This window comes from Eleginops maclovinus, chromosome 6 (genome assembly GCF_036324505.1).
Source record: "Eleginops maclovinus isolate JMC-PN-2008 ecotype Puerto Natales chromosome 6, JC_Emac_rtc_rv5, whole genome shotgun sequence".
Taxonomy (NCBI): domain Eukaryota; kingdom Metazoa; phylum Chordata; class Actinopteri; order Perciformes; family Eleginopidae; genus Eleginops; species Eleginops maclovinus.
Window position 1 is genome coordinate 6,927,902 of NC_086354.1, and position 53,125 is coordinate 6,981,026.

At 40.2% G+C, this 53,125-nt stretch overlaps 3 protein-coding genes across 6 annotated transcripts; 2 read left to right on the forward strand and 1 right to left on the reverse strand.

The window, feature by feature from the left end:
- Positions 1-2,397: 2,397 nt before the first annotated feature.
- LOC134865900 (nuclear factor 7, brain-like) lies at positions 2,398-5,737 on the forward strand. Its single transcript, XM_063885718.1, has one exon. It carries the CDS (start codon positions 2,625-2,627, stop codon positions 4,017-4,019), a length of 1,395 nt encoding a protein of 464 aa, XP_063741788.1. The 5' UTR covers positions 2,398-2,624; the 3' UTR covers positions 4,020-5,737.
- A 601-nt stretch (positions 5,738-6,338) lies between these two features.
- Positions 6,339-26,700, reverse strand: LOC134865895 (WW domain-containing adapter protein with coiled-coil-like). 4 transcript variants are annotated; one of them, XM_063885709.1, is made up of 13 exons: positions 26,377-26,700; positions 25,896-25,929; positions 25,102-25,291; positions 23,221-23,312; positions 20,911-21,026; positions 18,070-18,167; positions 17,620-17,898; positions 13,840-13,956; positions 9,289-9,437; positions 9,047-9,138; positions 8,377-8,560; positions 7,156-7,283; positions 6,339-7,066 (listed from the first exon to the last, which is right to left on the reverse strand). In XM_063885709.1, exons 1-13 carry the CDS (start codon positions 26,415-26,417, stop codon positions 6,997-6,999), a joined length of 1,590 nt encoding a protein of 529 aa, XP_063741779.1. In that variant the 5' UTR covers positions 26,418-26,700; the 3' UTR covers positions 6,339-6,996. The 4 variants fall into 4 exon arrangements, with proteins under 4 accessions (XP_063741779.1, XP_063741776.1, XP_063741780.1 ...); XM_063885706.1 differs by having other exon boundaries at positions 8,377-8,563; XM_063885710.1 differs by having other exon boundaries at positions 18,070-18,163; positions 20,907-21,026.
- A 1,332-nt stretch (positions 26,701-28,032) lies between these two features.
- Positions 28,033-51,180, forward strand: LOC134865893 (MAGUK p55 subfamily member 7-like). Its single transcript, XM_063885702.1, has 19 exons — positions 28,033-28,131; positions 28,925-28,959; positions 29,247-29,365; positions 30,172-30,249; positions 32,469-32,549; positions 36,576-36,710; positions 39,007-39,088; positions 39,228-39,313; positions 39,914-39,988; positions 40,655-40,851; positions 41,652-41,710; positions 41,918-41,929; positions 42,378-42,422; positions 44,623-44,796; positions 46,598-46,678; positions 46,780-46,873; positions 47,009-47,117; positions 48,682-48,825; positions 50,316-51,180. The coding sequence occupies exons 2-19, from the start codon at positions 28,935-28,937 to the stop codon at positions 50,547-50,549; spliced, it is 1,830 nt and encodes a 609-aa protein (XP_063741772.1). The 5' UTR covers positions 28,033-28,131; positions 28,925-28,934; the 3' UTR covers positions 50,550-51,180.
- The last annotated feature ends 1,945 nt before the right edge of the window (positions 51,181-53,125 follow it).

A 53,125-nucleotide genomic window follows, 5' to 3' on the forward strand; every position in this document is an offset into this window, starting at 1 on the left:
TTCAGCCCAGAACAGACTCTAAATAATAAGTTAAATGTCAGTGTACTTTGCAATTTGTCTGTCGATAATACATCAGAATAAATCGTGATTTGTAAAAGGTTTTACAAATGTAAAAAAAGACAGGGACTAAGAGAGAGTAACATTAACTCGGCATGTCCTTGAAGTGCAGATTAAAGACAAAAACCTGACTTGACTAAACTCAAAATATCTGTCAGGGCTAAAGCGTAAAGGTCAATTCAAGTTCAAGAAATCAGACTAATTGGATTTTTTTTTGCCGATGCACTGAATAGGTAAGTAACAATTACTTTAAAAATGTAATAAATTATTTTTATAAAAACTGATTATATTTTGGTCACTATACATTCAAACAGTAACTGAGAACAGGACAAGGTGGAAGTGGAATTGTCTTTTTGTATCATTGTGTTTTCAGTCTAGGTTTGACTGACCCTGTGTAATCTAATAAATACTGCATATGCTTATCCGCTACAAGAAGCACCTCTGCAATGAGAATTTGCAGTTCTACTAGCAAATCCTGTTGTTCCTATTCCTTCCCTTTGGCAACTTGGAGGCAGGCCATTGCATCAATAATGCAAAAGCTGCATGTCCGGGTGGTTGTTTGACTGCATGATGATATGGTTCTTAATCAAATGAAGACTTAAGTGTTAATAAACAAAAAGTTATATAGTATTAAACAATGAATTCTCCAAATCTGAAAAGGGCACATTTCCCCGCTGGATCTCAACTGAGTTCTTCTATTCAGATAAAACTTAAATATTCTAAGTAACATGGACACCTTACCCATGTTCATTCTCGCAGCTCACTTAAATTGAAGAGATCAAACACATATCCAAACATAACATGCAAACTAAACATATCAAACATCAATCTAACCATCAAAGCTGGTCAACCTCACAACAAGAATTCTCAAGTTCAGCATTTAATTCATTTGATGTCTTTGAAGAGTGAGAACCAACTCTACTGAAGTGTATCAGCACATTTGCTTTTAAGCTGAAGGACATGATAGAGTTTATAGGTAATTGTAAGCGTAACATTGACACCAAAGCAAATGCCGCTCTGTGGGATACCTTTTTAAATTTTTATATGCTGTGAAAAGCTGTACAACATGGTTTTGTTCAAAGGGCCTATTCACTGAAATTATAAACATACTTTCTCAGTAACCTTTAGTTGTGTCAAACCATGCAATGGTCTTTCATAAGTCAGGGTTTCAAGATGTCTGTCTCTGGGATTTTTCAGGGTAAAGGACAGAAAAAGTTGTATTTTTGTTGTTGTTGCTCCCAACAATGATGAGTAATAGCAGAAGTCTCAGGCAGAAATCTAAATAAATGTGTTTTTAAAAAAAAGGTCAGGAGATGCAGGTTAGGCCCTGTGAGCGGGATGGCTCAAACAAAAGGTAAGAGACGGAAGCGTTCGGGGTTGGGCAAAAGCAACAGCGTTTATTGTTCGAGAAATGTGCCCACAACAGCCAGCTCCGCGGTACTTTCAGGGCGGGCAAGGCCAGGACGGGGTGTGTCGTCTTCCCAGGACCCAGCCTACTGCAAGACAGACCAGAACCAGGTTACCAACATGCTTTATATTAAATGCCTGATTACCTGATTCCGATCAGCTGTCTGGTCTCCGGCCGAGCCACTCCCCTCACCCCAGCAGCCGGCGCTCTAACCACACCCGGCTGCCACAGGCCCCCTACTGTACTTGCCAAACACACACAGATGTGTCCCCACTTTCAATTCCATAACCTTTGTGAAATTTGCTAACGAGTGGTGGGCCTGATCTCAGATAAGAATAACAAGGGTTAACTGAATGAAGTAAAAGATCTGACGTGCTGGTGTGACGGCAACAAACCTCTCCTTGCAAAGAAAAAGCCGGAAAGTCCCCAAGCCATAGTCATGATCTCAGTATTGACCAATATAATTTTGATTATTATTTGGGCCGTAATCTCGCAGCCCTAGATTGACAGTCTGATTTTATTCATCCCAACAAACACTTTGTTTCTGTGTCTTGGTCACAATTCTTAAGGTTCCAAGTGAATTCCCCCGAAAAATGTTAATATGATTATTTATAACAAAAAAATCTAAAAAATAATATATTATTTTGCACAATATGACTCATCTGAAAGTTTGCCAAGGGTGTGTAAATGTACCTGTTTTTAGAAGGCCTATGTGGAGCGGTGCCAGCAGGAAAAGATGATAATCTAACTAAAGAACAAAGTTCAATATCATTGCACACACACCCCTCTGGGCGTTAAACATGCTTTTGACCCGTCAATCAGCAGTCGCATTTATAAAACAACACACACAACACAAAGCTCCACCCTATACATTACGTGATATCAATATATATATCGTAAAAAAACAGGAAACAGGTTTATGACTTCTCAGGGAGAGCACACACCGACAGACAGGAGGTAAGATATAAATATTACCTGAGCAAAGAGACTTGAAGGAGAACGTCCTGGCGGACTTAAGGAAGAAAATACTTATATTTTATTTCCATAAAACCTGTTGGTGAATGAAAAACATTCAAAGACGCTAAGTGAAAGTAACTGAGTCAGCTTTCAACAACAGGGAGAGAGTCACAATGTGTGTTCAGCTTTACTCAGGCACGAAATGGCTTCTAGATCAGAGGAGGATTACTGCTGTCCGGTCTGTCATGACATCTTCAGAGATCCAGTTGTTTTGTCATGTTGCCAGAGCTTCTGTAAAAACTGTCTGAACACCTGGTGGAAGACGAAACCACTGCGTGAGTGTCCAGTTTGTAAGAGACGATCCTCAATGGTGAACCCACCTGTTAGTCTGGTGTTGAAGAACCTGTGTGAGGCCTTTGTACAGGAGCGAGACCGGAGAGCATTGGAAAACCTCTGTAGTGTGCACTCTGAGAAACTCAAACTCTTCTGCCTGGACCATAAGCAGCCAATTTGTCTCATCTGCAGGGACTCAGAGAAATATACAAACCATAAATTCAGCCCTGTTGACGAAGCTGGGCCAAAGCACAAGCAGAATCTGCGGGATACTCTGAAACCCTTAAAGAGGAATTTAAGTGTTCTCGAACAGGTTCAAGGGAAGTTAAGCAAAACAGCAGAACACATTAAGGTCCAAGCCCGACAAACTGAGAAGCAAATTAGGGATCAGTTTCAGAAGCTTCACAAGTTTCTAGAAAAAGAAGAGGAAGCCAGGATGGCTGCTTTGAAACATGAAGAGGAGCAGAAGATGCGGATGATAACAGTAGAGATGGGCTTAAAGATGGCCGCTCTTTCAGACACAATCATAACCACAGAGAAGGAGTTGGGAGCCGAAGACGTGTCCTTTCTGCAGAACTATAAGGCTGCAGTGGAAAGAGTCCAGCTGCAGAGCCCCCTGCTGAAGAAACCACAGCTGGGCCCAGGAGCTCTCATAGATAAGGCCAAACATCTGGGCAACCTGACCTTCAACATCTGGAACAAGATGAAGGAGATGGTCTCCTACACGCCAGTGATTCTGGACCCAAACACAACAAATCTAGAACTCATCGTGTCTGATGATATGACCAATGCGAGAGGAGGAGATCAGCAGGATCTTCCCGATAATCCAGAGAGGTTTCACGATTATTACATCGTCCAAGGTTCTGAGAGCTTTAGCTCGGGGACTCACACATGGGCCGTAGAAGTTGGTGACAATACATTCTGGTCAATAGGTGTGTTAGCAGAGTCTTTCCAGAAAAATGGACCCACACGGACTGGATTATGGGAAATGCGGTTCCATAAAGGGGAATACTCGGTGCGGGCACTACCAGCTGCCGCCACTGATCTGGAGTTGCAGAAGAAGCCGAAGAGAATCAGAATGAGTCTGGATTGGAGCAGAGGACAGCTGACATTCTCTGATCTTGATACTAACACACACTTACACACCCTCACACACGCTTTCACTGAGAGCCTGTTTCCATACATTAGCACAGTGGATAAAGTACCGCTGAAGATCTTACCAAATAAGGTCGGTGTGACCAAAAACAAGTGTGCAAGTTTTTAGTTTGAAGGCGATGATAATAGTAGCAAAAAGCTCTTTATTTCTTTTTTAATGAATGTGTCCAACTATTGATGTGAATATACACATTGAGCACATTTATTAAATGAACGTTAAATAAGTTCTAACTTTATTTATATATTATTTAATCTCATTTGACAGTTAGATTTTCTGGAACATCATAATATAAACAGAAAATTAAATCAGGACTCAAATACTGTATGTTTGTGACATGTGGACCTAATTGTCTTCTTCAAGTATAGTAAAAAAATAAGCAGTGGATGAGAACAGATTTATACTAGTATAATAAATAAGAATATAAGCAATATAAGTCGCCTAAGGAAATGTTCACTACATTATTGTTATGGCCAAAATAATTCATGATAGCAATATAGAAAAGGTTTGGGAGGAAGAAACACACATAATTATCATTATTTACACAATGTTATCATGTGTATTTTTGTTTACATTTTTCCAAGCTCAGTTTTTGTCAGTACAGGTATGTTTCAGCAATTCTTTAAATCGCAGTTTTCAGGGTTCATATGCATTTTCTTGTTATAATGCGTAAAGTGTTTATTATGGGGGGTGGGGGGAATGCTTTGCACAGGAGGTCGGTCAAGTTTAAATCTCCAGTGGTGTAAAATGACTAAGTACATTTACTGAAGTACTGTACTTAATTACAATTTTGAGGTTCTTTACTTCCATTTTATGCTATTTTGTACTTCTACCCAACTTCAATTCAGGGATTAATTGTGTACTTTTACCCCACTACATTTATTTCATTCCTTTAGTTACTTTACAGACTTGGTTTAATGATGAACTATATAATCAACACTTAAACCAGACTTTAGTTACACCTGGAGTAAATTCAGCAGCTACCCTGCAGTATACAAAGCCATTAACACTAGCTGCACCTTTACCAGCTTTGAGAACACTTTAATGATCAATAATTACTATCAAATGTCATATACTGTATATTATTCTGAAATAAGCCAATCTGCAGAATGAGTTATTTTACTTTTGGTACTTTAGTATATTTTGATTCTAAAACTTGTACTTTTACTTGAGTAACATTTTGACTGCAGGACTTTGACTTCACTCTGGTACTTCTACTTGTACTGAAGTACAAGATTTGAGTACTTCTTCCACTTCTGGTTAACAAACATCTGGCACTCAACATTAAGTGTTAATGTTTCATACCAACTTACTTTCATGGTTGTCTTAGAGTTGGCAAAGTATGGACACGTGTCCTCTCCATTCTGATATTATCCTACGTTCTGCTTTTGTTTAGCTCAATTTCAATGACGACATGTTCAGTTATAGCTCATTTAATCTGAAAATGCAGAAAAAAAAAGCTAAACCAAATGTAAAGATTGTTCGCCATCTTGTGGCCATAAATGAAACTGCATGGTAAACGTTCTGATCCCTTCTTACAATTTCCTAAAGCAGTCAACATTACCATTCTGCAATGGCATAATTCTACACTCTAATTTAGAACAATTTAAACAATGCATTATTCATAAAGATATCTATTCACCAAACACACAATTACTCTTATTAAAGTGTTTAACAGCTGAACTGTGAGTACAAAGTCAAACAGGAGCTGTGGTATAATATTTTATTCTCATATTTTATGGAATACAAAGCCCCGACCCCTTCCCCCCACCCCCCAAAAGAAAACAAAAAAAAGTGTGCACATCAGATCTGGTGGAAACTAGTCAAGGACGAGGAAAAGTAGAGGTGAAAGACAAAAAAAAGGGGAAGTTGCTTTATGGGGTGTGGAAGTATACGACTGAAAATTCATGTTCGTAAAAGAAGTAAACCCTCATGATGAATGAGCCCTTAAAACAAAAGAGAGAAAAAAAGTCTGGCTTGGGTGAGTTGATAAAAGGGCTCCAAACAATGATTACAACTAAAATAAAAATGTCTTTCCTTCAACCTTTGTATAAACCATTATGACTATAAGGGCGTAATCAATTGTGTGCAACAATAATTTAGCTTTACATTACTGCGAATTCAGTCGCTTTGCTATTCTTTTACACAATCTGTTGCTAAGCTGCAAAATAGGAATGAAATAATTATCCCAATTTGACTTGGGAGAGAAACGAAAATGCTAACAATTATACAAAAAAAAGACAATTAGCAGAAGAAACTAGCTAGCAGGGCTACAAACGACCCCAAATATGTTCTAGCAGCCAAACTAGGTCCAATAATGTGGGCTTTTCCTCAAAGGTGGCTTTGAAACATCTGGAGCGTGTTTGAAAAAGCTAGCCATAGAGTCCCAGCGAAATCTGGACCACTGAGACTGAGAAAAAGCAACTGAAGCACATTTAAAGTATTTATTCTCGAAAATCTGGCCAAAATTGGTCTTCGCTAATCTCATGACGTGTAAAAGCAACCAGCCTCGAAGACACACTGGGTATGGCAAGAAACCACGGACAAGTATAGTGAATTAAAATAACATTAGTAACATCACTGCCATTGAATCCATACATCTCAATGCAATTTAAGAAGATCAGGGGAACATGATCAACTCCCACTGTCACACTGATTATTATGAGATGGTTTGTTTTTTTAGTTCATTTTCCAAAGAATGTAATCTTTTCCTGACCACTACACATCAAAAACACACCAGAAAACAAGTTAACCCGATACAATACACACAATCCAAGGTTCACGGTCCCGAAAGGTGCTGTTTTTGAAAAAAACAATGAAAAAAAAGAGCCCCAGGTCCTCCCTGTCCACTTGGTTAAAGTGTCCGACGCGCCGAACCGGTACTTTCAGCGAACGCAATTCATGTGGACGTTGGAAAAGGATTTTTTTTAAAGAAAAGAAAAAGACGTGTTCAGGATGGAGGTTCTTTAACAGCTTCTCTGCTAGGGAGAATCAACAGGCTGCAGCAGCTTGCTGTCCGTGTCTATTCCTCTTTTCCGATCATTATTTCAATCCATCCATCCCGGTTCTTTCTCCTCAGGTCAGGTCCTCACACCATGTACGAGTTCTGGTTCTTCAGCTTGTCTAGCTCTTTGCTCTGCTGCCTCAGAAACAGGATTCTGTGGTTGAGGAGGAAATAAGTAAATAAATGCAATGCTATGAATGTTCATTTGAGCTAATTAGGATGCTAATGTAACATTGAGCTCACCTCTGTTCCCTCAGTGTGGCCTGAATTTCACACACTCTGACCAGGGAGCGCAGGTTTTTCATCTCCGTGCAGATCTCAGACATGTACAAGCTGCCCATGTTGTGGAGGTCCTCGCGCAACCGAGCCGCCTGATGGAGAGGGATGAAAGTGCACTGTCATTGTTGCACACAAAAGGAACTTCGAGGCATGCATTGGTCTAAAAACTTGAAATACAGAAACACAAGCACTTCCTAATGTAACCGATGCCACTGGGCGGCTACGGCTCAGGGGTTTTTGCGCTGATCAACCAATCAGAGGATCAGTGGTTTGACCCACTTTTTGCATTCAACACGTCGGAGATGCCTTGGACAAGACACCCAACCCAAACAAATCCTCTTTTAGCAATGTCTTCAGTACTGAAGTTTATGCAAGTCACTTTGGAAAAATGCGTCAGTTAAATAACATGTAATGTACTGTCTGCAAGGTCTGAGGACGTTAACGTACATTACTAGACTTGCATATAACGTAAACGTTCAAAGCATCGGCTTGCTATTAACCTGATAACACACTGACTGATGATATTCAGCTACAGGTGGTTACACTACTGGCATAAGTCATTACTGCTAGTTATTATATATCTATGTACAGATTACAGGATAATCAAATACAATGAAATACAACAGTTTGTAAAACAGTTTCCACGTCCCTTCAAAAAAATATATATGAATATTTCCAAAATTCCGAGATTTTCTTATCCAACGAAACGTTTTTCTACAATCCGTATTTGTCGGCATTTTATTTTGAAAAACATTTAGACTGCGGTCACAAAACTGCAGTAATCTTGAGTACCCATTCTTCATTCGGTATTCACTCGATACCCTACAATACCAGTAAAAACACTTAAAGTTGTAAAGTACTAAACATTTAAAGCAGCATTCAGAAACTATTTCGGAATCATTTGGTTCAGTTCCAACGGAAATTATGCAACAAAAATAATACATAGAAAATGGAAAGAAATACCCAAGTAGTATAAGGTTTTAAAAACAATACTCAGGTTTTCAAACTCCTTAGAAATCCAATTAAAGCACTTGGACAGGGCATAGTTTGAGCCACACATCTAAGGTCATCATTCTTACCAAACTGATCATTTGCATAGTGAGAACCGGAAAGTGATATGAATGTGAGTGAGAGTGTGTGTGTGTGTGTGTGTGTGTGTGTGTGTGTGTGTGTTAGGGGCAGTACCTGTTTCTCAGTGTTCTCTGAAGGCCATCCTTGGATATGTCTGATGAGGCTCTCGTCAAAATGAGTTGCCAGGGAGGGGGTGAAAGTGCCGGGGTTTTCGGATTGGGTCTGGCTGCTGCTGCCGGAGGGGACGTGGGGCAACGCTGCACCGGGTACGTTTGATCCAGAGCACAGAAGGTCCTGGCTGCTGGGGCGAGACAATGGAGTACAAGGGGGTTCAGATGCAGCCAATAAAATCCAGTCATGTAACTGCAATTCATCCATGTGTAGCATTTACTCCTCCCTCGCAGTATAACCTCAGAATAACAAACACTGCTCAACAAACAAACTATTTTGTGTGAACAACATCCTAAATCGTTTAACACTTTAACTGCCGCAAGAAAATCAAGTGAGGCGAATTATAGCGCGTCAAAGATGATGAAATACTGCTGTACCAAAGAACATAACTAGCCGTGGAAATGCCTTCATATTGAACTATAAATAACTTTCCAGAGAATAAAACACCTTTGGAACTTCTTTCTACTAAACAAAATAAGACAAAGTTGCGGTCTGTAAAATCAGTTTGGGATTCAGGTGTCTTAGTTTACTTTCTTCTTGGGTTTTTTGAGTGTTTACCTAACCTAGTCATTTTAGTACCAAAAAAAAAATGCCGTCTTGAAGTGATTCCTACCTTCTCTGCTGGAGAACTCTGGGGTCCTCGGGACGCTTCTCTGCGGTCTGAGGCACGGGGACTGGTCCTTGTTTCGCTGAAGACATGCTGCCCTGTAGAGGGGGAAAGAGACGGCAAGAGATGACTAAATAAGAATGAAAACAAAAGGGCGTTTTGTCAAGGAAGAGAGTGGGGGTGAGTCATGAGTGGGGGGGGGTGGGGTGGGGGAGTACTCCTCCTTTACTTTTGGCACTGCGACTCACCCTTGTTTGTGAGGATGTGACGCCGCCAGGGTGCATGCCCAGGGGGGGTTTCTGGGTGCTCTGCGGCGTGCCGTTCCGTGGCGAGACGTACGGCCGTGGTGATGATGCGTCCGACGTCAGGGAGACCGGGGACTGACTGGAGTGCTGGGCTGAAGGAGAGGAAAGTCAAACACACATTAGCTGTGACGACGCATTGTACCGTATCAACCCAAATCCTGAAGTCATTTCCTTGCAAATAGTGAAGTATTGCACACATGACTAATCGATTTAGCTGCAAACAATCTGACAACAGCTAACTACACCGTGTTCCAAATTATTATGCAAATTATATTTTTCTCAGAGTTTCCTAAATAGTCGATGCAAATGACAGTCAGTATAATATTCAAGTCATCAACCGTTAAGAGTATAATTCAAATGTTATTGAACAAACCTCCCAATGATTACAGTATTTCTTTCAAAAATTAAAAGCTCTTTTTTTTTACGCTCTTAATGTCTTTCATGTTTGTAAAGCACTTTGAATTGAATTTGGAGCGGCATTTCAAGACGGTCCACAAGAGCTACGATACAAACTTCCCAGCTAAATCACCACTGCGCGCCCGAAAAGTCAAGGAATTGAAAAGTCAGCTAGCAGCACAACAGTCCATTTTTAGCAGGCCCAATACCAAGAGGAAGGCTGCAACCACAGCTTCTTATCGTGTCTGTCGTGTTCTTGCAAAAGGGAAGAACTCTTTCAAGGATGGTGAGATTGTGAAAGAAGCGTTCATGGAAGCCGCAGATGCGCTTTTTGCAGATTTTAAAAATTGAAAGGAGATTGTGTCTGCTATTCAGGATGTGCAGCTATCAAGAAATGCTGTTACACGGCGATGAAAGGGAATGGCGGAGGATGTTGAACAGCAATTGAGGAATGATGTTGACACATGTGAGTGTTTTTCTCTGCAAGTCGATGAATCCACTGATGCTGTGGATGTGGCTCAGCTATGTGTGTTCATTAGAATGGTTTTCGACAATAAGAGTGTACAAGAAGACCTGCTGACCATTTTGCCTTTGAAAGGGCACACAAGAGGCACAGATATTTTTCAGGTTAGTAAGAGCAAGTTGCCCCTCTTCAAATTCATCTCCATTACAACCGATGGGGCTCCAGCAATGATTGGACGTACTGCTGGGTTCATTGGATTGTGCAAACAGTCTGAATCTTTCCCGGATTTCCTGAATTACCATTGTCACCAGCAAGGGTTGTGCAGGAAGATTGTAAATATGAAAGACGTGATGGATGTGGCTAACAAGATTGCCTGTTCTGTTCGGGCCAGGAGTCTGCGATTATTCCGTGCGCAACTGGAGGAGACCGGTGCAGAACACACAGATCTGCTGCTGCACACAGACATAAGGTGGCTCAGCAGAGGTACATTTCTGGAACGGTTTTCTGAATTGTTGCCCGAAATTAAAGAATTTCTGAAACGTTCAAACCATGCTGAGTATGCACAGCTAGAAGACAGTCAGTGGCTCTTGGATTTCGCCTTTCTTTCTGATCTGACTGACAAGCTCAATAACTTGAATCTAGAGCTGCAGGGTAAGAACAAACACATCATCAACATGATCAGCTCCGTGAACACCTTTAAAAGCAAGTTGCTGCTGCTATCAAGCAGGGTGCAACAGTGTGATCTGCGGAACTTTCCACACATGGACACAGAACTGAAGCGTCAGGGCAAAGACTGCGGAGCTTGAGAGTGCACGTTATGATGATCAAGTGCAAAGCATCTTGTCAGAATTTGACAGGCGCTTTACTGACTTTGCATCCATTGAGCCTGTTGTCAGTTTTCTCAGTTTTCCATTTGGGGAAAGTATAACGTCCAAAGTGGCATCACTCTTCAACCTGGATAGCGGTGCCATTGAGAATGAGATCCTCACACTAAATAATGACATTGAGCTCAAATCAAGAGCTACACCTGACACAAATGTCCAATTCTGGAATCTAATGCAGAAAGAGAAGTACCCCAACCTCAGACAAACTGCAAAGAACTTGACTGCACTTTTTGGATCAACATATTTGTGGGTCTGCCTTTTCACATATGAAAATCATTAAGTCAAAATACAGATCCACCATGACTGATGACCACCTTGCGGCCTGCTTACGGCTGGCACTCTGCTCCTACTGTCCGGACTATGAGAGACTAGCTTCCTCCTCTCAGTGCCAGAAGTCCCACTAAGGTAGAGAACCACTTTTCCAACTTGAATTAGGCATTGTATTAATTGGGTTGTATGTTGTTGTGTTGTTACGGGCCAGTCCTAGGCCTTCTTGTGCTTATTCTTTGCACGACGTACATTTACTTCAATAAATGTATTATTGTTAAAACTTGATCTTTGTGTCAGAACATTGTGTTATTATATAGGTGCACAATTCATTGTGGCTACGCTATGGCTTTTGATATGGCTTGGTAGATCTCGACACGCTATCAACTTTAAAAGTAGATCTTGGTTCAAAAAAGGTTGGGCACCCCTAGTCTAGAGGATCCTACACCTTGAGGTTCGCAGGACTCCAGAGGCACCAGCGGCTTCAAATACCTGTATGCTGCTTTGTAATGGCTTTTTAGCAGCTGCTCTCCTAATCCGATGAATTTGTCTGGCAGAAACCTTCCTCATTACGCCTTTATCTGCACAAACCTGTCTGTGCTCTGAATCAGCCACAAATCTCTTCACAGTATGATGATCACGCTTAAGTTTTCGTGAAATATCTAATGTTTTCATACCTTGTCAAAAGGTATCGCACTATTTGACGCTTTTCGGCAGAAGCGAGATCCTTTTCCCCATATTGCTTGAAACCTGTGGCCTGCTAAATAATGTGGAATGTTCTTTTTAAGTAGTTTTCCTTTATTTGGGCTCACCAGGCAAACTAATTATCACAGGTGTCTGAGATTGATTTCAATGATCCAAAGAGCCCTGAGACACAATACCATCCATGAGTTTAATCGAAAAACAAAAAAATAAATGTTTATGACACTTAAATCCAATTTGCATAATAATTTGGAACGCGGTGTAAACAGGCTAGTAATGGAATAGGGTAAAACAAGCAGGGCTGCACAATTTATTCAAACTTTCTCGAAAGCGGAATATGGACAAATGCAATATCCAAATTGCAGTAAGCGTAATGCTGGTAAAGACAATACATTAGATATGAGCTAAATGAGGTATAGAGTGATGCAGTTCTACATATCTTTGTAGGCCAACCCAAAAGTAAGCATCCCAAGGGCTCCCTCGACAGAAAGCAATTGGATTTTCCAATTGAATTTCGGTATATTGCAGAAAATACGTGCTCCCTCACATTCAGATACTTAAACATGCTTTGTTAAGCAGGATATACTAACACCACTTTGTGGGGTTTTTTTTGCGTAATTGCAACTGGCAAAAGGAAAAAGCTAACGTAATGCTATAAATGAACTACATCATGGAGGCACAGCACCAGAGCTAGGCTAAAGGCGGACTCGTGTCAGAGTGACAATGTCTTATAGTTTTTTCAGCCACTTTTAGCATGCGCCATTTTTAATTGCGCATATAAGCATCTGACAATCACCAGTGGGGTAATTCCTGACGTCTAGACGCTTATTTCAGGCATCAGACCAGGGATCAGGGAACCAGAAGTGTTGAAATGCTAACGCGGTTCCAGGTCTCATTAGTGCGCCACTCAATAAGGACTAATGCAATATCCAAATTGCAGACAGCCCAATCATTTTTAAGGTAAAATATGTGTCAAAAAAGTATTCTGGATAAAGTGTTGTGGTGCTGAGATATGGCTGTGAAATATTTTAATACAGACTTAATTAAAATCTTTTTTTCAGTCCACTACAGAACCTCATCTGTACAATAACACCACACCATGTTTAGCTCTCGTTTATTTTATAATGAAATTTGAGTAATTATGCAGTAATGACAACTTCCTTGAAGGCAATTTCAATACTAGCCAATTTTAATGTGATTTCAAATATAAACATTATTCACGTTATTAATGAACTACATAATAAAAGCTATAATATTTTTAAGAGGATTGGTACGAAACATGATTTTTAATCAAGTTTATTTACTAGGACAAGGATTTGTTCCTGCAAAATTATATTTTCACATATTTAGCCGAGACCAAATATTGCTGCAACTGCAATTTATATACAGCACCACTCCATGTTGCAGTATCGATAACATTTTGAATAATTGTGCATCAATATCATAATACAACAATGCCTCTTTCAAATTTTACTGCCACACTTGTTGCAATTGCTATGTAACATGTCGTCTACCTCACTAGAGGCGGCTCATTTAAATACATTGGACGTCATGTTTAGTTTTTCACACACAGCTATTAATCAATCTGAACATCCCGTAAGCGATCCACGCTGTTAGCTTGCATAAAGAAATGCACAAATTTCATTAACTGAAGGTCAATAACAAATTGTGTCTTCAAAGAAAAAGGGCAGGGAGAGCAGATCACTTCAAAAATGTAATATTAAATAGGGAGATTAGTGTGTGTGTGTAGCAGCTGGTGGAACAGCGGGGGGGGGGGCGTACCTTGGTTGGAGTGCTGAGCGGCGGACAGCAGCGCAGTGATGTTGAAAGCAGGTCCAGCAGTGAGGAGCTTATGAAGCACAGACCGCAAGGAAGCTTGGGTAACGGCAGCTGCCAAGACTAGAGGGAGGAAAGAGTGACCACACACACACACACAAACACACACACACACACACACACACACACACACACACACAGGTGAGTGAGCAGGGGTGCACAAACAGGAACAGTGAGGTCAGAAAACACTAGTTTTCGTTTGACACTTTTCTAGAAAATGTTTATTTAACAACAAGCACATATGTTTGGGCAGGATTTCACAAAATAGCATGAATAATAATAAGTAAACGCTGTAGTTAGTAGCAGGCGAGGCGACCCTTTTATGACATACAGTGGGGCAAAAAAGTATTTAGTCAGCCACCAATTGTGCAAGTTTCTCCCATTTAAAAAGATGAGAGGCCTGTCATTTTTATCATAGGTATACCTCAACTATGAGAGACAGAATGAGAAAAAAAATCCAGGAAATCACATTGTAGGATTTTTAATGAATTCATTGTTAAATTCCTCGGTAAAATAAGTATTTGGTCACCTACAAACAAGCAAGATTTCTGGCTCTCACAGACCTGTAACTTCTTCTTTAAGAGGCTCCTCTGTCCTCCACTCGTTACCTGTATTAATGGCACCTTTTTGAACTCGTTATCAGTATAAAAGACACCTGTCCACAACCTCAAACAGTCATACTCCAAACTCCACTATGGCGAAGACCAGAGAGCTGTCAAAGGAGACCAGAGACAAAATTGTAGACATGCACCAGGCTGGGAAAACTGAATCTGCAATAGGTAAGCAGCTTGGTGTGAAGAAATCAACTGTGGGAGCAATTATTAGAAAATGGAAGACATACAAGACCACTGCTAATCTCCCTCGATTTGGGGCTCCACGCAAGATCTCACCCCGTGGGGTCAAAATTATCACAAGAACGGTGAGCAAAAATCCCAGAACCACACGGGGGGACCTAGTGAATGACCTGCAGAGAGCTGGGACCAAAGTAACAGAGGCTACCATCAGTAACACACTACGCCGCCAGGGACTTAAATCCTGCAGTTCCAGACGTGTCCCCCTGCTTAAGCCAGTACATGTCCAGGCCCGTCTGAAGTTTGCTAGAGGGCATTTGGATGATCCAGAAGAGGATTGGGAGAATGTCATATGGTCAGATGAAACCAAAATAGAACTTTTTGGTAAAAACTCAACTCGTCGTGTTTGGAGGAGAAGAATGCAGAGTTGCATCCAAAGAACACCATACCTACTGTGAAGCATGGGGGTGGAAACATCATGCTTTGGGGCTGTTTTTCTGCAAAGGGACCAGGACGACTGATCCGTGTAAAGGAAAGAATGAATGGGGCCATGTATCGTGAGATTTTGAGTGAAAACCTCCTTGCATCAGCAAGGGCACTGAAGATGAAGCGTGGCTGGGTCTTTCAGCATGACAATGATCCCAAACACACCGCCAGGGCAACGAAGGAGTGGCTTCGTAAGAAGCATTTCAAGGTCCTGGAGTGGCCTAGCCAGTCTCCAGATCTCAACCCCATAGAAAATCTTAGGAGGGAGTTGAAAGTCTGTGTTGCCCAGCGACAGCCCCAAAACATCACTGCTTTAGAGGAGATCTGCATGGAGGAATGGGCCAAAATACCAGCAACAGTGTGTGGAAACCTTGTGAAGACTTACAGAAAACGTTTGACCTCTGTCATTGCCAACAAAGGGTGTATAACAAAGTATTGAGATGAACTTTTGTTATTGACCAAATACTTATTTTCCACAATCATTTGAAATTAATTCATTAAAAATCAGACAATGTGATTTTCTGGATTTTATTTTCTCATTCTGTCTCTCATAGTTGAGGTATACCTGTGATAAAAATTACAGGCCTCTCTCATCTTTTTAAATGGGAGAACTTGCACAATTGGTGGCTGACTAAATACTTTTTTGCCCCACTGTATAGGCGATGGAAAGACATTTGTCTACACCAAAATGGCTCGATCATAAGCTTTGATTTCTTTCAACACTGTTTCCTTGAAAAACCTATTACAAGTCCTCAACCTCATAAACACAAACAGACAAAACAATATCTTTCCCACAAGTTAGCATTGAAAAGCTCTCCCTGGAGGGAACTTTGCGGTGGTAGCCTTTGCATACCATTTACATGCACAAAAACCTATATAACACACTACAGAACTGTCAAACCCCAAGAAGCATACTAGAGTCCCTTTAACCGTGTCTGATTCCCACCTTGGCAGCTAAGAAGTCACATGGGCCTTCTGTGATCTTATTCTTGTTAGAAAAGTTGCACCTCTTAACAAACCTCTGAGATTATTCTTAAAACTATTTTCTGAGAATTTTCCCGCTTCAGTCGAGACTAGATTCTGATAAAGGCAAAAGTTATTCACGCGCCGTCTCAGCCCTAAATAAAGCTCTTAAAAAAGGTCAAACATTTTAGGAAAGGGGAGGAGGGTATTTAAGAGGCTTAAGAGTTTCTTAAGCAGAGGAGAAAATGGTGGAAAGATTAAATGTAGGAGAGATATCATCTGATGCGTGCCTCGTGGTGCTTTGAAACCTGGAAGCATTCTCTCCTAAAATGTTTGAATGGTTAGTACCTCATAGAAAATAATAGTAAGAGATATTTTCAAGTGATTTTCGGTTCATTTTCTTGCTGCCATGACAATTTCCCTAGTTTATGGTACATTTTAAATCCTAAATACTTACTCAGTCGCCACAAACATTTAGGAAAGTTTGCTCAATTTATCAACCAATTATATCTAAGAATTTGATATTAGGGATGCATGGCTTTGATATTTTCAGCCGATCACGATGTTCAGTGACAATTTTGCCGATGCTTTACTGTAACTTACAGTAGAGTATGATATTGCAGACTAGGTTAGCCTATCCCTTTGAGAGAGAGAGAGAGCGAGAGCGAGAGCGAGAGCGAGCGAGAGCGAGAGCGAGAGCGAGAGAGAGAGAGAGAGAGCAGCAGACGCCCCCCAAAAGTTACAGCAGACCCACAGTCACGGCTCTATTCTTCAAACGATGCACGGACACCAGATTTTGACCGTCCGATTTAAAAACAACAACGCTAGCGCTACTTCTGCCGGTCAGCACTCAAAACATAAACATCGGAGCATGTGGCCGTATTCACCGATGTGCCGATGGTGGTAAACAGGGCTAACATCGGCCGGTGCTGATGTCTTAACGATGTATCGGTGCATCCTTATTTGATAAACAACGCAACAAGACATTTTCAGCTAACTGTTTAGCTGCCAAGGCGGGAATCAGACAATGTTAAAGGGGCCCTAGTATGCTTTTTGGGGGTTTCCCTTTCCTGTAGTGTGTTATATAGGTTTTTGGGGCACGTAAATGGTCTGCAAAGGCTAAAATCCCAAAGGTCGCTCCAGAGAGTTTCTCAATGCTAACTGCTGGGGAAAATATTGTTTAGGTCTGATTTTGAGATGGGAAATGGCTCAAAGGTGAGGACTAACAGTATTTCAAAGAAATGTTGAAAAAGAATCCAACGTAAGACTACATCTAAAGAATGTGTGCTTTAAAAAACAGACCTGAATAACCTGCTAGCTCAGAAACAGACATCAGTCTCTGTTGTGAACAAGTATTTGTCTGGTAATCTAATAGAATACAACCTCAGCTTTTCCAAACAAGTCTTGCGGATCTAGGGGAACTTTTGAAGCTATGGAAGACAGCTGTGTGAAAGTGACATGTGTTTCTGATGCGTTGCGTCCTCACCCTCATTGAGTTTGGCCATGTCCATGCTGCCGTTGTTCATCTGCAGAGTGGCCTGCAGCGCGGGGAGCAGCTGGTGGAGGAGGGCGGGGTCCTGCAGCAGCGCCGGGGACGGGGACTGGACAGACGAAGGCGCCTGCCCCGAGGAGGAGGAAGAGGAGGTGGAGGAGGACATGGCGGAGGGGGTGGAGCCTAAAGCACCGGGGGCGGAGTTCAGGCTCTGAGAAGAAGAGGAGGAATGGCCGGAGTTGGATGCTGTGGACTGGTCCCCTGATGTGGTCTCTGCGGGGAAGAGCGGAGGATTACTCGATACTTGACGAGGTAAACGTGTGGACAAGTAAATACAAATATTTCTGTTCATGCAGATCTTCGTTCATCTTTATATTAAGTAAATTCTGAGCTGATGACGATGTAAAAAACAAAAGCTGAGTTTTATGAATCTGTTTTACTTACTAGTTGAGGCTTTGTCCTGCAAGGCCTCTTGTCTGTAGTCCATGTCCCGGGGGAAACTGTTCGCCGGCATCTTGACTGGGTCTTTCTGTCGTTGCTCCCTGAAGCAGATAAAGCAGAAGGTGACAATAAGCGGGCTGCAGTTAGACTCTGAACCCTGAGCTAATGGTATCCTGAGGAGACGCGTGTGCTGCGTGGTCTGTTAGAGAGGAAATAATGACATGTTAATGCATGACGTAGAAGAGGAGCATCTTACCCAGTCAGGTTACTGAGAAAAATGTGTACTTAAATGTGCGGGATTTAATATAACCTGCATTATTAACGAGATGCCTTACAACTTTCTGTAAATCAAAAAGAAGGTATCTAAAATAAGAGTTGTTTAGGGACTGATTGTTTATAGTTATATTACCAATCAGGTGAGAGCTATGTTTACATTTTTCCATGACTTATTTCAAAGTTAGTGACCTTGCTTTGGTGGCTGTGCATTAAACAAAGGTATATCTAAAACTCAAGTTAAAATGAAGAATGTTTTCGGATGATGCCATCTCCCTCACCCTCCACACTGCCCTCTCTCACCTGGACCAGAGGAACACTTATGTGAGAATGCTGTTCATTGACTACAGTTCAGCATTCAACACCATTGTGCCCTCCAAGCTCATCATTAAGCTCAGGGACCTTGGGCTCAACAGCGCCCTCTGTGACTGGATCATGAGCTTCCTGACGGGCAGATCCCAGGCAGTGCGGATGGGGAACATCACATCCTCCACCTTGACCCTCAACACCGGAGCCCCTCAGGGTTGTGTGCTCAGCCCTCTCCTCTACTCCCTGTTCACGCACGACTGCGTGGCCACACACAGCTCCAACACCATCATCAAGTTTGCTGACGACACGACCGTCATCGGCCTGATCACAGACGGCGACGAGACGGCGTACAGAGAGGAGGTCAGAGCCCTGACATCTTGGTGCCAGGACAACAACCTCCATCTCAACGTCAGCAAAACAAAGGAGCTGATTGTGGACTACAGGAAGAGGCAGAGAGAAGCACACACACCCATCACCATCGACGGGACTCCTGTGGAGAGAGTCAGCAGCTTCAGGTTCCTCGGGGTTAACATCAGTGAGGACCTGACATGGACACATCACACCAGGGTCATATCCAAGACGGCTCGACAGCGGCTCTTCTTCCTCCGCAGGCTGCGGAAGTTCAACATGGACTCCAGGATACTCTGCAACTTCTACAGGTGCACCATCGAGAGTATCCTGACTGGCTGCATCACCGCCTGGTATGGCAGTTGCACCGCCCTCAACCGTAAGACTCTACAGAGGGTGGTGAAAACTGCTCAGCACATCACCAGGACGGAGTTGCCATCCATGGAGGACCTCTACACCCAGCGGTGTAGGAAGAAGGCCAGTAGGATATTAAAGGACCCCCATCACCCCAGCAACAATCTGTTCTGTCTGCTGCCGTCTGGCAGACGGTACCGCAGCATCCGGACCAAGACCACCAGACTCAGAGACAGTTTTATACCACAGGCTATAAGACTACTGAACTCCTGAGCTGTGTGAATGTCTACTCACATCTGTTTATAGTACACACATACATATATATTATACACATCTGCCATACATATCTGTTTATAGTACACATATCTATATATTATACATATCTGCCATATACATCTGTTATACATAATATATGCATCTGTCCATACCTCCTCATTCAACAGTGTAAAGTATTTAAATACTTTCAATGTATTCCACATATGTATATATTTCACATCCTCAAATCTGTATTGTTAATATTGTAAATATTCTTCTCTCTTTTTCACTATTTTATTTATCTTTTGCACCATGTATGTTGAGTTGTTGGAGGAGCACGCGACATAAGATTTTCATTGCCAACATATACGCTGTATCTGCTGTGCATATGACAAATAAAACCTTGAAACCTTGAAACCTAAAAGTAGACAGCAGTATGTTTACCTACTTCAGCTTTAAAGAGAGTTGAGGAATGAGTGCTGTATCTTTCGGCTAGATTATTCTAACAATGTCTGTGGTTTATACAAGCTTAGGATAATCCATGTTTTGTTTAACAACATAACATGTGTCAGTAAACACCACACCTGTGAACATCTGAAGCTTTTACCTGTCTTGAAAAATTGCCGCCGCTACTAAACATCATCACGCCGAAGATAAGCTTTAATGTTAGCTTTAATGTTAGCTTGTTACTTCTGCCAATTGAATTTACGCTTGAACTGTTATAAAAGGGCCATATATATTTGGACACTATCCTGCTGACAGAACATGTCAGTATAAATGTATGTTTGCCACAGATCCTATTTAACTTTACATTACATGTCACTTGTTAGACGCTTTTTATACCAAAGCGACTTACATTCATTACAGTGGGCAATCGTCGTCTTGCCCAAAGACACAACAACATGCTGACTGCAGAGGGGATGGAACCAGAATCCCCCTGATCCGAAGTGCACTACCCCACTGTGCCACAGCCTCCCTATTTCCAACAATATTCCAAAATGCAATGGACAAATACCATTGCTATTTACCAGTCGGTCTACAGCAATACTTATATCCCCCCACTCTATTGCAAAATACAAAACATTTATTAGAAAAGTAACCACATGTATTACGTAACGTATATTTCAAATAGTTCCTTTACTTACTCCACTTTTGAGTTTAACTAGCAATGTGTAACCTATTACATTTCTAAAGTAACCTGCCGAACGCTGCAGGACTTGGCCTTAGAATAAGACTCTCGAATACCAATTCATGATTCAAATTAAATTGCACGCACTGTAACATTTCAATCTAAAAAGGACTTGCCTCTCCAGCAGGTCCTTGGGCTTCTCCCATTGGGAAACCTCAGTTCTACAGTTGTAGTAGTACTTCTTCCCAGAGGAGCTGATGTGTTCTGTCCAGTCATCTGCTGGCTCCTGGTGCTGAGAACACAACACATGAGAGGTTAATAAGGGTTATTATGACAAGTTAAAGAGCACTCCTGAAAATAGCTGAGAGCTAAAAGGTACACTTTACATTCGCAGTAAATAAATGATGCCATTTCCAAGAGCTACATCAGAATCAGAAAACCTTTATTCGTCCCACAGAGGGGACATTTACATTTGCTACAGCAACAACAGAGTCAAAGACAGCTTGAAAAAAAGCAGGCATTACATTTTTTAAAGATTAAATAAAACATTTAAAAAAAGAATTGAAGAAGAATAAGAAGAAGAAGAAGAAGAAGAAGAAGAAGAAGAAGAAGAAGAAGAAGAAGAAGAAGAAGAAGAAGAAGAAGAAGAAGAAGAAGAAGAAGAAGACCCTTAATCGTCCCACAGAGGTGACATTTTTACAACAGAGGGGAAGTTTTACAAACAATACAACCTGGAAGAAATATAATAACACAAGGAAGCTAATGGACTTCAGCAACAACACTGATTGGAAAATGGGATCCTATGCTCCCGTTAAACTAGTGGGATGATGGGGAAAACTGTCCTTGCGTTTGGCTGACTGTAAAGACTAAGTATACCTAACTTTGTGTTTCTTTAAACAAGTAACCATCAACGTACTCATACCCCTCAACATCGATTAGCTTATAAGTATGGATGGCAGTTAGTATTATAAATAATCATGGTCATGTTTACGCAAACAATTCCGGTTACTGTGACCATTCACGGACGAGAATATACTTATCATCCTGTCGTTACCATTTAAAATGCATCAAAATCAAAACCGAGTTATTTTAACAGAGGAGACTTGAGCCACAACAATACATTATTTGATAATTTAACAAGAAACAAAAGGGTTAGATGACCTAAACTTAGATAAATATGCATATTGAGAATAACCCTTGATTACAGATGTTATTTGACACTTATTAGTGCAACAAAAAAGGCTTTCAAATGTTATAATTTGCAGTTATGCAGAAAATAAAGAGAAATAATGTGCGTATGGATTTGATTCCTCTTCAATTCATCCTATATTTTCCACACTGTTAGGATAGCATAGAGAAGGGGGCTTTGAATCGATAAAGATAATTGTTTTGGACAACTGCAGGCTCACAAAAGGTGGACAGTTATGTCTGTAGCAGCTAACGGATACTCAAACCGTTCTGGGACTGGAAGTCGCAGCACAGAAAGGCATAATTATCATTATGCATGTATTAGCAAAATATAATCTTTAATAACTTCATCTTGCTAAACCTAAGATGGAAAGCACCTTTGTGTCTCTCCCTGTGTGTATTTCCTTTCCTCTCACCTCTCAAGAAGGTGAACACATGAGGAATGTAGACGTCATACTGTGTATGCATAAGCACCACTGTCCCGTCCACTCACTTCAAAAGGACAACAATTAACAGTAAACACAACTATTGATTTTGCAGACTAGCCATAGAACGACATAAGATTCTATCTCACAATGATCCATGTCAACGTGGTTGTGATATTATCCCGTTAATCATCAAACTATGCTTCTTGATATGATCCCTCAAATGGCACTTTGACCTAAATGTTTTTCAGAAACCAATATTTCTTTGCGTCACAGATAGGATTTACCTTTTTAGTGGACACATTTGTAGTGATAAACATGAGAATCAACCTATTTTAATGACCCTAAAGAATATTCCACCTACTAAAAATAAAAAGGAAAATAAAAACAAATCAACAATGTGAGTCTGTTCTTACATAAATATTCCTAATATCCTTTCTGGAGATCAAGGCACTTTTTTCATTTGATAGTGTGCTTTTTTTCAATTCTTTCTTGTAAGAATATTCACGAGTATGCTGTCAGTGTGAATTCACAATTATGTATGCTAAGATTTTATTGCCATCTGCAAAAAAAATCCTCAAGTCATCTTATTTCTATCCCAGAAAATGTCTAATATTTAGTATCTGCTCTCAATGCTATGTAAAAACCAGTGACAAAGTGAGATAAATGAAGAGATTTGTAAATATTTTAACAAAGAGAATCCTGTTACATGAATATAAAGTTCCAATCATGCATTGTTTTTGAGAGAGCGCTTTCTCCAGAGAAAGATGCTTCAATATATTGCCCATATACCATGTTCCACAGTGGCGTGACAGTCATTTCTACAGGAAATGCTGAGGGTAAATCATCAGATAACCGTGGGCAACGTCTTACCCTGTCTGCAGGCTTGCTCTGTGTCGCATGCGAGTCAGAGGCATGGTGGGAGCTGTTGTTGTGAGAGTTCTCTTGAGGAGAGCCGCTGGTCCCTGCAACAAAGACATTCATCAAGTCACAGAAAATACACAGGGTTCTGCGGAGGACTGAGACTTAGTGCAGCTGAGTGAAACGCTTTGTTAGAGGTTGCTTGCGCAGTGTTCACATTTGAGCAGTGACAGCTGTGTTGTGACCTGATGGCCAAATCATCTTAATGTAGGAAAGTCTTAATTTCCCTCGAAAAGAAGATAACAAAATGAACCAAAAACATTAACCAAATTGCTTTGTTAAAGAGAACTGGTTATGCGATTTGGAGTTTTCCCTCTCTTGTAGTGAAATATATAGGTTTTTGGTGCATGTTAAAGGTCTGCATATGCTGAAATCTCAAATGACGTGCCAGTGGGAGTTTCCCTACCCTGCCTGCAACGCCTCTTTTGGAGACCTTTGTGTACTTCTGTAACATATGCCCCTTTTCCACCAAACCGTATCAGGTTCAAGATCCGAACTTTTGCTTTTCTGGCACATTTCTTCTAGCCTGTAGCACCCCTTGTGTTTCCACCGCTCAGAGGCCGAGTGGAGCTCAAGTGGAGCTGCGCCATCGCGTCGTCGTTTGCATCAGGACGTAACCGTTTACGTGCCCTCTTATGACTGATTCATATTCAGTCTGACTGTCACACGAGCAGCTGATGCATACCCCCCCTCCCCATAAGTGAATGTGTTTCAGTCTGAATTGACGCAGTTTGTCATCACAACGCTGTTATGAAAGTGTTACTCTGACTATCTTGACTATTTTGCTATCCTATTGTGGCATAAGCCGTTTTCTACAGGCATATTTTACCGGTGTAGTTTTCGTTATGATTTTACTTTTGATGGCAACCTGTGTAGCCCATGTATTGATTCCATCTGATAGCTGCAATAATACAAACATCAGGAAAACGTCTGCCTGCTCTTCCCAATGATCAATAACAGTGAACGGATGGTGATTAAAGTAAGGTCAACAGCATGACACTAAGTCTGGTTAGTGTTGCCTGACTTTATAAAGTGTGTGATTTATAAGTGCGTGGTCGCGTTCTAGTCACTCTGCTCAGCGCTACTGCTTGTTACAACTTTTACTCGCCATGAACTGTTATTGCTCAGGTTAATCTCCCCCCTCCAAAGTAAGCGTGACGTATTGGTTTGTATTGGATCTTGGATCTTGCCGGGCAGCCGAGTGGGGCCAGAAAGCAACACGAAAAACCAGATCTTTATCGGCAACAGCTCCAGCTCCGGGTTGGTGGAAAAGCGACAATAGTCATATCACATGAAACAAATGAGCTTCTATTGGCTAGAGCTCCAACACATTGTACCTGATAGGTTAAAGGGCTGGACATCTCTGAGCGGTTTACCAATCATAACAGAGTCAACCAGCTAACCAATCAGAGCAGACTCGGGTGAAAAGAGGTCCTGCAGCACAGGCAGTATGAGAAAAATGAATTTCTTTTTGAACATTAAAAGCATGTAAACATGTCACAGTAGACGAACAAATACAAATACGAACCTACAAAATTAGCACAATAGGTCCTCCTTAAAAAAAGATATTGGCCCAGAATTTCGCAATCAGGGCCTCAGAGTATACAAGCCCACAATGTAAGTCACCAAAAAAGTAAAAATGAACCATGCAGAAGCTGATACTCGTCAAAAAACCTAACATCAAATGAATTGCAATAAGATAAGTGCAACAACAATCTGATATATTTCCTTTCCAGTGCAATAGCTGAACCAAATTGCTGCCCTTTCCTTTTTGTTTAGAAACCTTTAGACATAATATATATCAATGTGTAAGACCAAAAGATCCATGCTTACCATTTTTTCCTCTAACCGCGTGAGAGGTTTTTGCCTTGCCATGCCCCGTGCCGTCTCCGTGTCTGCTGACAGGACTTTCGTCAGAGCGTCGCAGCATCTTGTAAGGGGGTGTGGGGTCTGATGAGCCATCGCGCACCTTGTCATAGCGGTGAAGGCTGCTGGACTGGCTCTTTGGCTGAGATTTATGGGTCTGCATTGAATAAAGCATGACAGAAAGACTTGTTGTGATGTTTATGTGTCATTGGATTGTTAAATTAATGTCCAATGTGTGAATTCCATGTCTGTAATAATATTACAATTTGAGGCTACAGGTAACGGTCTCTGGTTTTGGGCATTTGTTGAACGAAGCCTAGAGGCATGTATTAGGAAGGTATGTTCAAGGAATACTACACTGGTGTCAAAATGCATCCCAACTGGACAAGTGATGCCATATCAACACAATTTAAGATATAACTCTCCTAAACTTAATAAAAACATTACATAAACTACCACAACAGGACTTCCTATGGAGCATTTTGTAAGAGCCATATAAGTGAATGTAGATACAATCTTTAGTGGTTTATTTTCTTCAAATGTATTATTAAGTTAGAATATATTTTTTAGTTTGACTAGAGGTATAATTGAGACCTGACTCATGTCATATACGTGAAAATGCATGTTGAGTTCGGTCAGGGTTGATGGATCCACCAACTACATGGATATTCATTTATTTTAATGGAAATAGGGCACTTTCATTAGCCACGTTAAGAGGAAACTAATGACAGGTGACTGTTAACAGATGTCATATGTCATACCTGATAGGATTGTGAATCCCTTCTGTCGTTGCACCTGTGAAAACACACAGAACAAAACAGTTAAAAATGTTAGCATTTAAACGATGGATTTCAGTTTTTAAATAGCAACACACTTTCTGGAACATATTTAACGTTAGCTACCGGCTATTAGCTGCCATTGGCTAAGTTAGCTTGATTCGCTACCTTAGAAACAACAGTTTTGTGTCAATAGCGGAATTTAACCGATAATATTTAACATGTATTGTACATAATGTAGCCTACACACGAACAGTTTATCATTACCATGTAAGTTAGCTAACACTACGCTAACTATAAGCTTTAGGAAATAACCGGAACCCAAAGCTAATTGCAGGCAAACTGTTAGCTCGTAGCACTGAAAGCTAACGGCTACAGCCTAAGATAAATAACCGGCCTATACATTAAAATATATGGTAAACCAAACGACTAGCTTTAAAGAGGTTACAGTTTGTGCTTAATTTACCCATCGCTGACTCTTGCTGGTTTCCTTGCATACATCACCATCAAGGCCGTGGTGATGTGTGTGTGTATGTGAGGGGGAACCGTGGCCTCCTGTCTGTCTGCTCTCACAGTTCTCTTTTCTTCAGCTTCCTGATATCTGGAATTTCTATAACCTACCAAACAGATACCTACAAGCTCTGCATCGGGCACAAGCACTGCATAGCGGGTGGTCTTTATCACAAACCACCCTCAGTGCATCGTCGGGCATATAGTTTCGGTATACGCTTAGTTCGGCCGATGTAGCTCAGCGAAAAGCAGCGGAGTCAGGAGGAAACGGAGAAGACGGACTCCTCCGTAATGTTTAGCTAGAAAAAAAGAAGTTCCGCTTTTGTATTTCAAAATAAAAGAACTTGCAAATATGCTATTTAAAGGAAAGAAAACAAAGAGATGAAGAATACATTGTTAACCTCTTCACATGTCATTAAGTTAGGACCAATGCTTTTATGCTTTAGCATAACAACCACACATATTAATGCTATTAATACATTGTAAACAGTTACGTCTGAACACGTGAATATATTCCTTGTGTATTTATGACAGAACGTTTTCTCAATGGGACGTACACTGCACACAAACATAACATAGTTATAAGTAAAACTGTACAATCCATTGAGAAATAATTTCATGTTTTTTTTTTTTTAAATCAAACAGGAAAATGCAGAATTGGCTACTGGAACAAATATGTATATCTTTTATTGTTTTGTAGATACATTTAAAACGATACCCTGTTACCTCGTCAAAGCAAAACAAACTCGTTAACCAAACATTTAACATTTGTACATTTGATCTTTTTTTTTAGTTTGCGCTCTTGTTTTGAAGTCAGTAGCACCATTTCCGGTATTAGCCTAGCTGTTTCTGGCTAACGTGACGCAGCTATAAACGGAGCTAGTTGTTGCTGTGGACTCCTCCTACGAGTTCACATCTCGTTGGCTGGAAATGTTCTGGGACACACCCACGGTCTGAGCTAGTCTGTTCTGTTGTCTCCATCCTCTTGGAGATACTTGAACGCTTGACTACCATGTACAGCGTGTCTAATACTGTCTCCTCCTCCTTGCACTCAATTAGTATGTTTTGTGGATAAATGGGCAGTACAGCAGACACTGAATCTCTGGTCAATGCACAGATGAGCAACAACCTTTATTTCTGCATGTATCCCACAACAGATGATATATGTTTGATTAATCTGTGTTAGCTTCCCATAAGAGAGGGCAAAGGTTAAGAATTACACACTGAACATGGTAAGTATGCAGTGCTTTTAATAAAGGGTCCTAAAGCCCCCAATGAAATCCATAACTGTGATAGTCAAGGTTGATGCACTCCCCCCCACACAATTATTTGTACCTTAAAACCAAAAAGTTTATATAATTCATTACCAAAGAGAACCATTTGAAATAAAAGAGCAAAAATGACCTACAAGAGTAAGAGGAGCCAAACGCTGACCTAAAAAATAAATGTAATCTTATTTCTGGATAGTGAACTAGTGTAAGCTAACTTTACGCCCCATTCTCTTTGATTGCTGTATTGATTATCCGTCGGCTTGATTTAGGTCAGACCTGACACCTATTGACACAATAAAGGACAGTCTTTTTTTATATCTGGCCAGTTGATCGCATAACAACCCCTCTCTAGAAGTAGATGTTCAAATGCAGCTCGTACTCTTTAGGTATTAAGCGATAAGACCTGTCTCAACTGGGCCTGATGGAGTGGAATGTCTCTGGTAAGTGAATCTTACATTTTGTGCGAGTGTGCTGAGCTGCTTTCCTTAACTTAAAATGTGTTGGAGTGACCATAAAAATGTACATTACACTCCTTTTCTGTAAAGTAAATTATTTGTACAAAAACTATTTTATTATTTTCTCACAACATTTATATTACTATCTGCTATTGACAGAAGATAACAAAACAAAAACCCATATAAGTGTGCATGTAATATTATATTTCTCTAGCTGTGCTTTTGGAGGATACTTCACAAAATGTATTTACAGTTTAATCATACAACAAGGTAATTAGGTGGAACCGACCTTTATGCATTTCAAATTAATTTTACATATTTGCAGAATATAAAATGTTCTGAAATTGTTCTATATCGTGCTCCGAGAGAGAGAGGGTCAACAATTCAATCATTTTAAGCATTATATTTATATTATGGTTTAAGTTGTGTTTTCATCTTTCCAATTTAAGGTAATGTCTCAATATAATGCAAACATGTACCGGGTATTATACATATAATTGATGAACAATTTAATCTTTATTCATGTATTGATATTGGCGTATCGGACAGTGAAAATGTGCAGTAGTAAAGATGTTGAAATATGTCATTCCAGCATTAGGGGGCAGTAATATCTCAGAAAAAGCATCTTTACATACATTGTGGAAAAAGTAAACATTACATTTTTCTTTTTCTGTCACACTTTCTTTATAAAAACAAAAGAAATCTGGAAAATATTAGGAGTATATATATTTATTTATCTAGGGATAATATATTAAACCATTTTTCCTTTTGTTTCCAGAGTGAGGAGAATGCTGAGCCGAACAGAAAACAGAGGTTTGTCCAAAGAGTAGGAGGTTATCAGGGTTATTTTAGGTGATATGTAGATCATATGAGTGTATTTGAATATGTTTTTTCTCACCTCCCTTGTCCTGTCCTTAAAATACCTTCACTGTAAAATAAAGCGATATATTTTTTGTTGTTCTTGTAAGTTCCTCCATGTAAGATATCACCTCCGTCTTTTTGTTTTTGACCTCACCTCATAAAATTCAAATAAGATCAGGAAATGAATACCAGGTGAATGTTGTGTGCTCATTGCTGTACGTGTTCTGCTGCTCCTGCAGGTGTGTGCCGACTGCTATCATCAGTGATGTCTGGAACGGAGTCTCATTCGGACAGAGAGGAGGACTACAGGTTCCTCCACAGCATGTTGATGGAGAAGAAGCTCCACCTTCTCTTTAAGGTGAAAACACATTTGTGCTTTAAAGAGGCCCTATAATGCTTTTCAGGGTTTTCCCTTTCTTGTAGTGAGCTTAGAGGTTTTTGTGCATGTAAATGGTCCGCAAAGGCTAAAATCCCAAGGTTCCCTCCAGAGGGAGTTTCTCTCCGGCACACTCCATTCCTGCCTGAAACACCTCAACTGGACTCCTTTGTTTAGTTCTGTGACATAATGACAACACTATGTTACACTTGCACTTCTGTTTGCTCCAGCACATTGTACATGATTTGCAAAGGTCACAGTAGAGGCACAACATACAAATATGAACCTGAATTTGTTTTTAGCATAATAGGGCCCCTTTAATGATTCGTGCTTGAGTTTTTTCCACTTGCTATTTGTTACTTAGTAGGTAAAATAACACAAGTATTATCCATATGCAGTGGTTGAAAGTAACATGTACATTTGCTTAATTACTGTACTTGAGTACAATGTTAAGTTACTTGTATTTTAATTTTTTTTAAGTAAGGCATTTTTACTGCATTGCCTTTATTTGATAACTTTAATTACTTTCAAGAAAGAGATCCAGATGAGTAATACAAAATGTTATCTTATCTGTTATGTATTATTAGAAGTTAAGATAATTGATTAAATACATTTTTTTTTTAAATCTATTGCTAGTTTTCATAAATGATATTATATTTCTATAAATAAAGCTTTTAAGATGTACAACTATAGTCATAACAGTAGTTGTAGCACTATTGGGAACTGAAGAAAGTGCCTTTTTTTACTGTAGAGAAAACCTTCATTTTGATACTTTCCTGACTTGGCAGATCCACGAGCGTCTGAAGCGTTTTGAGAAGCGAAGCCCCATCCCTGTCCAACAGCAAGCAGCGAGTCTGGCTTCAGAAGTAAGTGACTCTCTCCAAACATTTTTGCAGAAGATGACAGTTTGACAGCAGAGGGAACAGGGAAGACATTGTTCAAATCGTTTCCTCCACATTGAGACAAATTATCTGTCGCACAGAAGCACGAGTGGTTCGACAATCCTTCTTATGTGCATCTCAAAATTCTCTCTGTCACCTCTGATTTCGTCACTTGAAGTGTTGTCTTGTTCTTCAAGCCAGGAGTAAGGTCAGTGAGGACGGTGCAGAACAAAAGGCTGCAAAAACCATTTTGTGTGCAGTCTAATGTTGCAGGTTGGAGGAATACAGTTAATTTCAGATTTAAGATGAAGTGATAGAGAGTGCTTCCACTACAGCACTACCAGTCTCGATTCCCATGGAATAGATGTGCTCATCTTTCAAATACCAGTCCTCTCTGGTCCTGCTGGTCATTTTCCATCTTCCTTTTTTCATTCCCCCTTTCTGGTTCCTGGTCAAAGTGTTAAACAATGACATTCTATTTAACACTTTCTTCTTACTCTATGCTTCCACCTTGTATTCATCCCCAAATCACACAACTATCTCTACTATAGAGGGAGAGTCCTAAACCCGTACATTTGTTAGCGTTTTACCATGTCTGGTTCATGCAATTTGAAGCTAAATGTTTTTTGAACATGCTTTTGGTTAGATGCCTGAAAAAAAGGTCTGTGGTTAACACAAGCTTAAGCGATTTTCACATATTTTTCTACAACATAAAAAAGGTGATTAAATAGTCCAATTATGAATGTCCAATATGTCATATTAACGGCAGTGGACTAAATTAGAATGCTCAATGTCATCATGCTGAACACAAATCCACTTTAAGCTTGGCGGTGGTGTCTCGCAGCCATGCAAATGTGATGTAGTTGGTACCTTTAAAGCTGCATTCACATCACAATTGATAAAACGGCTCTGCACTTTGCAGTCGTGTTCCTATAAAGATAAATATGTGTCCCAGTGTGTAAGGAGACTCACAAAGTGTCAGAAAATACAACCCTCTCTCTTTTCCTCCTTACCCACATCTCTAAAAACAGAGCTGATCCAGATTTGCTGCCGCTATGATGTAATATTAGAAATGTGGGCTGGCTTTATATTGAACTCCTGGCAATGTCCCACATTGAAGAAAGAACATGTCAAGCTATGTGCTGTATCAGAAACAATGCGCAACGTGTTTTGGAAGTAATATGGTCTGTGTACATTAGCAAGCATCGCTAACACTCAGATCTAATGCTGTACTGGAGAGAATATGTGTAGGGAAGCCGAAGATTCTGTACTTGTGGTAAACCGGCGAGAGAGAAATGCTTGAGCTCCATACTGTCTCAGAAATAATGCTTGATGTGGTTTGGAACATAAAATGGCTAGAAAAACCCTTCGGAGACCTGTTTTGTATAGATATGTCCCTTTAATATATTGTTTAAATATAGTATAATAGGAGACATTTAAACATCAGGACATTGCGTTTGCCACAGGCCTTCTTTCATGCAATTTTCCAAAATCCAATGGAAAAGTCCCATTGTGTTTTGTCAAGGGCCCCTTAGCGATGCTAAGCTTAGCGATGCTAAGGTATCTGTCTCTGTACCACCATATCCTAGCCCTGAAACTCCTCTCTATCTCTTCACTACCTTAGCTTCAGATTCTGTTAGACAGCCACTCTCCGCCTGGCTTAAATCATCAGGACCCACTGGATGGGCCAAACCGAGGCTCTGTTTCCCCTCAGAGAGGCTTCTGTTTGCTCACAGTGGAAACTAATGACCTTCATGCATTGTGTCTCTGGAGTGTGCCTGGACATCTTGAAGCAGTATAAGTCATTACAGTTATACACTCGACAAGACAGGCGACTGCCCACAGTCCCTCGCCGACTCTCCAGTCGCAACTGACAGTCAAGGCTGTTCTGTTTTAGTTGTCGCCACAGATTGCGTGTAGCCTTGAACATTTGGGAGTGTTTTTTCCAACAGTGCCTAAAAGATATAAAAAAAGAACACAGACAAATACTTGACGTCAAGAAGCAAAGAAGAAAAATCCCATTGACTTGAACTGGGCCACAAGAAAGTGTGTCACTACAGTCTGAATAAGATACACGTTTCACAAACCCTTTTTGTCTCTCTTGGATGGTACAGTGTAGACTGGACCAAACCTCACTCAGGCCATGATATAATTGTATAGCTCTAATTTTGAAAACTATATCCTGTCTTATTCTGTGCTTCCAGTTGGCGGAGGAGCTGATAAACCAAGGATGGACAGATGAAATCAAAGAACTTGTTGGCCTCTTTTCCCAACCCGACTTAAAGGTGAAGAGTATCTCCTTCTATGATGATTATGTGTTCCTATAGCTTCAAAAGTGTGTCGGCCTTAAACTCCCCCAGCCAAGTCTTTTCTCCAGCATCGCATAATTTCGGCCCAAAAAAGCATTCTTTAAAAAATAACTTATCATTTTGGAAAATATGCTTCTTTGCTTTCTTGCCAAGAGGTATCAGATATGTTTGTTATTGGAATAGAGGGAATCCACTTGCCTGGATTGTCAAGGATAGTCTCTTAAATGTTTTCCAATATTTCCTCCAAGAAGCCCTTTAACCTACGGCTTTATACGGTGCTCCAAAATACAAAGCCTTTGGACAGAAATATTTAGCATCTACTCAAATTTAGTGACAATTCCAATTGGGCCAGATTCTAAACTGATATTACTGATAGTATAAGAGGCATTTCGCAAGTTGACCTCTTCTCAACAACACTTTGTCTCTTATGGGCTGATAACAGCAATACAAGTATCATAGCACTGATTCATTAAACCTACAGAGACTTGTGTGTATTTAACCTGAAGAGTTTTCTTTCTTTTCCCATTCATTTTTTTCCCCCTCTTGAACAACATATAAATCACAAACTAAAAAATGACATGTAGTGCTGGGATGACGGATTCATAGGTGGTTCAATGGGTTTATTTACCTTTTTATTTTGCTTCTTTTCCTTTCTGTCTGTTTTAATCAACAGCATTTTGGGAAATATCATTATAATTGAAGCAGTTCCATATTCTGTTCGAATGTCTAGGTTTATTTGCAGAAACCATGCCAATAACAATATTCCAAACAGAAATATCATTACAGGTAGGGAATGGTTAGCTTACCTATACAGACTTGGAGCAGTTAAAGGCAACTAGCTTTCATATGTCCAAAGGTAATGTGCCTGAAAAACCACCTTTGGATAGAGCTAGGCTAATGGCTAGGCTGCGTCCTATTAAATCTACGCCAGTTAAGCTACCTGTTGCTAGCTAGAGATTTGTATTGCTTATCTCATCTCAATCTTGGCTTGAAAGTATAAAAGAGTATTTTCCACATAAAAATGCCCTTTTAACTGTGCAGTTTTCTATCGCTGAAGCAAAATACATAATAATATGATAATAAAACAAAATAATACAAATGTAAAGTCAATTTGAATGTATTTCCCCTAATTATTTTACCAACTGAGAGGTGCTGACAACTAGTATTAACCACACTGGAATTGAATATAAACAACTCCCTAGTTGTGTTTATTAGTTTTCACTCATGTAGAAGCCCAGACAACTCCAATGCATGTTTCTATGTCAGATCTGCTGACAGTCATATTTCAGACACTCAAACACATCCACACACAGCCAAACAACAAACGCTCACCCCCACACACACACGCACACACACACACACACACACACACACAACACACACACACACACACACACACACACACACACACACACACACACACACACACACACACACACACACACACACACACACACACACACACACACACACACACACACACACACACACACACACACACACACTATAGAAGTCATTACTTTTCTTAATGAGGAGCCAAAGCCAGCCGAGAACTAACAGGTTTGTTTAAACAGTCCTAATGACCAGTTTGTTCTTGGCCCCAACACTGAAGCTCACACATACTTATGAAAAACTCAGGGTATAATTTTCTGTGAATGAATGTTTGTTTTTTGAAAACCTGTCTCTGAAAGTGGCCAGAGACACATTGCTCACGCGCTGGCAGCTTCTGAGGTGGGCAATTGTTGATGGACAACATTGATATGTAGACTAACCGGCATATTAATTGTCTGGTTGTTAAAATCACTTTGATGAGCACATGTTTCCCCCTTCTCTTCATTCTTTATTATCACAATGAATATCCTTTTTTAAAATTCTATCTTGTATAGGCTCACAGGAGAGATAAACATTTATCCGGAAGAGTGTTTTTCAGCAAACAAACTTGGAGTTTTTGCACAGCCAAAGTTAACAAAGAATGAACTCAAATTGTCAAAACTGTCTTTTGATAGAGTGTTAAATATCAATTCATTGTGCCTCCAGAGGATTTATTTTCCTAACACGTGTGTTGTTTGAGCTGAGCCAGTATGACTGTTAGCAGTGTGGGGGGTTGTTTTTAGGGTGGCCCAAAGGCTGGCAGTACATTCTAGACTAAATCAATTTTGGCATGTTGGCACAGACAAAATTGAAGGCTTGCTACCAAGAGTTTGCTGTATTTGGATTAAGTTGCTGTAGTGGGTGCAGGCAGGCCAGCCAAACTAATTGGAGTTTTTGCACAGTCTCAGTCACCTGTTATTAGTCAACATGGATGGTTGACGTTTTTGTACTTATCATTTTTTTAAATCTCACAATTATATTATACAGTACCATCTGTAGCTGTAACAACTTTGCCCAAAAATGAGACAATGCACAGTATAAGAAGTGGAAGCAGTTACCGCGACATCATTCATTGGTTTATGGAATACTTTGGCCATTGCCATTTTGGTTGTTGGCCATCACTATCCTATTTCTATGGAACCAAAAGTCATTCGAGAGGGTGAAGCTAAGCACAACAGAACGCCAAAAACAAGGCATTCTTAGGAGGCCCAAATGTTACAATTCACTTTCCTGAACAGTAAACACACTGAAAGGGTAAAGTTCTTAGATGAAACCATGTGTATCACTAAAACCAAACAACATCATAGTAGTCACCTTTCAATCTCAAGTTGGCTTAAGTCTAAAGCAAGCATTGCTTTCATCTATGTATTCTGAATGAGATCATAATTTACAAATGAAAATCATGTTGTTTTAAAGAACACATAAAACTACAGATATAGACTTTACTTTTGTCAGGTAATTGTTAAGCAATGGAATACTTCAAGTCAGAGGTAGGGTTATTTTCTCATAGACTTCTAGAAAATACAATTTTCTTTGCAACAAGTGAATTCATCCCCCGCTGGCTGGCTAGCGAGAATGCACATTTTCAGGCTACGTGCCCACGACAACGCTCTGAAGCAAAAACGCAGATGTCCGTTTTTCCCCTCCACAATTTATCTGCGTTTATCTGCGTTCTCACGAGCGTTTTGGGGGTGGATATCTGTCTATCCATGGGAACAGGGAAAACGTATAAAACTCATAATACTCGCAGTTTGCCGATGAAGTAAGCACGCCCCGGACGTAGGTGGCAGTAGCAACAATACCAAATGCCTGTTTTGTGGCTACTTCCTCCGCGTCAGTTAGAAGAAAATGGCGAAGCGCGGCGGCAATAACAGTACGCCTAGTTCAAACTTTGTTTGGACAGATGAGGAGGTCCAGTTGCTGCTAAACACAACTTTAAACTACAAAGAGGTAAAGAGTCTCGCCATTTGTTGGCCTGCATGCATACCATTCAACGCGGCTACTGCTACACGTTCATCCATGTTTATCAAAGGGCAGGCTCAAATTTGGCGCTAGAACGTCACTTCCAGATGCCTGTGCAAAAAAAAAACCTGTGCAAAAAACGCACTTCTGCGTTTTGAACTGTTCCTACGGCGACGAGAGACTGGAACGTTTTCAAGATCTCCACTTTGAGGGGCGTTTGCGTTTTCTCCGTTTTCAACTCCTAAAAACGCCGTCGCCGTGTGCACGATAGGCACATCTGTCGAAATGTTCTACGTTTATCTGTCGTTACCGTTGTCGTGGGCACGGGGCCTCAGATGAGGAGGTTGGTTAACCCTGAACTGGTTAAAGTTGTGAGTGGTTTTCAGTTCTTTTGCATTTAGAATCGACACCCTTAAATGAGCAAACTTCCCAATGATTACACTGGCATTTGTTCACAATACTGAAAATTGAAAGCTGCTTGATAGCCAACACAAATGGTATTCATTTAGTTTGGAGTACAGCGCTGGCCTGAGCCAGTGCCATTTTTCCATACAAAGTGAGATACATTACAGGATATTAGAGCCAGTGTCACATCTACTCACATTACCGTAAATTTGAAGTGATCCACCTGAATGCTACACCTTCACTGTTTTTATGTTTTGTCCAAAGAGTCTCCTGTCTGTCCATGATGCTGTAGCTCAGAGAAACTTTGAGCCTACTCTGCCACCAGTACCTGACACTGTTCTGGAAGATGATGAGGATTCTGTCAAAATTGTCAGTCTGGTCAAAACCAAGGACCCTCTGGTCAGTAAACATTTCCTTATATTTCAGCAGTCGAGTTCAAATGAAATGTATCCTGTTTGGCTTTAACAAATAGTATCATTTTATGTGCTTTCTTTCTGAGAGGAAATGAGAAGGTTGACAGTTTTACAGTATATATGCTATATTTCAGGCAACCAAAAAGGCAACAAGGTAAGGTAACAGCATTTCATGAATTGAAAACATACTGTGAAAGGGTTCAAGTTAAAGATGAAAGAGGTGAAAGCACTCATACCTCTGGGTGGTAGCGACTTCAATCCTTTATCTTAATTTCCACTCTAAATTAAACAAGGATTTACAAAATATCAAGGTGTATTGAAGACCATAAAACTCATTAATTTACTGAGGTAAATAATCAGATAAGAAGTAGGTGCATTTTCTCATAGACTTCTATACAACTGGACCAGTTTTTGCGACGAATGGTGTTTTCCCTTGCTGGAAATTAGAGAGAATGCACAATTTAATTTTGTATTCCATTTTCGTGACAACATTTGAACATATATTGTAATATAGATATATATAATGTGTTAAATGTATCCGTTGTGGAGCTGTTTGAAGGCTAGGACTGTTTTTTCCCCCTGTTCCCCAACCTCTGTGTACAACTGAGACATCTTTCTGTGGGCTTTAGCTGCATATTTATAATTTTTGTGTTAAGGTGGAAACAATCTTTTAATCTTAATCTCGGCAAGAAAGTAAATAGCGATATTTTTATGTGGCTTCAAAAATTAGAACAGTTTAGGCGCCTGTCAGCCTGTTCCTAATTTGGTCTACCTAGCCTTGGAATGTAGACAAACTGAACACAAGTGTAGGTATTTAAGTTAAGACAACCATGTGACAGGGCAACTGCACGTGGACATTTCCAATTTGTCCAGCTGCATTATCTGACACACACAGACAGTTAGGGCAAAACAATAAACATATCCAGGGACAGCTGAAGTTTTGTCAAACTGCGTGACTGCTAAAGCCCTGCAGCCTATGCCAAGGTGTAGCAGGACTACAGCCCTTGGAACGACAGGAAACACATGAAAATATTCCTGCAGCTGCAATGAATTTGCAGTCAATTCTTCCTCATCGTTTTTGCCATTTATCTGCTGTGACGCACAACATAGTTTCTGTATTGTTTGGGTGAATATTGACGCATGTGTAGATGTTTATCCACTGCAAAATGATGTCTTCTAAATTAGTATTTTAAGGCCGGATCATTTGTTTTCTGTTTCTGATGTAAATCAACTAGTTTTTATGATCTTTAGCATAGCATTGCTTGATCATAGTAATTTTTTCTTGATACTACCAGAATGATCTGTCTTGTTTCTTCCAAGATGTTGTCACTTATTTCAGTAAAATTCCTGGATCAAATAAAATGACTAAAAACTAAACAGTGTCCATACCTTCGCCAAGGCCGAAAAATCCTTTAACTTTGTTATTTCAATAATAAAATAAAGTTCAGACTTATTTTTGGATCAAGATCTCCATAAATTCAAATAGGGAAAAACAACTTTGGGTTACATGTACCTGATTCCCCCCCACTCAAATGGATCCTGTTGCTCATTAAAATTAAATAGAAATGTTAAAACATCCCCAGACTCAAAGGTAAAATTCCTTAAACGAAATAATCCACATCGAAGACATTTGTGTCTTCGCCTGTGGCCTGAGAAATCTCCTTAAAATATGTCTTTGATACGTTTTTGAAGGCAAACAGAAATACAAACATACTGAGCTAGGTTGAGAAAAAAGGCGTATCTTTGGGGTAAATACATGACAATAATTGACTTAATGATGAGCATTTCTTGCAGTGCATGCTTGTCTGTTTGAGCTTTGAGAGTGGAATGTTCTTCGGACCAATAATAGAGAACATACTTTTGTATTGATCCCAAAACTAGATTGGAAAGGGGACTGACCTTTTTAAGACACAGCCTCTTTGATCGATCCAGCATGTTCCCATTTTCCAGACAACAGGGTTACACCCGAGCGTTAGCTGATTATACTCAGCTGTAAGATGCTCTTTCCATTGCGATTTACTCCACATCAATAACATCTGTTGAAAATAATTCTGATTTGGATAACCTTTTTCCAGTGCTCTATGTGTAACATGAAATCAGTCAGCTTAATAGTCCCGTCATGAAACAAATAACTTTCACTGGAATGAAGACACTCCAAATGAGAAGCTTGTCTGGACTGTAATAAAACAAATATGTTATTTTCACCGTCCATTGCTTGACCTCTTTGCCTGTGCTCTTCTGTTTGTCCATCAACCTTTCATTCACTAATCCCCATCCTCAAGGGGGCAACAATTAAAATGGATAAATCCACAGGGATGATTGTTGTGGCGAGGATCATGAGAGGAGGTGCAGCTGATAAAAGCGGTAAGCTAAAGAGCTCTTTTTTTTTTACTACATTTTCACCAATATACTCTTTCACATTAATTGACATTGGGTTGTAGTAAAATAACATGTACAAGAAGAGCATGTGGTAATTTCCATATGTATTTCCAACTCTTGAAAGGCCTGATCCATGAAGGAGATGAGCTGAAAGAGGTGAATGGAGTCTCACTGGAGCACAGGAAGCCAAAGGAAATACATTCTCTTCTGGTTAGTCTCACCTTCGCGCTTCGGTTTGATACATCTCTTTGTTAAGTGTTTCTGTTTCCTTCCCTCCTTTTGCTCTTTAAATGTGTTAACTCAAAGGATAATTCTGACATTGTCAACAAAACCGATTAAAAGACAAAAACCAACAGAGCTTCAGTCAATCTGTAAATGAAGTTAAACGTCTCTATCTGTATCCCTCTTCACTCTAGCACTATTGTTTCAAATAAACAATAGAACCTTAGATCACAAGTGTACAAATATATAATGTTTGCAAAAGGATGTTAGTCATTTCCTAAAACAGCAGCAAATGTTACTCAAACAGGAGTAAAGACTGAATTTGTTCAGGACAACTCCCTGCTGTGGATGAATCCACGTCTGGTGCACTTAAAGTATGTAGGCATAGACTGTGGTATGGCCATGTTCTTTATTGTGTGTCCCATAGTTCTGCATTTGGCTTGACCTGCTTCCAGTCTTTATATTGTGCTAAGCTAAGCTAATTAACTTCTGGGTTAAGCTTTTTATCTATTTGTATTCCTCTTCTAATCTAACTTGGCACAAAAGTAATTAAGCATTTCTCAAAATGTACCTCTTCTTCTCCTGCAGGCTCGATCTCAAGGAGAAATTAGATTCAAAATCATTCCTGCCTCCACAAAGGAAGAAATGTCATCAAATAAAAAGGTACAATAAATATTCAAACACATACATTATTCCCATGCCGTGTGTCTTTTACGTTAGCTTAACATGCAATCTGGCTGCATGAGGAAAGCTGCCCCAGCTGGTTTCAGTAAAAAGAGATGAAATCAGTGGTATCTTGTGTGTTTGGTTATATGTTGTGTTTTTGCCATAGTGCTGTCACTACAGCAGCGCACTGTCAAGAACTCAATTCAGATCAGACAGTCAAGGATAAGACCATTACTAATGTCATCACAATTTCCTGCTTTTTATAATTCAAACACTTGATTTATCATTTTCGACACATCACATGTGCAGAGCCACATCAGCTTAATTTAACAGTAATGATAAATTTACACACCGTATGCGGAAAAAATTGCAAATCCTTTTATGTTTCGGAATAGCTCTAGGCCACAACTACCAAAAACACGATGTCCAACCTGGAAACTGTTAGAGCAGGGAGCATTTGCTCTGGATTAAGAGAAATTATTTTCTGTGATCATGGTAATTTTTCAAAAATGACACTAACATATGTTACAAAGCACCAGACGAAGTTTTTGTGCTAGGATACAGCAGTTCAAGGGGTTGCAGTCGGAAAAGATAAGAATTAAAAGATAACAATTACGCAGTCAACTGTTTTGTTTGAAAGCAAAACACATTTTGTTTCCTCAGCTGTTCATGCAGGCTCTTTTCGATTATGATCCATATGAGGATCCCACAGTTCCGTGCAAGGAAGCAGCAATAGCCTTTAGAAGGGGCGCCGTCCTCCAGATTGTCAGTATGGAGGACGACACCTGGTGGCAGGCCCGTCACCTTGGGGACAGCAAAGATCAGGCAGGACTCATCCCCTCACAGAAGCTCCATGAGAGGTCGTAATTTGATCCATTTATACGGTGGCTGATGGGAAAACGCACTGCAACGGCCAAAAACACACAATAAATGAAGCACTGCAAATAAAAAAAACGCTGCAAAAAGCTCAAAACACAACGGAAACCTGGGGACACTAAAAAGTGATGCACACAACTGGGACATGAGCGCTTACATTCGAGGAGTATAAAGTTGACCAACTGTCACTGTTGGAACGGTTGGTCTACTTCATGATTATGTGTTCTGTCAGTTTACTTGAAATGACTAGGTTAGCTACGTTTGCTAGCTATTTTACAGCAGATTTGCAACAATATCGGAAGGACTCACATACTCAGATTGTTAAAATAAGCCAATAAAACTTACATTTAAGGTGAGTTTCCAGTGATAGTGATTGTTGGCCAATTTTATAATCCCCAAACATCAACACACACGCTACGTGCTTCATCCCCTTGTTTCTGTTGTGTTGTTGAGCTTCTTGCAGTATTTAATATTTGCAGTGGTTTGCTTATGGAGCACTTTTAGAAAACGCTGCACGTTTCATCAAGTTGGTGAATGTTTTCTAAATGCTGAGCATGTGTTTTCAAGTTGGTGAAGATTTTTCTTCATTTGCGTGTGTTTTGCAAATTATTTGTTTGCATCGTTTTTGAAACTGCAGCGTGTTTCTCCGTTGTAACGCGTTTGCACCTGTGTGCCACCGTATTTTGTGTCCATTGAAACACATTCACCCTCTTAAACCACTGTCATCTAACATCTTTCTTAAATTCTGTTGTAATACACCATTGTGTCGTTCGTCTTTCTACAGGAGAGTTGCACTACAGCGACCTAAGGCGCTGTTCAAGCCCCGACCAGTCAAACCACCAGGTGATGAGTCGGCCTTTGTCAATAAAATCAACCACACCTGAAAAGAATAAAACCTTTTTAACACTTTCCAATAAACATATTAAAGCTGCTTTGGCGCTAAACTGAGAGGTGACAGGTCATGTCTTAAGATCCTGGTCAAGGTCACGGCTGAACTCTGCTGCCCTCCCGTTGTACTCACTGCTTTTGTTTTCTCCACATGCTCCACAGATGATGCGGAAGGTACTGTCTGCTCGAATTTGCTTTTGAAAATTTACCTCGAAGACAATTAACTTGATGTAATACACGTGTATGTTTTGTGTTTTTAAAGATATAAAGAGCTGGATTATCCAAAAATAATATCACGTTATGCTTCTTGGAAGTACGGCACGGAAAGGATTCTGTTATATGTTCCTCCAAGCTGGTTTATAGTATCTGGCCCTCTGCATTGTGCTAGTTTTTCGCTAACAACCAATTTGTAAAAGCAAGGTAGTTATTAATATTTCTGTATAGTGGATATCATTTCTAAATGAAACTATTATTAGAATTCCCAAAGCAAAAATATTAGGACATTTGGTCAGAACATATGCTAATGCTTTAAATCAAATTTCAGAAGGACGCACGTTTACTCTCTTGCAGTTTGTGCTCATGATTTTTCACTCTTTCCCCTTCTCTGTTCCTCTTTTTCCAGTCATGGAAGACGTAGACTATGGAGCTATAACAGGGATCCACATTGGTGAGATGTTTGACTTGAAAATTAACTGATGTGACACAAGACAACTCAACTCAGGGCAATAGGACTCCAAGCAATGAAAAAAATTGAGGAAAAACAGCAACAAAAGGAGACCAGGCTTATATTTAAATTACAAACCAGTTTATATGATGATGTAGTTTTGTGGGTTTGGGGATTTAGGGGTTTTAGGGTTTTAGCTGTCTCGTTTATCCCATTTATCTTGATCTCATGGATTGCGTGTGTGCATATGTTGGATGTTCATATTGGGGTGTGCACTTACGGCTGATTGTAAAAAGGCTCCTTGGGTCTGTACAAGAAAAGGTAATTACAGATGTTGCGTTATATCAGTTCCAAAAGTCATGTGCATTTAATAATGTGCATTTCATCTTATCTCAGGCCAGCTTCCACCTGATGGATGTGGTTCAGACTCTGTGTTTCCTCTTTGTCCGGCATGCAAAATGTTAGTGATGTGGCACAACCTGACTTGAATGCAGACGAATCAGAGCAGGCTTAAAGACATGGCAAATAGTGAGGTTTGTGTAGATACACAAGAAAGGGCAACAGCTTGTCCCCGGTTAATTTCTTTCTAAAAGATTTGGTTATGTATCAGTCCTTTAAAAGAACTGTTTGAAATGAGATGAGAAGATTGATACCTCACACGTCTGTCTGTTGAATATTAAGCTTAAAGCTAGCAGACTGTTAGCTTAGCTTAGCATAAAGAATGTAGCACCATTAGCCAGGTATTTGTGATATGGCAAAACATTTTTATGATCAGGCCAAAATACAGTTACCTGTGAAAAATAATTTACAATAATGTATAATTTTATGGGAACCTTTTTTTGTTGGAGACCAGGCTGATACAATATTTAAGTCAGTGGTGTGAAACTCATGTTACTTAAAATAAATTAATAAATACCAAGTATTATTGCTTTAAATACAGATATCATTGGGGGAAAAACGGTGTGTTACTGGGAAACAAGTGATTTAGCAGACATTAAAATTGAAATTTAATGCATGTTTCAAATTCTCATTAAGGTCTGGTCCTAGAATAACCCTTCCAGGTTCATATTCAGCGCCATTCAGAAATGTGTACCGTTTTATAAGCGTACTTCTGATAAAGCTAACTTCTGTATCAAAATGACTTTGGACTGAGTGACCTTCTTGAATAATCACATTTTTGGAAATATGCCTATCTGCTCTCTTGCGACGTTTCTTTTAGTTTTTATGGTAGGACTGACGTATTCAGTACCACTAAAATGGACTAAATGGTCTTGGACGCCAATTCTGAGAGATATGTCCACTCTCCTATGCTGCAGGTTGAGGTTCATATCATATCATCTTGACATAAAGGGCTCAGGCCCAGTTCATGACATGCATTGCATGTATTGAATCTCCTTGCAGTTTTATCTGACCCTTATTTCATACTGTCAAATGTAGCAGGCATATCTTACAGCACTTCGGAAAATGCCCTACAGTTTTACAGATGAGAGTATTTTCAGTGACACATGATGAACTTCACTGACAGTGTTCCTTATGATTGACAATTACGATATGTTTTCTTATAGACCTTGTTTCATGCTATAGGCTTTCTCATTTGTTGTATGACATAAGGTTTATACAGTGTGTATTACACTGACATTTCTCAGTGGATTCATCAGTTTCAATCCCATGTAAACAAAAGTTTGAAATCCCTACTAATTGTGCCATGTTTCTTAGAATGAAGCCCAGAGAGGAAATGGACAGATACGCTTACAAAGAGAAATTACAGCTGACGTCAAAGAAAGCCTGGCAGCACCACTTAGCAGCAGTTAACATTATGAAAGAGAGAAGGTCTGCCAAGCCAGCCAGACCACAGTCGCATGGCAGACGCTGGCTGTCAGAGAGCCTACAAGCTACGCGTGACAGACAGAGCTGTCGTCTGTTGACTGCAGGATTAAGGCTTTTCAGGATGTTGCTTTAAAGAAGAGTTTGGGTGGCAGTGTTGTTGATGATGCACACTTTTAAGGATGCACTGTACCTGCTTGTTTAAGTTAGTAGGGGATTACCCTCAGTAACTTTATATTAAGGCCAGACATTGTCTTCATGAAGCCCCCCCCAAAAAAATCAATGCATATGTTTTCAGGGCAATTTAAATGAGGCGATTTTCGGCTAGGTTTTCAATGATATGCCTGGCTGGTCTAAGATCCATATCTCATTTTTCCAGCTGGGTTGAGGAGAAGTTTCCGACTGGGAAGAAAGAGCAGTTGGGCTCGAGAAGCGGCTCGGTCCAGGAGGTGGAGCACAGGGATACACAGTTCAGTTCGACCCCCTACCTACAAACAGGTGATCCCCTACCACAGAGACCCCAAGGACCCACACCGACTGGTTGTTCTGGTTGGTACGTATGAGGTTAACATACGGTTGTGTAAAGAAATGTGAAAGTTCCAATCTTTTGTGGAGATGTTAAAGAGCTCACTGCCAACATGTCGTTAAATAGGTTCCTGTGCTACAGTCTAATGTAGTACATTGTATACATAACATTTAATATTGATTTAATATATAACAAAACATTGTTGTTACTGTGGTTTTATGTGCAGTATTGTAAATTAGCAGCAATTGTTTTTTGTTTTATATCGTCCCACTGCCTTTTTTTTGTCCATATAAAAAAACGACATGATCCCATTCAGTAAAAGAACCCTATTATTTTTACCGTAGCAGTTGTTGATCAAAAGAAAAAGTAATGCACTGATGAAGATTTATTTCAAGACTCTTGAGTGCAAGAATAATCCTTTCCCGTCATAAGCACGTAAACACTGTCAGAGAACTGAAGTCAGAATATATTTTGTTCTCTTAAGTTACCTAGTGGCCCACCCCAGATTCACTTCTCTGCCAACCTTGCCGGTCTGCTCTATGTATTTCTGAGCTATATCTCTCCCGCAGGAATTTCACATTGAGCCCCGCTGAAGGTCTTTTTTAATGTCGTATTATGATACGACTGTAGGTCATCTGTGACCGAGGGAAATCAAAGAAAGAAGAGAAGGGCAGAAGAGAGACAAAAAAGTCTAAAGTACAGGGTAGAAAGAAGCGAAACACAGTGAATTAAAGAGGCGAAAAAACATTAACCAGATATAATAGATTAATGATAGTAAATAGAGAGAAGGGGATGAGTGGTTTGTGAATTATATTCCTCATAATGTCAGCCAAGTGCTCCATCATTAAACTGGAACAGTTAAGACAGCTTGGATTTAGATTTAGACCTCTTTAATTGAGTTGGAGCTTACCCTAACTCTGGATTACGTTTTACTGTCTGCTGTGAAGGCTCTTCGTTGACCAGAGTTCATCATTAGCAATATATAGCTTATTGGCAATGAGATTTACGGACAGGAAAACCAGATCCTGGATCGCTAAAACAGCACCAGCTGGATAATGTTTGACCAGGTTGGGAATATGTCAGTTTTTGTTTGCATTGCATACACTTCGAATAAAACAATAGCCATAGAAAAGTTGGTGAAAGCAACTGCCAGTCGATTTAAGCTCTACAGATCGTGTAACTCTTTATAAAAAAAAGGTCAGGAGAAAGTATCCACAGTGCCCGATGATGCTCCTCTCCAGCTCCGTAGAGCAGCTGTGAAAGACATCAGCGGTGTAAGAGTGGAGAGTCCATAAACCTGATATTTTGTATCGAGCTCATGCAACCCTGTGATGGAAAAGGCAGGTATGTCAGGAATCTTACTTTCAGACAGCGCTCCATTAGAGTCTGATGCAATCTGGGGGCTGCAAAAAGCTGCTTTAGAAAAGAAAATCCCAGATGCTACAGTATGTGTGTGTACACTTGTGTGTATGTGCTTTATCCTGTGCATCCTACTCTTTAATGACACCGATACTGTGTGGCTTTGCAGATGTCACGTTTAGACGGGATGCTATGGATTTTCCAGAGGGCATAGGAGCGTTTAATGTTCAATAGAGAGACACCGGCAAAGAAAAAGACGGAGAACCGTTTTCAGACTGAAATCAGTATGAAATCAGAGCTCTGTCTGTCTGACTCTCTCCCGCTCCCATTTGTCGTTCTCTGATTGTAAAGACAGATGTGTCACCAGATCACTAAGCCTAGCTGATGTTGTAAGGCAAACAATAGTACATAGTGATTTTGGGAATGAATACGTATGTACAGAACACAGTGTTTTTATCCTCGTCTCTAGGGCCCAGCGGCGTTGGCGTTAATGAACTGAAGAGGAGGCTCCTGCTCTCCGACCCTGACCACTATGGCGTGACTGTACCGCGTAAGATAGACTTCCAGAAATGTCACCTTTACCTCCCGCGCACTTAATAGTTTCTCATCTTTTTACAACTGTCTCAAGCCTCTCGTCTTTTCCCCTTTCAGACACCACACGAGAGAAGAAAAGGCAGGAGAATGAAGGGGTGGATTATAATTTTGTGTCAATTCCCATGTTTGAAGAGGATATTCTCAATCATAGGTACGTGAGCAGGTGTTCCCTTCCCATGGTGTTAAAAATAGTCCCCTTTCATGAGAGTGATGTTTATTTGTACTGCTGTCTGATTACATTTTATGGTGTTTTCTCTGTTCACGGTCTGTTTGGTTCTGCCTCTAGGTTTGTAGAATATGGAAGATACAGTGGACACTACTATGGAACAAGTGTGGATTCTTTGCACAAAGTGATGGCTGAGGGCAAGGTGTGCCTTCTGTGTGTGCACCCTACTGTAAGTACTATGCCAATTAATTTAGACAATTTTCCAAGGGGAAGGATGTTTTTTTAGCCAAAATAATCCACATTTTGCTGGTAATTCTCACCGCAATTGTGCTGAAATGGTTATTTGCAACAAGTGCCTTTTCAGTTATGAAACCTTGCTCTTCATCATATGACTTCTTCATGTTTGAAATAACACAAATAAGGTTTCAAGAGCCCATGTGTGTTTCCTACAGGGTTTAGTTCTTGGCAATCTAGAAACCAGTTGGCAAGGTGATGACAATAAGAGTCTAGTGGAAAAGGGGCTATATTTTTGTTGGTTTTGGTTCAGCCAAAGCTTTTGTTTCTACAGTTAGCAACTTGAGACTCAAGAATGAAGTTAGAGTTGCGAGACTGTGTCCCGTTTTTTCCCTTTTACAAGTGGACAAAAAGCTATTGTCAGCTGATAACCATTCGACCTAAGGTTTCACAATGTTTTGTTTTAAACACAGAAAGTGAACCTGCATTCAACTAAAGTCGCTCAAATGTGATGGGCAATATTATTCGGACTACAAACGCAAACTAGACCTCTTTGACACCAAAATCTTGTCTTGTTGCCCGCAGATGCTGCATTCTTCATTCATACAGATCTGTTAATATAGATTCAATTAGTGGCCGTGGTGATTCAGCCTTTGCAATGCACTCAATAAAACCCAATTAGTAGAGGTGGGAAGCCAGCACGGGATCAAATGCTATAGGTTCTTCTGAAACAAGAAGGAACTGGTTACTTCATCAGAGGAATCATATAGTGCATTTAATTATCCCTACCTAAACAGTGGGAACAGTGATGAGTGCTTTGATACCATTTTGTGTGGAAATTTGAAGGAAAGGGTGAAATATGGGGATATACACTGCCAGGCCAAAAAAAGGTTGCACACTCTAATATTTGTTGGACCGCCTTTAGCTTTGATTACTGCACACATTCGCTGTGGCATCTTTTCCACAAGCTTCTGCAATGTCACAAAATGTATTTCTGTCCAGAGTTGCATTCATTTTTCACCAAGATCTTGTATTGATGACGGGAGATTCGAACCACTGTGCAAAGTCTTCTCCAGCACATCCCAAAGACTCTCAATCGGGTTCAGGTCTGGACTCTGTGGTGGCCAATCCATGTGTGAAAAGGATGTCTCGTGCTCCCTGAACCACTCTTTCACAATTTGAGCCCGATGGATCCTGGCATTGTCATCTTGGAACATGCCCGTGCCATCAGGGAAGAAAAAATCCATTGATGGAATAACCTGGTCCTTCAGTATATTCAGGGAGTCAGCTGACCTCATTCTTTGGGCACGTTGCTGAACCTAGACCAGACCAACTGCAGCAACCCCAGATCATAGCACTACCCCCACAGGCTTGTGACCTTTTTTTTGGGCCGGGCAGTGTATGTAGGTTCGTAATCTGCTTCACATCATTGCCTGTATGGCATTTATGGTCTGGAAAGTGATCCCTTAACGATGAAATGTAACTGTATTCTTTTAATGTGTTGTACTTGATTAGAACACCAACTGCTTCTGCCTTCTTTTTGGTCTTCCTCACCACAGAAAATAAAGCATGTGTACACTTCTGAATTCAAACCATACGTGGTGTTCGTGAAACCTCCATGTATCGAGGAACTACGCCTCACCAGACGGAGAGTGAAGTTTGTCTGCGATGAAGTCGACAAGAATTCAGTCAGGGTCTTTTCGGTAAGAGAAAAAAAACCCCACATATACATGTCTGAAATCGGGGTTTGTTCCATGTCTGTAACATGTGAGGTTAAACACTCTGGCCTTGACGTACCCACCCGACCCCAAAGACATGCACACACCCAAAACCCCCCTAATTCTTGCACACACCTTGCCTTACATGTGGTTGACCCCTTGGTTTGCTTTTAAGAGACATTTAACAGATAGGAGGAATGACAAGCCTGCTTGGTGGGTGGTTTCTTGTTCCATTACTAAGGTGAGTACAGTTTGTCCGGGAGATAAAGGGTCACATTTTGCGTTCGTTTACGTGGCTTGTGTCAAAGCATGAGCACATATGTGTGATGAAGCTTGTTTTAGACAAGACAAAAAAAGATTTTCTGTCACTTTGGTAATCTACATCTGGCTTCTCCTTCACTGTTTGACCCTGGCTGCCCATGTTGCCCTTATTAAAACCATGAGGTCACACACCTGTATTGCAACATGGCTGGAGTTTGCCCTGTGCCACCACAACCTTCAGAGGGTTCAGGCATTGATTATTGCGTTCAACTTGTACCACAGCTGGTGTGAAAAGGTCTCTTATCCTTTACTCCCAGCGTGTAACGACGTGTTACGCCTTGGTCTCTATAGCTGAATGGTCACAGGGATCCGTTCCATGTCCTGTTAGGTTACAGTATGTGCAGATTATTGTAAAAACAACCCTTCGGAGGACGTCACCATATGGTCAGGCTCTCGCTGTTCTGTTTCCATCAACAGCATTTCTCAGACGAACAATGAAATCATCATTAATCATCTATTGCTTTATTTCTTCATCTGCACAGATTCTTTTCATCTTTCACTTAATGATTAATTAAAGAACACACAAGTAAAGCTTTGGAAAGAGCTTATTAGATGTTATATATAGCCATAGGTGGGACCAAGTCTTATTTTTCCAATAAGTTTTAAGTCTTTGCACTCAAGTCCCAAGTCAAGTCAGAAGTTCCAAAGTGTTAGTATTCAAATTGTAAACAAGTCATACTACACGCCTTCTCCAAATGTCGTGGCAATTTTAACACACTTTTTTTTTACACTGCATAGTTTTGGTATGTGAACTATATTGTCTTTGGTGTTTTTTTTCCAACTAGGGTCAGTAACCTAACATTTATTATTCAGTATTCTCTTTGTTTCAAACAAAGTACATCTTGGAAATTAAGTGGCAACTTGCTTAGAATGAATAGCAGTCGAACATTAGTAGATCCAGGAAATAATGCGAAATCAGGTATTTGTTTGTTTGTTTAATAACATACTCTTATCTTCAGGCTTGGCGAAGAAAACAAGTATTTTAAGATCAATTGAAACCACAAGGGTTAAAGTCAGAGTCCAAGAAGGGTTAGGGTTAGGGTTGTGATTTTGGTCTTAAGTCATCAAATTTGGGATTCAAGTCTGATTTGAGCCCAAACCACTATAGCATCATGTTGCTACATTTGATTTACCAAGGCGTTCTCTTCTCACAGGAGGAGGATTTTGAGGACATGATTAACTTGGCTGATACCATGGAGAAGCAGTACGGACACTTGATTGACAAGGTGATTGTTAATGGAGATATCGTGGTGGCATTCAGAGAGCTGAAGGCGGACCTCGAGAAGGTACAAAAGGAGGAAGTCCACTGGTTTCCTACAGAGTGGAATTGCTCGTCATCACCAACGAAAGCACGCAGAAGTTGTGGCCATTTGGACAGCTGGATTTGAACTCCGAACTCATAAAGAAGGAAAGAATCCTAAAAATAATTTATTCGTTCTATTTAGTTAGAGTTTGTCAAATTAACAAAACATATTTGTCTATTTGTAAACAAATCCTGTGATTACGACCTTTTTCCAAAGTGTCCCTTAGTGTATCTCTAATTAGGCAAACAGAATCCATCTCTCCCTCCATCTGTTAAAGAGCCAGTTTTTCTGTTGGCATTTGGTTTAAAAACGATGGCTCACAGGACCGACGAGTAGAGGAAAGAAAGAAAAAAAATAAGGAAACTCTCCAGAGCTTGTGGCTAAGTGTAATCCTTCCCTGCCAAGTTGCAAACATCAGCATGTAATTATTCTGACAGCTGCTGCACTTCAATTAACTGTAATGTACACCAGACAAATATTATTAGTAGCAGTCGGGCAGACATTTTGCCAACAACATGCTGTACGAAATCAACATAAACAAGAAAATAGTTAAAACATGTTTTAATGGCTATACGTTCATTAATTGTGTATATTTTTGATGGATTATGAATGCTTTGTGTACATTATGTATCACAATTATTGTACCGTAGAAACTGTAGAAACATGGATAAATATGTGTATTTTTAAGCACCCTATGCTAAAAATAAACTCTATAATGGACCATTAACTGTAGCAAAGTCTTTTTTCATACAGAAACATATGAGAAAATAAAGAGTAATTGTCAGAGAGCCACCATTAGTGACACCCCATTAACAAATAATATTATTTGAGCATCACAGCTGCCTTTCGGATGCCGATTCTACTGTTCTCCTTCACACAAACTGCTTAATCTAGTTCTGTTTAAAAGCCACATTCCTCTACATTCATAGTGTTTCCTTCCCCTTTTTGGATGCTGTGCTCAATTGGGTGTGAAGGAGTGTTAATGTGCCTATCATGTCATGTTTTGGAGGAAGAGGGAGCAGCATGATGTAGGGAGACGGTAATAGCTTTCTAGGGACTTGGTTCTTAGCAGACGTTCAGAGAAAAAGTTACGAGGGCGCATAAAAGCTTACTGTAAGAGCATGGTGAGGCTGCACAAGCTGACTAGGCTGCAGGGAACAACACATTTTGTCTCAGGTTTTTAGATTATCAAGGCAGGCTTTGTCAGTGTCCCAAAAAGTTGTGTGGAGATGCCCTCTTTACTCTGTTTTCATGACTCCTGGTTACCAAAGTGCACATTCGAGACAAAACAGTTGCACTTCAGCCAGGCCTGAGGCCGACCTCCATCAAACCATGGCAGTATAACTTCATCACACCACTGAGAATCTGCAGGCGCCCTCTGAGATCATAACCGTGCCATTTAAGACACCGGAGTGATCCAATGAAAACCCACTGCCGCCTTATGCTCACTGCAGCTCCCACACACTACACAGGCGTATGATGTCAATTGGTCTCGGATAATTTGGTTCAATCATCTATCTGTCGGAGGTATGTTGAAATAAATATGACTGATGTTAAACAATATCTTCATCTTTGCATGAAATATCCATAACTTAAAACACAGCAAAGCCCATGCTAGAGTATATAGTTCATTACACAGCCTTAAAGCATGAGGGGACATTGTTTCCCTTAAGTAAATAAAGAGTCCTTATACTGACACATTAAAGCCAGACTTTGCAACTTTTTTAAGAAGAAACAACACAAATGAGTTGAATTCATACGCAAAAAAAACCTCTTGCTCAATTTAATATTGATATTCTTTTGTTGCTACAGCCTTACTTGGTCTATTATGATAAAAGTTGATAATTTGTGATACTGCTGTGGAACTAAAACCATCCCCTCAGTTCATTGGCTGACAGCTGTGACATGCTAACATGTAGCTTATCATTCAATGTTTAAACTACAAGTTAACATGTTTGAGAAAAACTCTTCAATGCTTCTATTACAAAAATAACATCTCCCTCAAATAAAGCATGCAACACTGGCTGTTTTGTCAAAATCTATTTCTTCTTTAGTTTATATTTTTGCTTGGGATCCACCAAATCATCTGTAATTAGCCTCTTCAATCCTCCTTTAACAAAACTTGCTAAAAAGGATGAAAGCCAGTTGCTTAATACCTGCCTTGACGTCAGAAAGGAGATCAGGTCACAATTTGTCCAGATACATCTCGCAGATTGCCTAGGGCTACGTTGAAACTCAGCTAGTGTTAGCTTCACACTAATCACTTTCAAGTCCTGCCAGTAAAAAGAATGCATTTCAGCTCTAAGTTGAAGTCAACTCAAGTCATTACGGAAAAAAGGCCAAAACATGAGCGACGAAGAGAGCGGTTAAATGTTCAAAAGATCGGTTATGCATTAGCAGCGAACAAAACACTTCCATTTAATTGAGGCTAAAAAGTGTTCAGTCGGTTGGGGCCTAATGCAGGAAGTTAACATACCTGACCTTATAAAACATTTGTTATATTGTTTCTGCTGTAGACACCTTAAGATGATGCAAAACTCAAAACAACATTGCCAGCCTATCACCATACAGTACGTAGGTGTTACAATGAAAATATTAGCTTAACACAGTACATCCAGCAGATACAAGCCATTAGCAATCTTTGCCAATGCTTTTGACCT

Coding starts and splice junctions, on each gene's coding strand:
- LOC134865900 (XM_063885718.1), top strand. CDS start 2,625: ATGGCTTCTAGATCAGAGGAGGATTACTGCTGTCCGGTCTGTCATGAC.
- LOC134865895 (XM_063885706.1), bottom strand. CDS start 26,417: ATGGTGATGTATGCAAGGAAACCAGCAAGAGTCAGCGATGG. Junction 23,313..25,101: donor CGCGGTTAGAGGAAAAAATG/GTAAGCATGGAT, acceptor TCTTTGTTGCAG/GGACCAGCGGCTCTCCTCAA. Junction 9,139..9,288: donor TCACATCCTCACAAACAAGG/GTGAGTCGCAGT, acceptor CCCCCTCTACAG/GGCAGCATGTCTTCAGCGAA.
- LOC134865893 (XM_063885702.1), top strand. CDS start 28,935: ATGCTGAGCCGAACAGAAAACAGAG. Junction 28,960..29,246: donor GAGCCGAACAGAAAACAGAG/GTTTGTCCAAAG, acceptor CTGCTCCTGCAG/GTGTGTGCCGACTGCTATCA. Junction 47,118..48,681: donor TTCTGTGTGTGCACCCTACT/GTAAGTACTATG, acceptor TCCTCACCACAG/AAAATAAAGCATGTGTACAC.